Genomic DNA, 72,089 nt, shown 5'->3' with positions numbered 1-72,089 from the left:
TGAAAGCGAGAAAATGATCAACCTAGCAGGAAGGTGAGAAGTACTACTTCAGTATCATGTGCAATAATACTTACCCGATGCCCCTGCTAGCTCCCCTCTAATGTGGAACACAAGTAACAATCAAAGGGGAAAAGGAAATAAACTCTCAAATCCTATCAATTCTCAATTGTGAATATCAATAATAAGAAGCTTTACTGAAATTCCTAGATGATATAGGTGTTTTTATAGTATAATATCTGGTCTTACAAGTACTTGGATTAGGAGTCCTAAAATAAGAAATGATGCATCAAGAAAGACTATACTTATTTATTATTTTGATTTAGTTTTTATAATTAAAGATTATTTCAAAATAATTCCTAAATCTAGTATTTCCTTGCCTGCATCACCCTCTTCATATAGGTGTTTTAGGTAAGGTTGCTAGTATAATATAATGATGAGGCTCTAGATTGTCTTTTTGGGCTAATGGTCCTTTAATCCTAAACTTTGTGCAAACTTTCAATTCTATTGGTGGTTATAGAATTTATAACTGACAGCAGTTACATTAAAGGGTGGAATCAATTCCATGGGTGAAGTGTCTAGGCATAATTGACAAAGAATTGACATGTTAACATGGCTGTGCAAGGTCAACATAGTTTCAATTATTTTTTGGGATTCATCTAAAAATCACTACCCCTCTCTGTCCTCTTCTCTGTTCCTCTAACCTTCAAACTACAATAATTTTAGAAACTTGGACAATTTCAAGCTTGCTCCAATCAACTAATTTAAAGTTGATGACTTGAAAAATAAACCATTTGGTCCAGTGTTACAACTTTACCTAATCATGTCAATGTCAATAACTCAATCTGCCTTGTCATGTGTTCTCCAATTTAGGTGAAGTCATATATCATTAGTTTCAGTCTGCCTGGACATATGTGCATCCCATTTAATAGAGTGTCAACTTCTGACCTCTATTATTAAAAAGCTGGACTTGGGCAAGGTATTTCATTCTCAGGCAGTTAGGATTAACTTGGTCCGGTTGAGGCTTGCCTCTTAAGTTCATTAATGTTTGTACAGGGCTTGGATTAGTGTTTATACAAAGCTTGATCTACCTGGGCCAGCCATTAATATATATAAACTAAAATTTCCAGCTTGAACCTGGCCAAGTCATTAGATAACACAACTAAAGGCATGAGTCCTAACTTTTGAAATTATTGCTACCAAATTGTTAAGTCTAACATAACTGATACAATTGAAAATTTGGATAAAGTTGAATATCTGCTCAAAATTAAGGATTTAGGGGTCATTAATCCTTCTTTTTTTTTTTGTTACTTAGTTTTGCTGAAAAAACGCCAAAGCTAATAATGGAGGTAGATAATTGTGCTGATTGGCTAACTATACCAATAAATATAGCCTGTGGTTTGAAATATCAAATACATCCAATGAGGATATATTAGGCCAATTTATTTTGTGAAACCTCAATATTGTGGAAAAGGCATAATGATCAATGTATGTTATCAAATCTATATTTATTGCAGAAGTTAAGGAAATTTCTCTTACCCCATCTTAAACAACAATGCTGGCAGTATTTCCAGAAAACAATTATGTGTGATAAACAAGTTATAGGAGAAATACTGTTGTGTGATTCTGATCATAAACACTGTGGTTGACAGGCTTGGGCAGGAAGTTGCATCTCTATTGAGAAGGATAGGGTTGCCTTACCAAGGGAATGAATCATATGGGAAGATTAGAATCAATGGGGTTTCCTTAAAAAGATGGTTTCAACCAAAGCTTTCTTCTCCTTTTAGTAGAAAACCAGGAGAGTTGAGCTCATCCCAATTGATAATTGGGAAAGGGATCATTCATCAGCAGCGTAATATTCGGACCGGCAATTTGTCTTTGGAATAAGAGGAAGCATTTTTATTGCTGCTGATAGGGAAACAGATTTAAAGGAATGAGTTATACAAGTTTTTCCCAAGCATGAGATACATATCAGTTTTATGAATGACCTAGTCTCATTATCATGCTGCAGCAAGATATTGCGTCCCTGTTCTTGGATAGCTTTTGCAAAATTTTGAAACAGAAACTGAGGTCACCTTCTGTCTGAAGATGTGGTAGGATACTTCAAGAGCAACGTAAATGCAGTGAATATGGCCTAAGATTATACCATTTCCGGCTGAAATAAAAAGAGATTATGTATTCAACGGTCACTCTTCTGTGTCCATTTTGAAGAGAAATAAATAAATTATGTCCACTCCTGCAGCTTTAAGGATGGAAGCTTCAAGCTGCAATGTGAAAGCAAGTGCAAGAGTACGAAAATTGTTGCATCACATAATGTATAATAATGAATGCCACTTGTACTGAGAAGACATCATCTGCCAATTTACATTGTCAATCTTTTGAAGGTATCATCGCATAATGTATATCATTTTGCAAATGCAAAAACCATTTTAAATAATTTATAGTTAAAACAAAATTATGGTCAGAATTTTTTCTGCAGGAGTTAATCATGGGAGGTTACCTTGTAAAAGTACTATGTTTGTTTGCTCTGATGAAATGTTAGTGACTTTGGAGCATTCAAGCAGGCTTGATTTTGAAAGGAAAATGGTAGGCATATCATACCCTAGTTTCATGAACCCAATAGGATATTAGTTACCTTGTAAAAGTACTATGTTTGTTTGCTCTGATGAAATGTTAGTGACTTTGGAGCATTCAAGCAGGCTTGATTTTGAAAGGAAAATGGTAGGCATATCATACCCTAGTTTCATGAACCCAATAGGATATTTTGACTCTTGTTAATACCTCAGTTTGAACCTGAGCTTTCTGGCATATATGCGAGCTTAGAGTAAACAGGCTACTGATCCCATATGAGCCTCAAATTTTACAAGGTTCTCTGGATCTTATAGTTGTTGCTCTTCTTTTGCTGACATGTGTGGATTGATTGTTTCATAAACAAATTTATCACTGCCGATGACTACTTCAATTGATTCCTTCTATGGAATTTGGACAGCAGAGCTCCAAAGAAAATTTTTGGATGAAAAAACTAAGAGAAACTATGATTATTGAAAAGAAACAAAGAAAATTGATTCATCCACTTACGTGGGAAAATGCACATGTATACTTCACAATCCTCCTATGTGTGTCCTAGGAGGGAAAAAGGGAGATGGTTTGGGGGAGAAAATAAAAAAAAAAAGATGAAAATGTTGTAAAAAAATGGCAGGGGCTTGGTGAACCTTCTTATGGTTCCTGAAATTTCAGAAGGCAAGAAACCTAGAAGTGAGATCAATAAAGTCATCTTCTTTGCAAGGAATTGTAATGGCACCCATTGGATGATTGAACCCAAATTCTTCTGCAGCTTGGTTAAGCAAGTCCTGGAAGCAAGGATGGTTCAAATAGGATATTGGAACGATAAATCTCTTCCACTGGAATTCTCCAACATAAACTGCTACATGCCCTTTAGGCACACTAGACTGGTTTCTTCCTTGGAAAGACTGCTTCTTCATACTTTGCATGGCGCAGGAGATCATGGAAGGCAAGCGAATACCCATTTCAGAACCCGAGGAAGAGAGAGAAAGAAACAGAAACTGTAATTTACAGGAAAAATGTGGTACTTGCAAGCTTGGAGAAAGAGAGTGGCAATGGATTTGTAATTATAGAGGGGTTTACAGAGCAGTGGAAGACTCGCCTTGGATGGATACAAGGATCCACTGCATCACAGATTCACATGGATGCAAACTGATCTTTGCTATAAAATAAATAAAAATATGGAATATCCACGGTGGCAACATCCTGTGCTGATGATGCAGTGGACCCACTTGTGTTCGCTCTCATTTCTCTCTTGGTCCAAGTACACATGCATCAACACTGGAGCTGGCGTCAATGCATGTAGACACCCGAGAATCTTTTTCAAAAACAATGGTATCAAGCTGCAAAATTTCGCATAAATTAAAAATAGATATAAATTAATTATCTTTTTCATAGATATAAATTAAAAATAAGTAGGAGGTTGATTATATAGATATAAATTAATTATATAGATATAAATTAAAAAGATAAAAGATAAAAGACACTTTGCTGCAAAAAATATAATAAAAATAAAAAAAATTGAATGAACAAAATTTCATTTTCAAATCAAATTCAAAATTTCAATTTCAATATTCACCAAATAAAAAAATTCAAACTTAATAAATATTATAAAAATTAAAAAAAATCATCTTTAATATATAATATAATTAATAGATTTATTTTTTTATTTTTCAAATTCAACACTTTAATTTTTAAAATTTAATTTTATTAAAATTCAAAAAAAATTTTCATTTTTAGATTTAACTCTTTATTTTTCGAACTCTAATACTTTAATTTCTAAAATTTAATTTCATTAAAATTTAAAAAATAAAATTTCAAATTCAATCTCTCCAAATAAATAAATTTAAGATTTAAACTCAAAAAATATAATAAAAATCCAAAAATTGAATCAATAAAATTTCATTTTCAAATCAAACCGAAAATTTCTATTTCTATTTCAATATTCACAAACAAATAAAAATTTCAATAAATTCAAAATTCAAACTTAATAAATATTATAAAAATTTTAAAAAATCTTTAATATATAATATAATTAATAAATTTATTTTTTTATTTTTCAAACCCAACACTTTAATTTTTAAAATTTAATTTTATTAAAATTCAAAAAAAAAATTATTTTTAATATATAATATAATTAATAGATTTAACTCTTTATTTTTCGAATCCTAACGCTTTAATTCCTAAAATCTAATTTCGTTAAAATTTAAAAAATAAAATTTCAAATTCAATCTCTCCAAATAAATAAATTTAAAATTTAAACTCAAAAAATATAATAAAAATCAAAAAATTGAATCAATAAAATTTCATTTTCAAATCAAACCGAAAATTTCTATTTCTATTTCAATATTCACAAACAAATAAAACTTTCAATAAATTCAAAATTTAAACTTAATAAATATTATAAAAATTTTAAAAAATCATCTTTAATATATAATATAATTAATAAATTTATTTTTTTATTTTTCAAACCCAACACTTTAATTTTTAAAATTTAATTTTGTTAAAATTAAAAAAAATATTTTTAATATATAATATAATTAATAGATTTAACTCTTTATTTTTCAAATCCTAACACTTTAATTCCTAAAATTTAATTTCGTTAAAATTTAAAAAATAAAATTTCAAATTCAATCTCTCCAAATAAATAAATTTAAGATTTAAACTCAAAAAATATAATAAAAATTAAAAAATTGAATCAATAAAATTTCATTTTCAAATCAAACCAAAAATTTCTATTTCTATTTCAATATTCACAAACAAATAAAAATTTCAATAAATTTAAAATTTAAATTTAATAAATATTGTAAAAATCATAAAAAAAAATTCATCTTTAATATATAATATAATTAATAGATTTATCCCTTATTTTTTAAATCCAATACTTTAAGTTCTAAAGGTTAATTCCATTAAAATTTTAAAAAAAATTCTATATTTAATATATAACATAATTAATAAATTTATCTTTTTATTTTTCAAACTCAACACTTTAATTCCTAAAATTTAATTATGTTAAAATTAAAAAAAATCATGTTTAATATATAACATAATTAAAAAAATTTTCTCTTTATTTTTTAAACTCAATACTTTAATTCATAAAATTTAATTCCGTTAAAATTTAAAAAATAAAATCTCAAACTCAATCTCTCCAAATAAATAAATTTAAGATTTAAACTCAAAAAATTGAATCAACAAAATTTTATTTTGAAATCAAACTGAAAATTTCAATTGCAATATTCACGAGCAAATAAAATTTTTAATAAATTTAAAATTCAAACTTAATAAATATCATAAAAAAAATTCATCTTTAATATATAACATAATTAATAAATTTATTTTTTTATTTTTTAAACCCAACACTTTAATTCCTAAAATTTAATTCCATTAAAATTCAAAAAAAATTTCATCTTTAATATATAACATAACTAATAGATTTGTCTCTTCATTTTTCGAATCCAATACTTTAATTTCTAAAATTTAATTCCATTAAAATTTAAAAAAGAAAATTTCAAACTCAATCTCTCCAAATAAATAAATTTAAGATTTAAACTCAAAATATATAATAAAAATCAAAAAATTAAATCAATAAAATTTCATTGGAAAATTTCAATATTCACAAACAAATAAAAATTTTAATAAATTTAAAATTCAAACTTAATAAATATTATAAAAATTATAAAAAAAAGTTACATATTTAATATATAAAATAATTAATAGATTTTTTTTAAAACAAAACTACTGATTGTATTAATAAAATGTCATCAAATAAAGAGCAATATCATCCCACACATATAAACGAATAGATTCTCTAGCCAAAGTATGAGATCAACCAATCTAACAGAAATATCAGAGTAAGATTTACAATCATTCAAAATTAAACCCCTCATAGGATAATTTGTCAAAAATACTCCTCAGGTACCTATCTAAACCCACCCCACCCCTTCATAAAATAATTTGGCAAATATGTTTCTCTTTCTTTCCTTATCTCTCGAGCATAAATCATTAAAGGTGTCCGGTGACATAGTTGAAGCATTTTACTAATTTAGTCAACGTCTCGTTATAATAAACAGAAGGAATGTCTTTAATTAGAACCCAAAAATCAGAATGAGTTAGAGGGATATGAAGAGAATTTTCATTATCTTGAATCTCCTTCCAAATAAGTATGAATCGATTAAACTCATTCCCTCTATTTTCAAAATCAACATTATTAAAAAATCGAAAAAGATATCTTTTTATCTCTAATTCTATAATAGATACCCATCTTAAGAATACCACAAATCTGCTAAAAATGTCTGCATATTCTGAAAATTGATTGGATTATATGTGAGAAACATTCCGCCATACAGAAATCATGAGTGACGATCGAAATATCTCTAGAGCTCTTAACAGGGACAACAACATCTTTTTTTTATCGATAGTCAATTGACGCAGATCGTCTTTATGAGGAAGATGAAAGAAAAAGTTAAATTTAAATAGCCGTATAGGGAAACTTTTTTTACATAATTAATAAATTTATCTTTTTATTTTTTAAATTCAACGCTTTAATTCCTAAAATTTAATTTTGTTAAAATCAAAAAAAAATTCATCTTTAATATATAACATAATTAAAAGATTTGTCTCTTTATTTTTTGAATCCATTTAAAATTCAAAAAATAAAATTTCAAACTCAATCTCTCCAAATAAATAAATCTAAGATTTAAACTCAAAAAATTGAATCAACAAAATTTTATTTTAAAATCAAACTGAAAATTTCAATTTCAATATTCACAAACAAATAAAAATTTCAATAAATTTAAAATTTCAACTTAATAAATATTGAAAAAATAAAAAAAATTCATCTTTAATATATAACATAATTAATAGATGTCTTTTTATTTTTTAAATCTAATACTTTAATTCCTAAAATTTAATTTAGTTAAAATCTAAAAAAAAATTTCATCTTTAATATATAATATAATTTTGTCTCTTTATTGATCAAACCAACACTTTAATTTCCAAAATTTAATTTCGTTAAAATTCATAAAAAAAAAAAATTTCAAACTCAATCTTTCCAAATAAATAAATTTAAGATTTAAACCAAAAAATTAAATCAACAAAATTTCATTTTGAAATCAAACTGAAAATTTCAATTTTAATATTCACCGGCAAATAAAAATTTCAATAAATTTAAAATTCAAACTTAATAAATATCATAAAAATCAAAAAAAAAATTCATCTTTAATATATAACATAATTAATAGATTTATTTTTTTATTTTTTAAACCGAACACCTTAATTCTTAAAATTTAATTCCGTTAAAATCCAAAAAATATTTTCATCTTTAATATATAACATAATTAATAGATTTCTCTTTATTTTTAGAACCCAACATTTTAATTCTTAAAATTTAATTCTATTAAAATCTAAAAAAAAAATTCATCTTTAATCTATAATATAATTAATAAATTTCTCTCTTTATTTTTCGAATCCAACATTTTAATTCCTAAAATTTAATTCGGTTAAAATTAAAAAAATAAAATTTCAAACTCAATCTCTCCAAATAAATAAATTTAAAATTTAATCTCAAAAAACATAATAAAAATTAAAAAATTAAATCAACAAAATTTCATTTAAAATCAAACTCAAAATTTCAATTTTAATATTCACAAACAAATAAAAATTTCAATAAATTCAAAAGTTAAACTTAATAAATATTGTAAAAATAAAAAAAAATTTCATCTTTAATATATAACAAAATTAATAAATTTATCTTGTTGTTTTTTAAACCCAACACTTTAATTCTTAAAATTTGATTCCATTAAAATTCAAGAAAAATTTTCATCTTTAATATATAACATAATTAATAGATTTAACTCTTCATGTTTTTGAACTCAACACTTTAATTTCTAAAATTTAATTCCGTTAAAATTTAAAAAAAAAATTTCAAAATCAATCTCTCCAAATAAATAAATTTAAAATTTAAACTCAAAAAATATAACAAAAATCAAAAAATTGAATCAACACAATTTCATTTTCAAATCAAACAGGAAATTTCAATTTCAATATTCACAAACAAATAAAAACTTCAATCCATTCAAAATTCAAACTTAATAAATATTATAAAATTAAAAAACAATAAAATTTATCATTAATATATAACATAATTAATAGATTTATCTTTTTATTTTTCTAATCCAACACTTTAATTTCTAAAATTTAATTTCATTAAAATCCAAAAAAAATATTATATCTTTAATATATAATATAATTAATAAATTTGTTTATTTATTTTTCGAACCCAACACTTTAATTCCTAAAATTTAATTCCATTAAAATTCAAAAAAAAATCCCAAACTCAATCTCTCCAAATAAATAAATTTAAGATTTAAACTCAAAAAATATAATAAAAATCAAAAATTGAATCAACAAAATTTCATTTTCAAATCAAACTGAAAATTTCTATTTCAATATTCACAGACAAATAAAAATTTTAATAAATTCAAAATTTAAATTTAATAAATATTGTAAAAATCTAAAAAAAATCATTTTAAATATATAACATAATTAATAAATTTACCATTTTATTTTTCAAACCAAACACTTTAATTTCTAAAATTTAATTCTGTTAAAAGTAAAAAAGAAAATCTCAAACTCAATCTTTTCAAATAAATAAATTTAAGATTTAAAGTCAAAAAATATAATAAAAATCAAAAAATTGAATCAACAAAATTTCCTTTTCAAATCAAACCGAAAATTTTAATTTCAATATTCACAAACAAATAAAAATTTTAATAAATTCAAAATTCAAAATTAATAAATATTGTAAAAATAAAAAAAAATTCATCTTTAATATATAACATAATTAATAAATTTATTTTTTATTTTTCAAACCCAACACTTTAATTCTTAAAATTTAATTCCGTTAAAATCCAAAAAAATTTCATCTTTAATATATAACATAATTAATAAATTTAAAAATTAAAACCTGCCTTAAGACAATGTATATGTGGCTCGATATTCTCACTTTTTTTTCTTCCTTAAACCTAACTCTTCTTCTTCTTTTCCCATGGAAGATAATCTGCATCAATTGACTAACGATGAAAAAGATATTATCCGTATTAAGAACTGCAGAAGTATTCCGATCGATCACTTATGATTTCTGTATGGTGGGAATGTTTCTCATATACAATCCAATCAATTTGCAGAATATGCAGACCTCTTTGGCCGATTTATGGCATCCTTTAGAGGAGGATGATGATACTACAGGTTTTCCTCCCTCTCAACAGATGTCTCTAACCATACCCCTGCAAATGTTAATTTAACCGGTAATAGTGAAGCGGCTCATCCCGTCAAATATCGGGATAGCCGAAAGCAATGATCATCCTATGTTAGAAGTGCCGAGGATTCGACAATTCTCGGATAGTTAATGTATTGAAGGATGTGGTTACTAGTTACAAGTCGGATGAAAATAAAAGTTTTAACTCTCTATCACTGTTTGCGACGAAATTTTTGCCTTTTAATAGCTACATTCTCATTGTAACGCCCCGGAAATTCGGATCGCTACCGGCGCTAGGATCCGGGTCGACTTAAGGCCGCCGGGACCCGTAGCGAGCCTGACATATAACCTGGAAACCTGTATAATCCCATACATGATCAACAACATGCATAAAAATTAAAACTTTTCTTCATACAAACTGTCATCAACTAACTCAACCTGTGCATACTCTGAACATATTCATAACATAGTCCCTCTGTGGGATCTCATCAAGCCTTAAAGGCAAAACAACCTGTGTTGAGTTAGTTTACATAAACATCATAACATAAGATCATGTATATACAAAAGGGATTAACAATATATTATGGTCAAGCACAACTCTATCCTCAATAACCTCATTACATAACATCCTGAATATTTTTGCATTTCATCATAATACAATTGTCATGTCCACAAACTAACTATTACATACATATGACTTTTTCTCGTCTGGCCTTCTCTATCTATCCCGTACCTGCAAACCTGGGGGTTAGGGGAGAGGGGTGAGCTAGATGCCCAGTGAGTAGAACTGTAAAAAGAATATTTAAAACATGCTATCATGAAATGCGTCACTGCACAAACAAATCACACCACGGATGGACTGATTCAAAAATCCCTCAACTCCATGCCCGGCCCTATTATGGGCACCACAGGACTTCGTATTGCCCGGCCCTATTATGGGCACCACAGGACTTCGTACTCGGAGTTATTGCCCGGCCCTATTATGGGCACCACAGGTCTTCGTATTGCCCGGCCCTATTATGGGCACCACAGGACTTCGTATATAGAAGGCTAATGAAGCATCCTAATGTCCATCCACTATCATCTATCACAACAATACAATGCGGCATAGTCGTGAATTCTAATGCAAACAACCTATAATATGATCATGATGCATGAAGCATGATAAAAGCATTTCATTTCTTAATTTAAAAAGGTTAAGCTTAGTTCCACTCACCTCTGGCTGACTCTGACAAACTCTGTAGCAGCTGGCTCACTGCTGGGGTCCTTGGTTCCTCGGGTCCGAACCTACACAGGTGGACTCCAATGAGGGACCAAACATACATAAACATAACTCTAATATATTCCCCAAAACCCCCTAAAACATCCTGAAAATATCACATAGAGATATGCATGGAGTGGCTGAACAGGGCACTTTCGGCGGCACCTTCGGCGGCCGAAAGTCCCAGACAGAGACGAAAGTCTCTTTTCGGGGGCAACTTCGGCAGCCGAATGCTGCCTCCACAAAGGGGGTTCGGCGGCCGAAACTCCCTTCGGCGGCCGAACCTGGTTTCTGCCAGAAGGGCAGAAACTTGGTTCACATGAACCCCTTGCCTCCCAAAACCTCAAATCAAGCATATATCTCAACCAAATCATGCATACAAGTTCCTAGGGGCCTCAAAACATCAAATACCCCAACTACAACACTCCAAGCATACTCAAACATGCCACATTGTTCAAGAATCACATAAAACCTAACATTTGCTTAAAAACTCATACAACCCTATACATGCCATTCTACCCCATAAAATCACTTAAAACTTACTTAAAACATGTATTGAGTTTAAGATCGGCTCTTACCTCTTGAAGATCGAGAGGGAGACGACCTAAACTTGGAGATCCACGAAAATGAGCTCCTGAGTTCCCAAAGCTCCAAAACTTGGTTCAAATGTTCAAAACTTGCAAATGTGATTTTAAAACTTAAGAAAAATGGAAGAGATTTGGAGGAAGAACACTAGATTTGCAAAGGGAAGGTCGGAAGCTTGCTGTGGCCGAAAAGGGGAGAAAGCTCGCCCATTTCGGCTAAGTGCCCCTTTTATAGGTGGCTGGCCAGGCCACGTTCGGGGGCCGAATGTGCCTCCGCATCCATGCAATGTTCGGCGGCCGAACCTGACTTTCGGCGGCCGAACCTGAACTTCCCTAACTCATGCTTTCGGGGGCCTAACGTGCCTCCAAAACGCATGCATGTTCGGCGGCCGAACTTGACTTTCGGCGGCCGAACCTGGATTTTCCTCCAAAGACTTTTTATGCAAAAACTCATTTAATTTTCATACTTAAAACATTAAAAACATGAAAACATTTTATAAAACATGTTCCTACCCTACTAGAGACTTCCGACATCCGAGATTCCACCGGACGGTAGGAATTTCGATACCGGAGTCTAGCCGGGTATTACATTCTCCCCCCCTTAAGAACATTCGTCCCCGAATGTTCCTCACTAGCACACATAGCATGGCAAAGAACATAACACATATACAAGGCACATAAACACATAGGGATCTAACCTTAAAAGAGATGAGGGTACTGCTGGAGCATAGACTCCCGTGTCTCCCAAGTGCATTCCTCTAAATTGTGGTGGTTCCACAGAACCTTCACCATCGGGATTTCCTTGTTTCTTAACTTTCTGATCTGGGTGTCTATGATCCGTACTGGCTGTTCAACATAGGTGAGATCCTCTTGGACCTCTACATCAGGCTCACTAAGAACCTTGCTCGGATCTGACACAAACTTCCTCAACATTGAAACATGGAAAACCGGATGGATTCCCTCCATCGAAGCAGGTAAATCCAGCTTGTACGACACATTCCCAATCTTTTGCAAGATTTCAAAGGGTCCGATGTATCGTGGGGCTAGTTTACCTTTCTTCCCGAAGCGAACCACTCCCTTCATTGGAGACACCTTGAGCAATACCAGATCCCCTTCCTGAAACTCTAACTGTCTTCTGCGGACGTCTGCATAGCTCTTCTGTCTGCTTGCAGCAGTCTTGATTCTTTCTCTGATTATGGGTACCACCCTGCTGGTGATCTTTACTAACTCAGGCCCTACCAAGGCCTTTTCTCCAACTTCCTCCCAGCAAACAGGTGATCTGCACTTCCTTCCATACAAAGCTTCATATGGAGCCATCCCGATGCTAGCATGATGGCTGTTGTTGTAGGCAAACTCCACCAAAGGTAGATGCTGCCTCCAAGAACCGCCAAAGTCTAGCACACACATTCTGAGCATATCCTCGATAGTCTGGATGGTCCTTTCTGACTGTCCATCAGTCTGGGGGTGGAAGGCAGTACTGAAATCCAACCTAGTACCCATGGCATTCTGCAGACTCCGCCAAAATCTGGAGGTGAACTGGGGCCCTCTATTTGACACTATCGAAACAGGAACCCCATGCAGCCTGACGATCTCATCCACATATACCTGTGCCAACTTGTCCACAGAGTAGCCACTCCTGACAGGAATGAAGTGAGCAGATTTGGTGAGTCTGTCCACAATCACCCATATGGAGTCCAATCTGTTGGACGTCGCCGGTAACCCCACTACGAAGTCCATAGCTATATTTTCCCATTTCCATTCTGGGATAGGTAGCGGGTTAAGCATTCCAGCCGGCTTCTGATGTTCCAGCTTCACCCTCTGACACACTTCGCAGGCTGACACGAACTGTGCCACTTCTTTCTTCATCGCTGGCCACCAATAAACTTTCTTCAAATCTTGATACATCTTGGTGGCTCCGGGGTGAATGCTGTATCTTGCATTATGAGCTTCCCTCATAATGTCTCCTTTTAGCCCAATGTCATCTGGTACACATAGTCTGCTCCCATAGCGGAGGATCCCCTTACTGTCGAATCTGAACTCGCTATCCTTGCCTGACTGAACAGTCCTGGCAACCTTCACTAACTCCGGGTCCTCATGCTGTTTCTGAGCCACCTGCTCCAGAAACACGGGTGCTACTCTCATCTGGGCCACCAAGGCACCTGTACCAGACAACTCCAACTGTAGACCTTCCTCAATAAGCTTGTAAAACTCCTTCACCACTGGTCTCCTCTCTGCCGCGATGTGGGATAGACTGCCTAGTGACTTCCGGCTTAGGGCGTCTGCCACGACATTCGCCTTACCCGGATGATACTGAATCTTGCAATCATAGTCACTCAGCAGCTCTACCCACCTCCTCTGCCTCAGATTCAGATCCCTCTGACTCAAGATGTACTGCAGGCTCTTATGATCTGTAAAGATCTCACATTTCACCCCATAGAGGTAATGCCTCCACATCTTGAGTGCAAAGATTACTGCTGCCATCTCAAGGTCATGTGTGGGGTAATTCAACTCATGCTTCTTCAGCTGCCTAGAAGCGTAAGCGATCACCCTCTCATTCTGCATCAGTACACAACCCAATCCCACACGGGACGCATCACAAAAGACTGTAAAGTCCTCATCACTAGATGGCAGAGCTAACACTGGTGCTGAAGTCAACCTCTTCTTAAGCTCTTCGAAACTCTCCTCACACTGGTCGGTCCACAGAAACTTCTGATTCTTCCTGGTTAGTCTGGTCAGAGGAGCTGCTATCTTAGAGAAGTCCTGAACGAACCTCCTGTAGTAACCTGCCAAACCCAAGAAACTTCTAATCTCTGTCACTGAAGTGGGTCTAGGCCAGTTAGCCACAGTTTTTGTCTTCTTGGGATCTACCTCAATACCATTCTCTGACACTACATGTCCCAAGAACGAAATGCTCCTCAGCCAGAACTCACATTTAGAGAACTTGGCATACAAGCCATGTTCCCTCAAAGTCTGCAAGACCAACCGCAGATGATGGGCATGCTCCTCTGCATTCCTGGAATACACCAAGATATCATCTATGAAGACAATAACGAAGTGATCCAGGTACTGGCTAAACACTCTGTTCATGAGATCCATGAATGCTGCAGGGGCGTTGGTTAACCCGAACGGCATTACAAGGAACTCAAAATGCCCATATCTGGTCCTGAAAGCCGTCTTTGGCACATCCTCATCCCTTATCCTTAGCTGATGGTACCCCGATCTTAGATCTATTTTGAAGAAACAACCCGCTCCGGCTAGCTGGTCGAATAGATCATCGATCCTAGGCAATGGGTACCTATTCTTGGTAGTGACTTTGTTCAACTGCCTGTAGTCGATACAAAGTCTAAGGGATCCATCCTTCTTCCTCACAAACAAGACCGGAGCACCCCAAGGTGAGGTACTCTGTCGGATGAAACCCTTTTCTACCAGCTCTTGCAATTGCTCTTTCAACTCCTTTAACTCGGCTGGAGCCATCCTGTAGGGAGGGATAGAGATCGGTCTAGTTCCAGGCATCAACTCTATCTCGAACTCTATCTCCCTAGCAGGTGGTAAACCTGGAAGCTCATCAGGAAAGACATCCTGAAACTCTCTGACAACTGGCACCGAGGCCGGCTCCCTGACCTGACTGTCTAGCTCTCTCACATGAGCTAAGTACCCCTGACATCCCTTCCTAAACAACCTACGAGCCTGAAGAGCTGATATCAGACCTCTAGGCGTGCCCCTCTTGTCTCCTCTGAAGACGACCTCTGACCCGTTCTGATCTCTGAACCTGACTACCTTGTCCCTGCAGTCCAAGGTAGCACCATGGGTAGATAGCCAATCCATCCCTAGAATGACATCAAAGTCTGTCAAATCTAGAACCACAAGGTCAGCGGAGAGGCATCTTCCCTCAATAAAAACTGGACTGTACTGGCAGACTGACACTGCCACTGACGGGTCACACTTGGGTCCACTAACCCATAGGGGACACTCTAACCCAGAGACTATCAGACCTAACCTCTCAACGGCTCTCGGAGCAATAAATGAATGAGATGCACCCGGGTCCATTAATGCATACACATCAGAACACCCAATGACGAGATTACCTGACACCACGGTGTTGGATGTGTTAGCCTCCTGCTGTGTCATGGTGAAGATCCTGGCTGGAGCTGATGGACCTTCACCTCGGGAACCAGAAGAAGAGGCTGCCCCTCTCCCTCTACCTCTGCCACTGCCCTGAGTTGTGGCTGGAACTGCTGGCTGTGCCACACTACCAGAAGCTGTCTGCTGGGGCTGGCCCATAAAAGGCGCTCTAGGACAATCCCGAGCTATGTGTCCCTCCTGTCCACATCTGAAACATGCATTAGTCCCAGCTCGACACACTCCCCTGTGTGGTCTTCCACATCTCTGGCATTCTGTACCATCTGAGCCTGAGCTCGAGCCACCGCCAAATCCCAGACTGGATTTCAACTTGTTCCAAAACTTATTCTTCTTCGGCTTCTTGGTGGTGCTATCCCACCTCTTCTTACCTGAGCTCTGAGAAGAGAAACCTGGTCCTCCTCTGTTTGGGGTCTTAACCCCTGAAGACTGGGTCACTGACTGCTTCACTGACCCCTCAACTATAGCACTTGCCTCCATTCTTCGAGCCATATCCACCACAGTGTGGAAACTTTCTCTCTCAGCTGACTGAACCAACGAGGAGTACCTGGAATGCAGCTTCATAACATATTTCTTGGCTTTCTTCGTATCTGAATCTAGAGCTTGCCCTGAAAAAGGCAATAGCTCCAAGAATTTATCCGTGAACTCCTCTACACTCATGTGCTCTGACTGCCTCAGTTGCTCAAATTCAATCATTTTCAGTTCTCTAGAACTGTCTGGAAAAGCCCATCCAGCGAACTCATTCGCAAATTCCTCCCATGTCATACCGTCTAGTCTCGGGTCCACATAACACTTGAACCATTCCCGTGCCTTCTTGCACTTTAAAGTGAACCCTGCCATCTGAATGGCCCTGCTGTCACTTGCCCCTAGCTCATCAGTTATTGTCTTTACCACTCTCAGATACTCAAAGGGGTCATCCCCTGACTTGTATTTGGGAGCATCTAGCTTGAGGTAATCTGTCATCTTTACCTTGCTCCCATCGACTGAGCTAGGTCTAGGAGGTTGAGTAACTGGGGCTGCTGGTTCTGTAGGTGGTGGAGGTGGAGGTGCAGCATTCCCCGAGGCGGGGTTTGCCAGGTTTGGATAGAAGGGTGAGGGTGGATAAGCTGGGTACTGTGTATAGGGTGGGTAGAAAGGTGGATAAGGCATGTAGGTAGGGTAGGGGTTAAAGCTGGAGTAATCCGATGTGCCTCCCATCGGATACCCTGAACCCTGTGGGAAGGGTGGATAATGGGGTGGAAAACCATACCTCGAGGCCTGAACGCCTCCCTGAGACTCCCCTGTCCCTTCTTCCTGCATGCTCACATCCAGGTTCCCATCCCTCCTCTGATCCTCTTCCATAACCTCCCTCACATCTGAAGAACTTCCTCCTCTATTTGTCCCCCTTCTGCTAGCATCAAAAGACCTTCTAGGGTCCCTTGACACTCTCTCTCTATTGGCTCTACAAGACATTGCCCTAGGCAATGTAGGAGGACGGGCGCTCGTGCCCTCATCCTCAGGTGGCACTCCAGTCAATCGCGCAGATCGACGAGTTCCTCTCATCCTATTCTCTGAAAAACAGCTCATAACAAGCAAACATTAGCATCATATGGTTCATGTGGGCACACATGAACCCTCATCACATACATCACATAGCATATCATATCATTAATGCACATGCATAAAGTCATGGCATTTCACATCATCATGCAAGACAGGACTCAACATCCTATCCTAGTGGACATGACCTTCCTATTGTGCTTGACCTTCTATAACATCTATGAGCCCGACACTCTAGGTCCGACCATATGAACCTAGGGCTCTGATACCATTCTGTAACGCCCCGAAAATCCGGACCGCTACCGGCGCTAGGATCCGGGTCGACTTAAGGCCGCCGGGACCCGTAGCGAGCCTGACATATAACCTGGAAACCTGTATAATCCCATACATGATCAACAACATGCATAAAAATTAAAACTTTTCTTCATACAAACTGTCATCAACTAACTCAACCTGTGCATACTCTGAACATATTCATAACATAGTCCCTCTGTGGGATCTCATCAAGCCTTAAAGGCAAAACAACCTGTGTTGAGTTAGTTTACATAAACATCATAACATAAGATCATGTATATACAAAAGGGATTAACAATATATTATGGTCAAGCACAACTCTATCCTCAATAACCTCATTACATAACATCCTGAATATTTTTGCATTTCATCATAATACAATTGTCATGTCCACAAACTAACTATTACATACATATGACTTTTTCTCGTCTGGCCTTCTCTATCTATCCCGTACCTGCAAACCTGGGGGTTAGGGGAGAGGGGTGAGCTAGATGCCCAGTGAGTAGAACTGTAAAAAGAATATTTAAAACATGCTATCATGAAATGCGTCACTGCACAAACAAATCACACCACGGATGGACTGATTCAAAAATCCCTCAACTCCATGCCCGGCCCTATTATGGGCACCACAGGACTTCGTATTGCCCGGCCCTATTATGGGCACCACAGGACTTCGTACTCGGAGTTATTGCCCGGCCCTATTATGGGCACCACAGGTCTTCGTATTGCCCGGCCCTATTATGGGCACCACAGGACTTCGTATATAGAAGGCTAATGAATCATCCTAATGTCCATCCACTATCATCTATCACAACAATACAATGCGGCATAGTCGTGAATTCTAATGCAAACAACCTATAATATGATCATGATGCATGAAGCATGATAAAAGCATTTCATTTCTTAATTTAAAAAGGTTAAGCTTAGTTCCACTCACCTCTGGCTGACTCTGACAAACTCTGTAGCAGCTGGCTCACTGCTGGGGTCCTTGGTTCCTCGGGTCCGAACCTACACAGGTGGACTCCAATGAGGGACCAAACATACATAAACATAACTCTAATATATTCCCCAAAACCCCCTAAAACATCCTGAAAATATCACATAGAGATATGCATGGAGTGGCTGAACAGGGCACTTTCGGCGGCCGAAAGTCCTGGACAGATCCGAAAGTCAGGCACTTTCGGCGGCACCTTCGGCGGCCAAAAGTCCCAGACAGAGACGAAAGTCTCTTTTCGGGGGCAACTTCGGCAGCCGAATGCTGCCTCCACAAAGGGGGTTCGGCGGCCGAACCTGGTTTCTGCCAGAAGGGCAGAAACTTGGTTCACATGAACCCCTTGCCTCCCAAAACCTCAAATCAAGCATATATCTCAACCAAATCATGCATACAAGTTCCTAGGGGCCTCAAAACATCAAATACCCCAACTACAACACTCCAAGCATACTCAAACATGCCACATTGTTCAAGAATCACATAAAACCTAACATTTGCTTAAAAACTCATACAACCCTATACATGCCATTCTACCCCATAAAATCACTTAAAACTTACTTAAAACATGTATTGAGCTTAAGATCGGCTCTTACCTCTTGAAGATCGAGAGGGAGACGACCTAAACTTGGAGATCCACGAAAATGAGCTCCTGAGTTCCCAAAACTCCAAAACTTGGTTCAAATGTTCAAAACTTGCAAATGTGAGTTTAAAACTTAAGAAAAATGGAAGAGATTTGGAGGAAGAACACTAGATTTGCAAAGGGAAGGTCGGAAGCTTGCTGTGGCCGAAAAGGGGAGAAAGCTCGCCCATTTCGGCTAAGTGCCCCTTTTATAGGTGGCTGGCCAGGCCACGTTCGGGGGCCGAATGTGCCTCCGCATCCATGCAATGTTCGGCGGCCGAACCTGACTTTCGGCGGCCGAACCTGAACTTCCCTAACTCATGCTTTCGGGGGCCTAACGTGCCTCCAAAACGCATGCATGTTCGGCGGCCGAACTTGACTTTCGGCGGCCAAACCTGGATTTTCCTCCAAAGACTTTTTATGCAAAAACTCATTTAATTTTCATACTTAAAACATTAAAAACATGAAAACATTTTATAAAACATGTTCCTACCCTACTAGAGACTTCCGACATCCGAGATTCCACCGGACGGTAGGAATTTCGATACCGGAGTCTAGCCGGGTATTACACTCATGAACTGATAGAATTTTATTAATACAATTAGTAGTTTTACTTTTAAAAAAATATAATTAATAAATTTGTCTCTTTATTTTTCGAACCCAACACTTTAATTTCTAAAATTTAATTCTTGTTAAAATCCAAAAAAAATTTCATCGTTAATATATATCATAATTAATAATTTTGTCTCTTATTTTTTAAACCCAATAATTTAATTCCTAAAATTTAACTCGATTAAAATTCAAAAACTAAAATCTCAAACTCAATCTCTCCAAATAAATAAATTTAAGATTTAAATTCAAAAAATATAATAAAAATAAAAAAATTGAATCAACAAAATTTTATTTTCAAATCAAACTGAAAATTTCAATTTCAATACTCACAAATAAATAAAAATTTCAATAAATTCAAAATTCAAACTTAATAAATATCATAAAAATTAAAAAAAAAAATTTTTATTTTTCAAACTCAAAACTTTAATTTTTAAAATTTAATTCCGTTAAAATAAAAAAAAATTATTTTTAAAATATAACATAATTAAAAAATTTATCTCTTTATTTTTCGAATCCAACACTTTAATTTCTAAAATTTAATTACGTTAAAATTTCGTAAAAAAATTCAAACTCAATCTCTCCAAATAAATAAATCTAAAATTTAAACTCAAAAAAATATGATAAAAATCAAAAAATTCAATCAATAAAATTTCATTTTAAAATCAAACCGAAAATTTCAATTTCAATATTAACAAACAAATAAAAATTTTCATAAATTTAAAATTCAAACTTAATAAATATTGTAAAATTTTTTTTAAAAAATTCATCTTTAATATAACATAATTAATAAATTTATCTTTTTATTTTTTAAACCCAACACTTTAATTTTTAAAATTTAATTCCGTTAAAATTCAAAAAATATTTTCATCTTTAATATATAATATAATTAATAAATTTATCTCTTTATTTTTCTAATACAACACTTTAATTCTTAAAATTTAATTTCGTTAAAATTCAAAAAAAAATTTTCAAACTCAATCTCTCCAAATAAATCAATTTAAGGTTTAAACTCAAAAAATATAGTAAAAATTAAAAAATTGAATTAACCAAATTTCATTTTCAAATTAAACCAAAAATTTCAATTTCAATATTCACAAACAAATAAAAATTTTAATAAATTCAAACTTCAAACTTAATAAATATTATAAAATAAAAAAAAAATTATCTTTAATATATAACATAATTCATAAATTTCTCTTTTTATTTTCAAATTCAACACTTTAATTTCTAAAATTTAATTCCGTTAAAATCCAAAAACAAAAATCTCAAACTCAATATCTCCAAATAAATAAATTTAAGATTTAAACTCAAAAAATATAATGAAAATAAAAAAAATTAAATCAACAAAATTTCATTTTCAAATGAAACTCAAAATTTCAATTTCATTTTCACAAATAAATAAAAATTTCAATAAATTTAAAATTCAAACTTAATAAATATTATAAAAATTTTAAAAAATTTCATTTTTAATATATAATTAATAGATTTATCTTTTTATTTTTCAAATTTAATACTTTAATTTCGTAAAACTTTAAAAAAATAAATTAATATCTTTTTATTTTTCAAATCTCAAACTCAATATCTCCAAATAAATAAATTTAAAATTTAAACTTAAAAAATTAATAAAAATAAAAAAATTGAATCAACGAAATTCATTTTGAAATCAAACTGTAAATTTCAATTTCAATATTCACAAACAAATAAAAATTTTAATAAATTCAAAATTCAAACTTAATAAATATTGTAAAAATAAAAAAAAATAATCTTTAATTTATAACATAATTAGTAGATTTGTCTTTTTCTTTTTCAAACCCAACACTTTAACTTCTAAAATTTAATTCCAGTTAAATCAAAAAAAAAAATTTCATCTTAATATATAACATAATTAAAAGATTTTTCTCTTTATTTTTAAAATTCAACACTTTAATTCTAAAAATTTAATTGTGTTAAAATTAAAAAATAAAAATCTCAAATTCAATCTCTCCAAATAAATAAATTTAAGATTTAAACTCAAAAAATATAATAAAAATCAAAAAATTGAATCAACAAAATTTCATTTTCAAATCAAACAGAAAATTTAAATTTCAATATTTACAAACAGATAAAAAATTCAATAAATTTAAAATTTAAACTTAATAAATATTGTAAAAATAAAAAAATTTACATCTTTAATATATAACATAATTAATAAATTTATCTTTTTTTTCAAACCCAACACTTTAATTCATAAAATTTAATTCCTTTAAAATTTTAAAAAAATTTTCATCTTTAATATATAACATAATTAATAGATTTATCTCTTTATTTTTCAAACCCAACACTTTAATTTCTAAAATTTGATTACTTTAATTCCTAAAATTTAATTCCGTTAAAATTCAAAAAAAAAATCTCAAACTCAATCTCTCCAAATAAATAAATTTAAGATTTAAACTAAAAAATATAATAAAAATCAAAATACAAAATTTAAATTATTAAAAATAAAATATTAAAATTCAATAGAAATTATTTTTATAATATTGCTCGCAGTCGATCATTGCTTGTCATTTTAAAAAATATATTAAAACATCTCTGACATTTTAAAAAATCTACTAATCAGTCTTTTTATTAATTTTAGTTATTAAATATTATTAAAAAAAACTTTTAAAATATCTCTGATATTGATGAACTAATTAGTAAACTTTTTAATAATTTGAGGGACCAATTAATAAATTTTATAAAATTATAGGGATTAAATAGTAAAATATTTAACGAAAAGATTAATTAGTAAACTTTTTGTAACGACCCGGAAACCGATACCCCTCTGTAACGGCCCGAACCGCCACCGGCGCTAGGATCCAGATCGGCTTAAGGCCGCCGGGACCCGTAGCAAGCCAAACATACCTCCTATCACCTGGTCAAATCCCATACATGATCAAAAACTTTAACATAAAAACTTAAACATCTGATGTACAAACCGAACCTGACCTGTATGCGACATAACTGGAAACATAAAAGAACCCCCTACTAGAGCCCTCAACAAAACTCTAGCTGGGTCAACATAACATACATCAAGCCGGAGTCACATCCAAAGAACTAGAACCTAACCTGTGCATGCATCAAACCACAAACATAAGACCTCCTCTAGGGTCCTCATCCATTACCATAGCGTGGTAAACAACACATGCCACAAGATTAGTTCAAACACAACTCAACATCTAGCATAATATACATCATGTACTAAAAAGGGACTAACCAAGTCTTAGGGCCAAGCACAGCACTAAACCATAAATATAACTCCAATTAACTTTACATTACATCTCATTGTCTTAAAATCAACTTATATTACATGTCCAATTCTAAAACTACTAAACTAATACTGATACAAAAGCAAAACCTCTGCTCTTGAGACTTCCCGATCAACCTCAAACCTGCAACACTGGGGTTAAGGGAGAGGGGTGAGCTAAAAAGCCCAGTGAGTAGAAACATAGAAAACAGTTCATTAATTACATGCTCTCATGAAATGCGTCATATCACAAAGAAATCACATAACTGTATCTTGTCCGTCTCGGGGTTCATGCAGATAAATATTCCCCACGGACTGTTTTTGAGAGTTCCTTTTTGCTAGCATCCTTTACTCTCAAGGATCGGACATGACCTCAAAATTCCCTCTGTCGGTGCCCGGCTCCCCCAAAGGAGCTCACACAGGACTTTCACATACATGACAGGGTACCAAATCCACAGAGAGCTCACCAGGACTTTCCTATATGTACTTGTCCGGCTCTCAAAGGACTTACCCAAGACTCAATGACAGAAATGGGCTATTGAAGTCGCCTTGGTCCAAACCTCCTGAATCAACATCAAATAATGCAATGCGCCATATTCGTGAAACTAGTGCAATCAGCCTATTACATATAATCATGATGCATGAACATGCTTTAGGCATTCGATTTCTTAAAATAAAAGATTAGGTTTAGTTCTACTCACCTCCTGGCAGACGCTGACTGACTCTGCAACTGCTAGCACTACTGGCCTCCTTGGTCTCTCGGGTCCGATCCTACACAGGTGGACTCGAATGAGGTGCCAACACACTCTAAACAACTCATAAACATACCCCCAAAAACCCCTCTAAACATTTCTAAAACATGCATAGAAAACACCCAAGAAACGGCTGGACAGGGCACTTTCGGCGGCACCTTCGGCGGCCGAAAGTCCCTTCCAGAGACGAAACTCGGGTAGGTTCGGCGGCAGGTTCGGCAGCCAAAACCCCAGGACAGAAACGAAACTCAGCCTTCGGGGGCACGTTCGGCAGCCGAAAGACTGCCTCCCATGCAGGTTCGGCGGCCGAAACTCCTTTCGGCGGCCGAACCTGGTCCCCTCTGGACGACAGGTCCGATTCTGCCAAGCCAAAAACCAAACTCAATACACCCAAATCCTTACATACTCTCTCCCAAACATGCATACTCACTCCCACAAGCATAAAGGGGCATAAACTAACTTAAAACCCCAACAAAACATCATGTAATCATACATTGGCACAAAACTCACATAAACCCTATCATGCATATCTACCCAAACACATACATCAAATCCTTCATAAAACTTCATAAAAACACTAGGGAAGCAAAGATCTACACTTACCTCTTGAAGATCGAGGGTGGTGTGATCCCTAACTCGGAGGTGTGGAGAATCCAAGCTCCAAAAGCTCCAAGCTCCCAAAACTTCGATCAAAGCGTTAAAACTCTTCAAAATAACCATGGAACTCATGGAAACAAGAAGGAGATGAAGAAAGAACATGAAAACGGCCAAGGGAGGACAAAACTCACCTGAGCTCGAGAATGGGGAGAAAACTCGCCCATTTCCGATCTGAGGGCCTTTTATAGGTGGCCTGGTCGAAGACCTTCGGCGGCCTAACGTGCCTCCTAAACTCATGCAAGTTCGGCGGCCGAACTTGACTTTCGGCGGCCGAACCTTGGCTCGTTCAAACAAGACTTTCGGAGGCCAAAGGCGTTCCCGAAGTCCTTCCATGTTCGGCGGCCGAACTCCACTTTCGGCGGTCGAACCTGGCAATTGCCTCCTTGGTCTTTTCTTTTCAAAACTCAATTCATTTTCATTTAAAACCATGAAATCAATAAAAACCTTTTAGAAAACACATTTTACCTCTCTAGAGAGATCCAACACCCTAGATTCCGCCGGAAGGCAGGAATCCCGATGCCGGATTCTAGCCGGGTATTACACTTTTGACCGTTTAAAGTTTTCAAAATGTTAAAGAACGTTTTAATATATTTTTTAAAATCGAGATATTAGTAGCGAGATTCTCAATATCATAAAGATTAAGTGGTAATCTTTTTATTTTATTATTGATATATTTTTAGAATTATATTTATTTTTTGCTTTAATTAAATATAAATAATTGATTTAACAGAAATTTTTGACGGAAAAATTTTGAATTTTAATGAAATTAAATATTAGAAATGAAAGTGTTAAATTTTAAAATTAAAAAAAAAAAAATAATTATACCATATTTTAAAGATTAAAAAATAATTTTTTTTAAAATTATACTTCAATTAGTCTAGACGAAAAAAAAAACCCTCTAAATGCAAGGACTTTTGAGAACCTAAGGAAGTGTCAACTTATTGAACTTTCAAACAATAAAAGTATTTGCTTTTCAAATAGTCTTCCATACTCAGCAACCCATGAGAAGTACATAGTCTTTTACCTTGGGAAACATAGACTTATTTAATTGAAATAAATTAATTTTTAGAAGTAATTTAACTAAATTAATTACTTTCTCTATAATAAAAAAGAAATAATTTTAATTCTCAGAAAAATAAAAAAAACCAATCATTTTAAGAATTTAAAAATTCGTAATAGAGTAGAGTTAGCCCTAATTAAATAAAACCTATAGTTCAACTGCGACAGTATAGCCACCTCATCAAATGTTATATCAAAGTCATCTCAATCACTTGTTTTTATTAATGAATTTTAAATAGTTTAATTTTACCAATTAATTATAATAAATTTCATGTAAATTCCATTATCATTAATGGCTCAATATTTAATTGTTAGAGATGGTATCGGATACAACAATTACATTTAAATGTCAAATTTTTATAAATTGTTGTTGTATTAAATAATTTTTTTTTTTTCTGTAATGGGCATAGTTCCAATACTTTCAACATCCACAAGTACCAGGGGAATAAAAAGTATGCATCTGCCTGTATATATTGATATACTATAAAAATATTAAAATATTAAAGTTGGATGAGCCGACTCCCTCTCTGTCTCCTCCCCTCACAATCACCAAGATGAAAATCAGCCTAAAACTTCTATTCATCATATGTATATTAATAAACATATACTCCTTTAATTTAAATTTTATATTGAAATTAGATTTATTTTATATTTATCATATATAATAGTAAATAAATAATTATAAATTATACACATATTTTTAATATATAAAAATTTATATTTTATATAATAATATTAAATAAAATAAAATATTACATGTTTATGTTTTAGCATGTAAATCATTCTTTTATAATTTTTATAAAAACTTAAATTATTTGAGATATTTACTATTTTTATTTTTTTTATCTATCTAATAAGTAAATTTATAATATATATTAATTTATTGGATGATCCGATAAAAAATTATATTCCATATCAATAATATTAAAAAATAAAATATTATATATTTTATACTATAAATTTTTAATTTTTAATTTTGATTAAACTATAATATGTGTATAAAAATGAGATTAAAAAATAAATAATGGGATCAATAAAAAAACAGTGTTGAAATAAAAAGATGTATTTTAAGAATTATTTTATTGGTCAAATAAAATTTTAGAAATTATATTGTAAATTTTTAATAACTTTTTAAATTCAGTTTAATTCACTTGGTATATTTGAGATAAAATGAAAAAAAATATTTTTATTATTCAAAATTTAAAATTTTAAATATACATATAAATTTTGGTTTTTTTTTTATTAAATATTTTGAGGAATAATTACAAGTGAATTAAAATTTTTTTAATCAAATAGCTAAAATTGAGGTGAGTAAAAAATAATTAATTTTATTATTTAAAATTTTAAAACTAGAATATAAATGTGAAAAATAGAATGATTTAGATTTTATTTATTCAATTGGCCTATTTTAAATAACAGTAAGTCACCGTTTAATAGAAAATAAAAAGTTCTGAATTTTTAATATAAATACTCTATTTATTTTATAAATTTTATTCATTATATTTTTTTACATATATTAAAAAAGATAATTTTTTTATTAATTTTTAATTATACTCATTTTAAAAATATTAAATTTTATTAAATAATAAAAGATATTTTAAAAATTTTTTAAAAACAAATTAAAATAAAATAAAATAGAGTTATAATAATTAATTTATATATTATTATAATATAAAAAAGTTAACAATAATTTTAAAATAATAAAAAAAATAAAAAAATATACATAAATGATAAAATGGAGCGAGTATAAATATACACATACACGCTACTAAATAGTGGCAAATCATAAAGATCTCCGATAATTCACCCTGTCATAAATTAGCAGTGATAACATGCAAATTTGAATTAAAGACTTTTATATAGAATACTTAAAAAAAATTAGAGAGTTTTATAAAGATGAAATTAAAAATTCAGGAATTATTTTAACTTCAAATGTCAAAATATAAGAATAAATTAATGAATAATGACAAATTGTAAAATCCTTAATTAAGATGCTTAATAAAGACTTATATAATTCACTTAGAAATTTATATTCAACTTTCACTCCCTCATTTTTTACTAAAAAATATTTTAGGATAATTTAGTCTTTATATAAAACAAATTATATTAGTAAAAAAAAAAAAATAATGACCATTAAATTAAGTATGTAGTTTAAATATTTATTATAAATGTTTAATTAATGATTACTAAAGTTATTTTGACACAAAGTCGAGTTTACGTTAAATGAATAAGAAAAATGAATATAAATTGGTGCAGGTGAGATCTGGTTCTGTTGAAATAGTTGGGGCAGGTGAGATTTGTTGAAACGAGCATTAAAAAAAAATGGAGGAGATATTGTCATCTTGCAAAAGCAATGATGGGCATATCAACCATAAGAGTTAAGAATAAGATTTGTCAACGATCCCACATGATTCAGCCATGTGCATTAATCCAATCCAACATCATTTTGTCAAAAAATGTAAACAAACATTATTACTCCTTCACCAACTTCTAATCCTATGATACAAGGAAAAAAAAGGTATAGCCCTAGACGTGGTCTCTTCTCTTATTTTTGAAACCTCCTTCTTTTTTTCCAGTATTTTTTCAGTCTGTTCTTATTCGGTGTCTTTCTCTTTGTGGTTTTTTCATCATCTTGGTTTTCTTTTGCAGCCTACCCTTTTAGTTTTCACCATGGAAAAACAAGTTTAAGAACTTTTATTTCTGACAGAAGGCCTTTACTGTTGTGAGTCTACTATTACACTCGAATAAAATAACAAGCTTTCAAGAAAACTGCAACAAAGAAGGCTAATTGGAAAATTAATTACAGGCAAGCATTTTAGTGTTTTGACAATGAAATTTATCTTGTCTCAAGTATGGCATAGTACTAATGACTTCTCTATTGAAGCAAAAGGGGTCAATACCTTTATTTCACCTTCCAGTGTCATGTAGATGTCTCCTGGGGTTTTTTGTAAATTTAGGGTGGAAAACTTTTTATTTACAAATTTAGAATTAGGATAAAAATATTTGTGAATTTGGGGTTGGGGTGACAGGGGCAGCCGAAAAGCTTATTTGGCGCCTGTTTGACAGGCGCCAGAGCCTGGCGCCACTTTAAGTGGCGCCAAACCATTATTTTATTTTTTAATTTTTTTTAAATGGTCTGACGCCACTCACAATGGCGCTAAACTATTATTTTTTTAATTTTTTTTTAAAAACAATGATCTAACGCGACTCAAAGTGGCGTCAGGCTTTAATTTTTTTTAAAATTTTTTTAATTATTAAAATATTATAATTATATTAATTAATATATTATTTTTATATTATATTTTTATTATAATAATATTTTTATAATATATTTTATTAATTTTAATATATTTTTATAATAATATTATAATTAAATAATATTAATTATAAATTTATTTGTTTGATATTAAATATGTATAAAAATATTAAATTAAATAATTAATAAAAAATAAATTAATATAAATATTTAAAATTATAAAAATTAAATTTATTTTTATTAAGCTGATATTGTACTGCCATACATAATCACAAAATAATATTAATTTTATGATAATGTATATAATTACATAATAATATTAATTTTATAATACTGAAATTATATAGAGTGACTAATATTTTTAGTTTAAATATTAATAATAAAATATATTAAATATTAATATATAAAATATATATTAATATTTAGATAAAATAAAATTATATAGATAATTAATTTATTATGTGATTAAATTAATTAATTTATTTATTTACTTTTAATAAATTATAAATAATTTAATATTTTTATTTTATAATTATAAAATTAATATTATTATGTGATTATATACATTATCATAAAATTAATATTATTTTGTGATTATGTACGACGGTAAAATATCAGCTTAATAAAAATAAATTTAATTTTTATAATTTTAAATATTTATATTAATTTATTAATTTATTTTTTTTTTTTTATTAATTATTTAATTTAATATTTTTATACATATTTAATATCAAATAAATAAATTTATAATTAATATTATTTAATTATAATATTATTATAAAAATATATAAAAATTTATAAAATATAATATAAAAATAATATATTAATTAATATAATTATAATATTTTAATAATTAAAAAAATTTTAAAAAAAATTAAGGCCTGGCGCCACTTTGAGTGGCGTCAGGCCATTTTTTTTTTTTAAAAAAATAATAATGGTCTGGCGCCATTATGAGTGGCGTCAGACCATTTAAAAAAGAATTAAAAAATAAAATAATGACCTGGCGCCACTCAAAGTGGCGCCAAACAAACTTTTCGGCTATCACTTATCACCCAAACTCCAAATTCGCAAATATTTTTATCCTAACCCTAAATCCATAAATAAAAAGTCTTCTACCCCTAAATTTACAAAAAGCCCCTATGCTGGATAACAAACCATGGACTATTCATAATTATCTTATGGTGGTTCGGGATTGGCCTGTAGACCTTTTCTTTGACGAACTTACTTTTGAAACTTCTCCTTTTGGATCCATGTCATTGGGTTTCCTCCAAATGCCTGATCCCTTCAAAACGCATGATCCATTGGTAATTTCATGAGGGTTTTCTAAATTTAGGAGGAGCTTCAGATACGGTAGGACCATCTGATATCCTATGCATGCAAGTTAACATTCCACTTAATAAACCGTTTGTTACTGGTTTTCATCGTAAGAAACAAGATGGATCAATCTATTAGGTTACTATCAAATATGAATGTCTGCCTGATTTATAGAGCAATTTTTCAAATCATGCATTATTTTAAAAAGAATTATCAATTCAGATAGGATCCGAAAATATTTTCGGATTCTGTGTGTCAACGCCAAGGGATTGCCAGTCAAAATGCCGAATACGCCAGTTCGACACTAATAGTGTCGAACAAATGGCAGTTCGGCAGTATAAGTGGCGAACTTAGGCTGTTGCAACTTGTTCCGCACTTGTTCGGCACTCTTGATGCCGAATAAGCTGATCTGGCTGCCCTGACTGCCCGCTGTATGCGCTTCGGCACTTATAGTGCCGAAAAGTGCCTTGCATGCTTTGCAGATTCATGTACCTGCATGCTTTAAAAAAACAAAAATAATTTTATAAAAATAAAATAAATTTAAAAGGGAAATAAATGAGGGATTAAATAATTTATTAATTTAATTTAAATTTTTTTAATTATATTTATTTTTAAATTTATTAAATTTTTTAAAAATTATTAAATTCTATTTTCTTAATTATATTTATTTTAAAAAATTACATTGTATTAGATATTAAAAATTATTTAAAATAACTTTAACATAAAATAAAATTAATACTAATCAATTTACATAATATTATAATATAAAAATAAAAATAAAAATAAAATAAATAATAAAAATAAATAAAATAAATTTTATTATTAAATTTAAAAAAAAAAACTTAGGCAATGTTCGGCACTTATAGTGACGAACATTGCTTTTGGCATGATTTTAAGTTTTTTTTTTAAATTTATTTTAATTTTAATTTTAATTTTAATTTTATAATATATTATATAAATTGATTAGTATTAATTTTATTTTATTTTTATATTATAATATTATGTAAATTGATTAGTATTAATTTTATTTTATGTTAAAGTTATTTTAAATAATTTTTAATATCTAATACAATGTAATTTTTTAAAATAAATATAATTAAGAAAATAGAATTTAATAATTTTTAAAAAATTTAATAAATTTAAAAATAAATATAATTAAAAAAATTTAAATTAAATTAATAAATTATTTAATCCCTCATTTATTTCCCTTTTAAATTTATTTTATTTTTATAAAATTATTTTTGTTTTTTTTTAAAGCATGCAGGTACATGAATCTGCAAAGCATGCAGGGGCACTATAGTGCCGAAGAGTTTTCTGCGTATGGCAGCCAGATCAGCCCAAGTTCAACACTCTTGATGCTGAACTGTTTTCTGCGTATGGCAGCCAGATCAGCCCAAGTTCAACACTCTTGATGCCGAACTGCCATTTGTTCGACACTATCAGTGTCGAACTGGCGTGTTCGGCATTCTGACTGGCGAACCCCTGACTTTGACACACAGAATATGAAAATATTTTCGAATTCTGTCTGAATTGATAATTTTTTTTAAATAATGCATGATTTGAAAAATTGCTCTGATTTATACTTCAACCTTGGCATCATCGGTCATTTCAGTGCTTTTTGTCCTAATCTCACAGTATTCTACAAAATGGTCTGATAAGCGCTTTGCTTTTGGCCCATGGATGAAAGCCCTATCTCCACCTAAGAAACAATCTCATGCTCCTTTGACCTCTGATTCGGGGATGCATACAGAAATTTTACCGATGGAGAAGCAAGTTAGCTCATCAATATCTGCAGATACAGTTTTGACCATACCTTTGGGCTCCCTGTTTTGGTTGAAAGAACCTACTCCTCCGATAACGGTAAATTGCTCCGATCAAGCATTTGTCTCTTATGGCCCATCCTCATTTATTATCTTTCCCTTTAAGGGAAGACTCTCTTCCTAAAGAAACGATAATTGTAGCATCTTGCAAAAGAAATAGCAACCTCGAGCAGTGGCCAATCTTTGAATTCGGATTGCAATGATCTGATCCTTCCTTTTCCTACCGAAAGCATTCCAAAGCTTTTTGCAGAATACCTCAAGTCAACTGGACAACAACATGCCGACCTCTATGGTCTGTTTATAGCTTTTCGTTTTTTGTGTAACTACTTTTAAGTATTCTGACAACATCTAGTCTCCTAAGAAGCAAGGATTAGGGTAGCTTGTTAAGCATTGAAAAAGAATCTTCTGATGGGCCGAGACTGATTCCAGGAGAGACTAATAGGATTCCCTTCTCAGCCTAACTCTTAAATACCAACAAGGAATGTGATGATTTGACCCTTGCTCCTAAGGCTAGGCCTATCACCTTAATGCCATGTTCCAAAGACAACCCAATTTAGGGCCAGGCTTTTTCATTAGGGGTAAACTCTTCCGAGTTCAATCCACACCTGCTTCTTCTAAAGTCTCTCTTAATACAGTCTCCGTGGATCTCAAGTCTATTAACAGGTGACATAAAAGAAAGCAATCTTTTCTGGCTAATTGCCCCCATCTTGAAATCCAAAATAAATTCATAGGTCCTAAATATCTTTTATCTCGGATGAGCTCTTCCAAATGGCAAGTTATCTGTTTTACCACTACCATGGAAGAGATTGGATGTTTTTAATTTGCATCCTCTTTCTCCTTCTCTTTCTCAATTCTCACAGGAACATACTACAATTACATCTACATGAGTTGAGTTCAAGAAACCCCAGTTAGTATCTAACTCTCCCTCAATGGTGGAGGAAGCCAAACAAAAGTGGATCCAAACTCCCCAATAAAGCTCCTGAGTTGGAATTATCAAGGTATGAGAAATCCCTTGACAATCCACAATCTAAAAGGGATTTGTGGTTCCCATTCCCTTGATTTTTTGTTTCTCATGGAAACATAAAATTGCTTTAGGGTGGTTAAAAGAAAGATTAGCAGTTGTGGTTTTGTTGACTGTTTTACAGTGGATCCTATTAGACTTGTGGGTGGTTTGTGTTGTGCATGGAAGTCGCATTTAACTGTCTTTGATGAAATCTTGTTCATTTTTTTATTCATGTGAATGTCTTTGATCAGTCAAAGCAAGCTAGTTAGGACATCATTCTCATTTATGCCAGCTGCATTGATTCTTTAAGAGATGAACAATTCTCCTTCCTGCTGAATTATAAGAGCTTTGTATCTGATTCTTGCTTATTCATAGGTGATTTTAATTGTGTTATGTGGTCTTGGGAGAAAGAAGGTTCCTTGGTCTTCAAAAACTTTATCTCAACTGTTGGCTTATTAGATCTGGGTTTCTATGGCCCTAAGTTCACATGGAATAATCGCAGATTTGGAAACGCTAACATTTGCAAACATCTGGACAGATCTCTGGCATCCTATAACTGGATATATCTTCATCTACATGCCAATATTTCACATTTAGATGATCTTGGTTCTGACCATCGGCCGCTGCTCCTCAATTTGTATCCCTCCACTTCTAAAGCTAAAAGGCTCTTTAAGTTCAACTCTCGATGGACCTCTAAATCTGAAGCTTCTGTAATTATTTATGAAGCCTGGAATGCGAATGGTACTGCTTCTTCCTTATTTAATGTTTTCTCTAAATTAAAAGCATGCAGGCATGCCTTAGTATCTTGAGATAAGCTTCAGAATTCCAATTCCAGAATCCGGATTATCCAACTCCAAGATATGATCTCTCAATGTAAGAATTCCAGTCCTTTTTGTGACTTTGACAGACTTCGTGTTCTTGAATCTGAATTAGCTTTAGAGGTGAGGAGTGAAGAACAATTTTGAAAATAAAAATCTAGAGCCACTTGGCTTAATTCTGGTGATTGTAATCCCTCTTTTTTTTCATGCTAGCGTTTTGCAAAGATGCCATAGGAATCACATTTGAGGTCTTCAGGACTCTTAAGGCTTATGGCAATCCAATTTTGATCAAGCATAATTTAGCCACATTTTTATTATATTTATTACTATTTATTTACACATTTTTCTAGCTTAATTTGTGTTTTTATTATGTTTTTACAGAAAAGAAAGAAATTGGAAAGTTGGAGAAAAAGTGAAGAAAAAGCTGGAAAAGTGATTGGGTCAGAGTGATTTGGCCAAATCACTCGCAGAAACTGACCAAATCACTCGCAGATACAGAGACAGAAACTGGACTGAATCCCAGAGAGCGATTGGGGCAGATCGAGCAAGTGATCTGCCCAAATCACCTTGACAGCAGAAATTGACAGCAGAGGCGGAAAAACAGCAGGAAACCGAATTTCGAATTTTCAGAAGTCCAAATCCAACTCAATCACTACCAACACAATTCCAAGAGCCACGAAAGAGTTTCTCACCTAAGGAATTCCAGTTGCAATTAAATTCAACATCAAAAGAGGAATCACAAGCCAAATTAAAAAGGGATTTCAAAACCCTAGAAGGATGGAATTCTTCAACTATAAAAGGGCAGCCTCCAAACCAGCAAGAGGCATCTCTTCTTCATCTGCCATTCTCGGCAAACCTGTAGAAATCCAGCAGACTCCTCTCCTCTTCCTTTCTTCATTCTTTTGTGTATTTTTGTCCACCATGAGTGGCTAAACACTTTTCTTTTCTAGTTGAAGTTAAAAATTTCATATTTGTGATGAATTGGGAGATTTAAATCTCCATTGTTAAACTTCTATTTATTTTCAATATCTATGCAATTTGATCTTTCTATAATTGTTGCTTTGCTTTTAGAATCAATTTAGGCCTACTGCTTTTAATTGCTTGAGTAAAAATTGTTTGAATAATTTAGGTCCGTAATTGCTTAGATTATTTGAACACACATTTAATCAAGTTGCATAATCTAAACTTGACCACGCGGTTGGCAAGGTTAGAATTAGGTTTCTCTAAGTTTTAATGCAGTTAACAGTTGTTCGATGCTAAAAGCCCCAAGGACGTTCCTTGACAACTTGTTAACTAGTGTTTGATTAACGAACGTTTCCTAATCAAACTAGAACTAAGGAGGAATTTGGATTGTGAGAAGCGTCTTCCACATCCTAAACTAATTTATTGAAATAAATAGGAGTGTTAAAGAATCAATGATCAATTCTAAACAATCTGAAATAGATCCATACTTTAACTAGAAGCTTTTCTCTTATTGATTTACTCATCTTTAAATTATTTGCTTTCTATTGTTAATTAGCTTTAGTACATCTTCAAAACAAAACCCCTCTCTTTTATTTATTCGCTATTTATTTACCTAGTCATTATTAGGAAAATCTTTGGTGTCAAGTCCCTATGGTTCGACCCTATTGCCACTATTTGCAAATTAATTGTTGATTGTTTAATAGGTTTATTTTTGACGGCTTCGACAACCGCTATCAAAAATTGGCGCCGTTGCCGGGGATTTGATCTAACTAACGTATTTTCCTTTTATGACCAAGGCTGATTGTAAAGAAGCTCTTCTTTACGATCCAGAAATTGAACGCACTGCCTAGACTTTACAAACATGGCTACGTTAAGTATGTCTTTTCTCTCTTCTCAAATTTCTGAACGAACCTCTATGGTGAGAAATTATGGTATAGGTCAAGCCCAACAACTTCAACAAGCACATGCATTTGAAGGATTCTATGAACAGCTAAGACATAATCCCTACCTTGACACATACAATACAGGTTGGGGAGACAATCTGAGCTATGGCTATACAAGGACAGACCACTACCATGACTACCAAAGAGATCTGCAATACAATCCATGTTGGGGGGACAATCAGAATTATGGCTATGCAAGGGCTTACTACTACCAAAACTATCAAGCCCAAGCAACACCTCAAAACTCCAATATGGAACTTGAAGAGATGGTGAGGAGGTTGGAAATTTCTGGGAAAATTCTCCAACAGCAAGTGGATCAAGCGGTCAACTCAGTGGACGCATACATATTAAGAAGAGAGGAAAAGCTTCAAGATCTATGGGACGATGACGAAGAAACAGACCGAGCTGTTGAGTCTGCTGCACAAATCACCACTACACTTGAAGCTGAACCAGCTACTGCCCAAACAACGCTTGTTGAAGCTTCTGCCTCCCAAGAGACAGCTCCTACTGTAAAAAATATTGAATTTGTTGCTGTAACACTTTCTGCACCAGCAAGTCCATCTACTGCCACACCAGCCACTGCTACATTTGAACCAGATACCCGATTCCAGGTTACTGCAGAATTTTCTGCACCAGCAGATTTTTCTACACCTACAGATTTTGCTGCTGCACCTGCTGTAGAATTTTCTGCACCAGCAAAATCACCCACTGCCACGCCTGCCACTGCTGAAATTGCACTAGAAACTAAGTTCCAGATTACTGCAGAAAATCCAGCAATGGCAGAACCCCCTGTTGCACGTGAAGAAGCTGAAATTCAAGCTGGAAATCTGCATGTCCAACCTACTGCAAATAAAGACAACAGTTGCTGTCCACCTGCTGAAAATTCCACAATTACATCAGCAATTGCTGAACCTGCTGTCCAAAAATCAGCAAGTGCTGAATCTGCCACCATTACATCCCTTGTTGCTGTCCAAACACTAGCAACCTCAGAAATTGACACCACTCAACCAGAAGTTGTTGCACTCGCTGAACCAGCAACATACACCACTCAAACAGCTCCTGAACAGCCAGCAAAGAAGCAATAAATGGGACATGTAACAGCCCGGAAACCGAACTGCTACCGGCACTAGGATCCAGATCGACTTAAGGTTGCCGGGACCCGTAGTAAGCCTACTATGAACTCTGTGTACCTGTGAAATCCCATACATGATCACACATTTTCTGTAAACATGAACACTTTTCTCATACCAAGGCTTAACCTGTGCACATACTGTCACTGTACTACAAAACGCCAGCTAGAGCTCTCCTCTATGCTCAAGGCGGCTCAACTCATCTATGTTAAGCCTGGTTCCTTCATATATACAACACATATATGTAAACATAAACTGATAATGTGAAAAGAACAAGGGATCACAACTCTTATAGTCAAGCACCATTCTATACACTATACATAAACCTTATCTCTTTACATTTACATGTCCACACTAGCTATTACAATACTCTGCACTCTTCATGTACCCTGCTGAGTTCTCTTTGACCTCTGAACCTGCACAACTGGAGTTAGGGGAGAGGGATGAGCTACTATAGCCCAGTGAGTAGAATAGTAATAAAATCACAGGTGATAAAACATGCTCGCATGAAATGCATCACATCACAAGTAATCACATCACCTCGGCCGGACGGATCAAAACTCCCTCTATCTCATCTGGGGTACCGGAGTACCATATGCCTGGTCCCCGTAGGGCTGTTCCAGGTCTTTCCTCTGAGGGCTAATGCATTCTCACGAAGTCCGTGCCGTCTCACATAAGCAATGTACAAGGAGCCATGCCAAGTACAAGGATAGATGCAATGCGTCATATTCGTGTACACTAATGCACTCACCCTATAGCATAGTCATGATGCATGAAGCATGATAAAAGATTCAGTTCTCATATTAAAACATTAAGTTAAGTTCCACTCACCTTTAGTTATCTCTGAACTGACTCTGCAGGTTCTGACACTGGACTCACTGCTGACTTCCCTGATTCCTCTGGTCCGTACCTACACAGGTGGACTCCAATGAGGGACCAAACTCACTCAAGAACATCTCTAAGAAACTCCCCAACACCCCTCTAAACGATCCTAAAACCATCACATAAAACATGCAAAAGAAAGCTGGACAGGGCACTTTCGGCGGCAAGTTCGGCGGCCGAAACCCCACTCCAGAGACGAAACTCATGCATGTTCGGCGGCACCTTCGGCGGCCGAAGGTCTCGTCCAGAGACGAAACTCACACACTTTCGGCGGCCGAACTTCCTCTTTCGGCGGCCGAAAGTCCCTTTCTAAACCGAAAGCCTAGCTTTCGGGGGCAACCTTTGGCAGCCGAAACTGCCTCCACAAGGGGTTCGGCGGCCGAACCTTGCTTCGGCGGCCGAACCTGGTTTTGCCCGAAGGGCAGAACCCTGCTCTGTTTCATGCAAACTTTGCCCAAAAACCTACAAACATGCATAGCAACTACTCCCAACTAGCATATACACATATATATGCACAAAGGGGTCTAAAACTACCCTAAAACCCCAAACAAACATAGCACATAACACTTAAACATGCTTGAACACCACAAATCACCAAAAACCTCACCTAAACCTAAACATGCATACTACCCATACAAACTTCATAAAACCTTTCAAAATCATCAAAGAAGCTCAGGATCTTCACTTACCTCTTAAACAACTTGAGGATGAAGGATCCTAACGTGGAGATATGAAGAAAAGCTCTTCCAAAGCTCCAAGCTTCAAAACTTGGTTCTTTTGCTCAAAACCTTCAAAAATCACCAAAACTCTTAAAACTCTTGCAAGATTTGATGAAAATCATGGAAAACATGAAAGTTAACGTGGGAGAGGCTGGAACTCACCTCTGGCTGCAAGTGGAGGAGAAATAACCTCCTTCCACCGACCCTTGGCCCTTTTATAGGTGGCTGGCCAGACCACCTTCGGCAGCCGAACGTGAAGCCACAACCCTGCAATGTTCGGCGGCCGAAAGTGACCTTCGGCGGCCGAACCTTTACATTTCTCCCTTGTTGCTTTTCTTTCAAAACTCAATGCTTTGAACACTTCAAAACATGAAAACAAGTGAAAATACCTTAGACCACATATGTATTACCCTTCTCGAGGGTTTCGACACCCGAGATGCCACCGGACTACAGGAACTCCGATGCCGGACTCGAGCCGGGTATTACATTCTCCCCCTTAAGAACATTCGTCCCCGAATGTCCCTAACACAACATAAACACATAGAAAAGGGGAAAAACTCACCTTAAAACAGATATGGGAATTGCTGGAGCATGGACTCCCGAGTCTCCCAGGTGCACTCTTCTAGGTTGTGGTGGTTCCACAGAACTTTCACCATTGGTATCTCCTTGTTTCTCAGCTTTCTGATCTGGGTGTCAAGTGTAACGACCCCAAAATGGACCGTCACCGGCGCTAGGATTCAGGTCGGCTTAAGGCCGCCAGAACCCGTAGCAAGCCTGCTATACTCTCTGTGTACCTGTAAATCTCATACATGATCATACATTTTATGTGAAAATAAAAACTCTTTTCCTGATCCAAGGCTTAACCTGTGCATGTACTATCTCTGTCTGTACCCCTGACTAGAGCTGGCTCTAGATGGGTTATCTCATACCTGTTAAGCCTGGATTTTCACATACTCAGCAACATATAGACATAAACAGATCATGTACAAAAACCAAAGATTTCCAACACAACTATGTCAAGCACAATTCTACCTGTAAACACAAGTAACAAAACTCTGTATTATTACATGTCCATTCTAAGTTATTACAAGTTTCTTCTCTTATCTCTGAACTCTTCTGACCTTCCCCTGAACACTGACCACTGAAATCCTGCAAGACTGGGATGAGCTCTATAGCCCAGTGAGTAGAATAACAAAATCAGTCATAACATATGATCTCATGGAATGCGTCATAACACAGACAAGCCACATCAAGAGTAAACCTGTCACCACATAGCCTCAGTAACTTCCGTGCCAGGGCGTAGAATCGAGCACCTGGTCTTCCTGTCATATATGTATATGTGTGTATAACACCTCTGTACTTACCATTGCCAGGGCGTAGTCAAAGGCTCCTGGTCTTTACTATACCTGCCAGGGCGTAGTCAAAGGCTCCTGGTCTTAACTCAGAGACTATTGGATCATTCAGCATTTACTCACACCAACAATTAATAATGCAATGCAACATAGTCGTGATTACTAATGCAGTCAACCTATTTACAAAATCATGATGCATGAGATATGCTAAAACATTCCATTGGTTCATTAAAAGTATTCAGTTTAGTTCCACTCACCTCTGGCGCTGGACTGACTCTGCAGGTTCAGTAAACTCTGGAGCAGTACTCACTGCTGCTCTCTCTGGTTCCTCTGGTCTGTATAAATACATAAAGCCTTAAATGAGGGACCAAACTACCTTAAAATAACTCTATTGAACTACCCAAGAAACCCCTTAATCTCACTCTACAACTCATGCAAAACATACAAAAGAAAAGCTGGACAGAACACTTTCGGCGGCAGGTTCGGCGGCCGAATGTCCTCTCCAGAGACGAAACTCAAGCACCTTCGGCGGCATCTTCGGCGGCCGAATCCCCCAAACAGAGCCGAACATGCAAAAACACTCGGGGGCAAACTGTGGCAACCTAGCCACCATGCAGGAGGTTCGGCGGCCGAATGAACCTTCGGCTGCCGAACCTGAGTTCATCCAGAACTCAGCTTCAACGGCAACTCATCTCCTCCTTCCCTTCAATTTCTCCAAACATGCATACTTCAACTATTCAACACACATATACTCACGTATATGATCACAGGGGTCCAAAACTAGCTAATAACCCCAAACAACAAAACAAACATAACACATAAACATATATACATGCATAAATCATCAAAACTACCATTAATAACCTAAGCATGCATCTCTTTCCTTTAACCCCATAAAACCTTCAGAAAACATATAAACAGGTTCTAGATCTTCCCTTACCTCTGTAAACAGAAAGATGCACGTACTGAACAAGGAAAACGGATCAACTTTTCTTCAAACCCTCAAAACCTCAAAAACGTGGCTTGAGTTTCTCTCAACTTTCAACTCCTTTGCAAACACCTCAACCTTCTGTGTGATCAACCAAAACATGTACAGATGAGTCATAAGAGACGTGGCCTATTCCCTGGCAAGAATCTGAGGCCAACACCTGTCAAAATCCATGACTCAGCTGACCAGCCAACTCAGCTTCGGCTGCCCAATCGCATGCAAAACCATGCAACATTCGGGGGCCGAACCTACCTTCGGAAGCCGAACACTTTCGGCGGCCGAACTTACCTTCGGCGACCGAACTTGGCTCAACTGCCTTAGGTTATTTCAACTCAAAACTCACTTCCATTAACCTTAAAACATCAATACAAATCATACCACTTAGTAAAACATAAATTCTACCTTTTTCTAGAATTCCGACACCCCGGATTCCACCAAACAACAGGAATTCCGGTGCCGGACTCTAGCCGGGTATTACATTCTCCCCCTTAAGAACATTCATCCTCGGATGTTCCTAAAACAAACAACAATCACAACAAAAGGAGGAAACGAACCTCAAAACAGATGTGGATACTGCTGGAGCATAGACTCCCGCGTCTCCCATGTGCACTCTTCTAGGTTATGGTGGTTCCACAAAACTTTCACCATCGGAATCTCCTTGTTCCTTAGCTGTCTGCTCTGTGTGTCCAGAATCCGTACTGGCTGCTCTACATACGTGAGATCCCCTAGAATCTCCACATCAGGCGCACTAATAACCTGATCCGGATCTGACACAAATTTCCGTAGCATAGAAACATGAAACACCGGGTGAATCCTCTCCATAGAAGTAGGTAAATCTAGCTTATATGATACATTTCCGATCCTTTGCAAAACCTCAAAGGGTCCAATGTATCGTGGAGCCAATTTACCCTTCTTCCCAAAATGAACCACTCCTTTCATTGGAGACACTTTCAGCAATACCCAATCTCCCTCCTGAAACTCTAACAGTTTTCGGCGAATATCTGCGTAGCTTTTCTGTCTACTCTGTGCTATTCTGATTCTCTCTCTGATTACTGGCACTGTTTTACTGGTAATTTCTACCAACTCTGGCCCTGCAAGAACTTTCTCTCCTACCTCTTCCCAGCAAACAGGGGATCTGCATTTCCTCCCATATAAGGCTTCATAAGGAGCCATCCCAATGCTAGCATGATGACTGTTATTGTAGGCAAACTCTACTAAAGGTAGATGCTGCCTCCAAGAACCGCCAAAGTCTAACACACACATTCTGAGCATGTTCCTCTATGGTCTGGATGGTCCTCTCTGACTGTCCATCAGTCTGTGGGTGGATAGCAGTACTAAAATCTAATCTCGTGCCCATAGCACTTTGCAAACTTCGCCAGAATCTGGAGGTAAACTGAGGTCCTCTGTCTGAAACTATAGACACTGGGACTCCATGCAATCTCACTATCTCATCCAGATACACCTGTGCTAACTTATCTACAGAATAGTTACTCCTAATTGGAATGAAATGAGCAGATTTCGTGAGTCTGTCCACAATCACCCATATAGAGTCTATCCTGTTGGATGCTGCCGGTAAGCCCACGACGAAATCCATAGCTATGTTTTCCCATTTCCATTCTGGAATCGGCAGTGGGTTAAGCATTCCAGCCGGCTTCTGATGTTCTAACTTCACTCTCTGACACGTCTCACAGGCTGTCACAAACTGCGCCACTTCCTTTTTCATGGCTGGCCACCAATACACCTTCTTTAGGTCTCGATACATCTTGGTGGCTCCTGGGTGAACACTATATCGTGCATTATGAGCTTCCCTCATAATGTCTTCCTTCAGACTGCTATTATCTGGTACACAAAGTCGACTTCCAAAACGAAGGATCCCTTTGCTGTCAAATTTGAACTCTGCACTGTTGCCTGACTGAACAGTCCTGGCAATTTTCATTAACTCAGGGTCCTCGTGCTGTCTCTGTGCTATCTGCTCCAGAAACACTGGTGTCACTCTCATCTGTGCTATCAACGCACCTGTATCAGACAACTCTAGCTGCAACCCCTCATCGATGAGCTTGTATAGCTCCATCACTACTGGTCTCCGCTCTGCTGCTATATGAGATAAACTGCCGAGTGACTTCCGACTTAAGGCGTCTGCCACAACATTCGCCTTACCCGGATGGTACTGGATCTTACAATCATAATCACTCAGCAATTCTACCCATCTTCTCTGCCTCATATTCAGTTCTCTTTGGCTCAAGATGTATTGTAACTTTATGATCAGTGAAGATCTCGCATTTAACCCCGTAGAGGTAATGCCTCCACATCTTGAGTGCAAAGATAACTGCTGCCATCTCAAGGTCATGGGTGGAGTAATTCAACTCGTGCTTCTTTAACTGCTCGAAGCATAAGCAATCACCCTATCCTGCTGCATCAGAACACAACCCAATCCCACTCGAGACGCATCACAGAACACTGTGAACTTTTCGTCACTAACAGGCAGAGCTAGCACTGGTGCTGTCGTCAATCTCCTTTTGAGCTCCTCAAAGCTCTCTTCACACTGGTCTGACCAGATAAACTTCTGGTTCTTCTGAGTCAGTTTAGTCATAGGAGCTGCTATCTTCGAGAAGTCCTGTACGAACCTCCTGTAGTAACCTGCCAGTCCCAGAAAGCTTTTAATCTCAGTCACTGTAGTGGGTTTGGGCCAGTTAGCTACAGCCTCTATCTTCTTGGGGTCTACCTCAATCCCATCTGCTGATACCACATGTCCCAAGAAGGAAATGCTCCTCAACCAAACTCACACTTAGAGAACTTGGCATACAAACCATGCTCTCTCAGTGTCTGCAAAACTATCCGCAGATGATGGGCATGCTCTTCTGCATTTCTAGATACACTAAGATGTCATCAATAAAAACAATCACAAAGTGATCCAGAAACTCGCTGAAAACTCTATTCATGAGATCCATGGATGCTGCAGGGGCATTTAGTCAACCCGAACGGCATTACTAAGAACTCATAGTGCCCATATCTGGTCCTGAATGCTGTCTTAGGCACATCTGCCTCTCTGCCTCTCAACTGATGATATCCGGATCTCAAATCTATTTTAGAGAAACAACCTGCTCCAGCTAGCTGGTCAAAAGATCATCAATTCTAGGCAGAGGATATCTATTCTTGGTAGTGACCTTGTTTAACTGTCTGTAGTCAATACAAAGTCTGAGGGATCCATCCTTCTTTCTGACAAAAAGTACTGGAGCACCCCAAGGTGAGGTACTAGGGCGGATGAAAACTCTTATCTACCAAGTCCTGCAGTTGCTCTTTTAACTCTTTTAACTCTGCTGGCGCCATCCTGTAGGGAGGAATCGAGATAGGTCTGGTATCAGGCAGCAATTCTATTTCAAACTCTATCTCCCTACCAGGTGGTAGTCCTGGAAGTTCGTCTGGAAAAACATCGAGAAACTCTCGGACCACGGGTACTGTAGCTGGTTCCCTAACCTGACTGTCTAGCTCTCTCACATGAGCTAGAAACCCCTGACAACCCCTCCTAAGCAAACGACGAGCCTGAAGGGCTGAAATCATACCTCTGGGTGTACCTCTCCTGTCTCCTCTGAAGACACACTCTGACCCATCCTGGTCTCTGAGACTCACTATCTTCTCTCGACAGTCCAAAGTAGCACTATATGCAGATAGCCAATCCATCCCTAGAATGACATCAAAATCTGTCAAGTTCTAGAACCACAAGGTCAGCTGGAAGGCATCTACCCTTTATGAATACTGGACTGAAACGACAGACTGACACTGCCACTGATGGGTCACATCTAGGTCCACTGACCCAGAGAGGATACTCTAACTCAGAACTGATCAAACCAAATCTCTCTATGGCTCTCGAAGCAATAAAGGAATGAGAAGCACCGGGGTCCATCAAGGCATACACATCAGAACACCCAATGATGAGATTACCTGACACCACTGTGTTCGATGTATTAGCCTCCTCCTGAGTCATAGTGAAAATCCGTGCTGGGGCTACAGGATTTCCACCTCGGGAACCTGCTGCTGAAGTAGAGGTTGCCCCCTCTCCCTCTACCTCTACCACTACCCTGAGGTATAGCTGAAGCCACTGGCTGCCCTACTGGCTGTGCTACACTGCCTGAACTCATCTGCTGGGAAGGTGCCACAAAAGTCACCTGAGGACACTCTCGAGCAATATGCCCTTCCTGTCCACATCTAAACCAAGCTGTAGATCCCAACTGACAAGTTCCTCTGTGTGGTCTCCCACATCTCCTACATGCTGGACAGCTGTGCCAGGCTAAAACTGGGGTAATCCGATGTACCTCCCATCGAATACTCTGGATGGTGTGAATAGGGTGGGTAGTGATGTGGCTGGACATAACTCGAGGCCTGAGTGCCTCCTTCTGATTCTCCCATGCCCTCTTCCGGCATGCTCACACCGAGACTGCCATCCCTCCTCTGATCTACTTCCATATCCTCAGACATTCCTCCCTGCACTGTTCCCCTTACTGATCTGCTTCTACCCAGATCCAAAGACCTTTTAGGGTCTCTAGCTACTCTGTCTCTGTTGGACCTACTGGACATTGCCCTAGGCAATGCTGGAGGACGGGCATCAGCGCCCTCGTCCTGAGGTGGCACTCCAGTCAATCGTGCAGATCGACGAGTTCCTCTCATTCTATCTTCTGAAAAACAGCACATAGTATAAGCAATCATTAGCATCATATGGTTCATGTGGAAACACATGAACCCTCATCACATACATAGCATCACATCATAGCATTTATGCACATGCATATCATCATGGCATATCATATCATCATATAGACAGGACTCTACATCCTATCCTAGTGGACATGATTTTCCTAGTGTGCTTGACCTTCTAGAACATCTATGAGCCCGACACACTAGGTCCGACCATATGAACCTAGGGCTCTGATACCACTCTGTAACGACCCGGAAATCCGACCCGTTACCGGCGCTAGGATCCAGATCGGCTTAAGGCCGCCGGGACCCGTAGCAAGCCTACATACCTCCTGTAAACCTGTGGAATCCCATACATAACAACATATACAGGATCTGTAAAAATTTTTCTTTTCTCTTATCCAAGCAAAACCTGTGCATGCACAAAATCATACATAAACCCCACACTGGAGTCCTCATCAAATACTCCAATGGGGTATCATCATCATACATATCAGCTTGGATAATCATGGTCATTAACATCATTACTCATTAAACACTCTGTACATAATGGGGATTCACACACCTCTAGGTCAAGCACTACTGTAATCCTCAATACATCATCAAATCATTCATTACATTACATGGTCATAAATACTCATTACATCATGTTCATGTCCACTACTATCTATTACAACATACATGACTTAACTTCACTCTAGCCGACTTCCTGATCTATCCTGTACCTGCAACTCTGGGGATAAAGGGAGTGGGGTGAGCTACTAGAGCCCAGTGAGCAGAATAATAAAACATCAATTTAAATCATGCTTTCATGTATGCGCCATAACACAAACATTTCACAACAAGGATGAACTTGTCACCATTTAGCCCCTATCTTTCTTACTTATACGTGCCGGGGGCGTAGAGCCGTAGCAGGCACACCCGGACTTCCATAATCTGTCATAGTGCCAGGGGCGTAGAGCCGTAGCAGGCACACCTGGACTCACATAGGCTATCATGACATACAAGGGCTAATGGATCATTCAACATTCATCCACATCAACAACAAAGTATGCAATGCAACATATTCGTGAATTCTAATGCAAACAACCTAATATATCTCATGGCATTCATGATGCGTGAATCATGCTAAAACATTTCATTAATTTGCTTTAAAACTTAAAGTTTATTCCACTCACCTCTGGCTAGCTCTGAAGAGACTCTGAAGCAGCTGGCTCACTGCTGGGGGTCTCGGTTCCTCGGGTCCGAACCTACACAGGTGGACTCAAATGAGGGACCAAACATATATGAATATGACTCTAAAATACTCCCCAAAAACTCCCTAAAACATCCTGAAAACATCACATGAAAACATGCAAGAAATGGCTGAACAGTGCACTTTCGGCGGCAGGTTCGGCGGCCGAAAGTCCCTCTGCAGCCGAAAGTCATGCAAGTTCGACGGCACTTTCGGCGGCCGAACCTCCCAGACAGAGACGAAACTTAAGTTTCGGGGGCAGGCTTCGGCAGCCGAAACTGCCTCCACAAGGGGGTTCGGCGGCCGAAAGTCACTTCGGCGGCCGAACCTGAGTTTCTGCCGAAGGGCAGAAACTTGGCTCCCTTGTGTCCACAGCCTCCAAAACGCCTCAAAACATGCATAAACTTGTTTCTACACATGCATACACATCATACATCACACCTAGGGGTCTCAAACTATAAAATACCCCAACTACAACACTTCAAACAACACATTTCCAACATACATTGTTCAAATCACAACATAAACCCATAAACCTAACAACAAGCCTAAACATGCATTCTACCCCATCAACTTGCATAAAACTTTCATAAAACATAAAAGAAGCATAGATCGAAGCTTACCTCTTGAAGATCGAGAGGAAGAACGACCCTAGCTCGGAAAATGGAGGGATTTAGCTCCAAGACTTCCAAGCTCCAAACTTGCTTAAAAACACTCAAAAACTTTTGTGGAACCTTAAAACTCAAAGAAAAAGGTGGGGATTGAAGGAAAAACACAAGATTTGGGAGAGGGAGGTCGGAAGCTTACTGTGGCTGAAAATGGGAGAAAACTCTCCCATTTCGGCTAAGTGCCCCTTTTTATAGGTGGCTGGCCAGGCCACGTTCGGGGGCCGAAAGTGCCTCCGCATGCATGCAAGGTTCGGCGGCCGAACTTGGAGTTCGGCGGCCGAACCTGGGTTTTCCTCCAAAGATTTTTCATGCAAAAACTCATTTAATTTCTTACTTAAAAACATGAAATACATGAAAACATTTCATAAAATCATAGTTTTACCCTTCTAGAGGTTTCCGACATCTGAGGTCCCACCGGACGGTAGGGATTCCGATACCGGAGTCTAGCCGGGTATTACACTACTGGACTTCATTCTCACAGTTTTCACACCTCGCCTGCAACCTTAAAAACTCCTCTATATATTCATCTATTCTTCGACTCCCTTGAATACAGTCATGATACCAATTATATAAAACCTGAGCATGATCACTAGGCAAGAATTACTATTCAATCATCTGTTTCATCAACAGCCACTTTCGTATATGTTTCAGCCTCCTGCGATAGCATTTGTTTTGAATAGAATTCCACTATGCTGCTGTACCACCCTTTAATTTATAAGCTATAATCGGAACCTTTCGATCCTCTTCCATATTCATAACTTCAAAAAACTGATCAACTTCTACCAGCCAATCAAGGATAAATTTTACATCCAATAAACTAGAAAAGTTTTGAAGGTCTATCTTTATCTTGTAACTTTCGTGATAATCCTGTTGAAGATTTGCGGCCATAGGATTTGCGACCACAAGATTTGAAATTGGCTGTGGGTTTTCAATTGCGGCAGGTTGGTTGTTACCCTGTTGTAGGACTAGTTGTCCGATCATCTCCTTCAATTCTGCTAAGGATGCCTCAATTGCAGTGAGTTGCATCTCTTGATTATCGGCCATGGATAAACTTCGGTCTGATACCAACTGAAATAGGACTGATTAGACTCCATCAAGAGTTTTAACCAATAACGTTTGACTAAGACGAAATTTAGAAAATGAAAGGTTAGAAACCGAAATCTATTATTGAATTCTCAAAAATCGAATAGTGTTTCAAACAGTAAAAAAAATGGCTATTTATAATAGTAAAAATCCTAATACAAAAAATTATGAAAAATTCAAAAAAAATAAAAATGTAAAATTGACCTCTAAATAATGAAATTTTTACCTTTTAACTTTGTAATAGGGTTGTAGCTCTCGTCACACTTTTGAAAGTCTAATGTTTCGAAATTCTTTTTCCGAAAAACTATTATTGGCTTCCAATAGACGTTGGCAATAAAAATTAAGGTCGGTCTAAATCTGTTATAAAATTTAAGGTTAAATGCTCCGTATGATATTGTTTGACTTGTGATCAGCAAAATATGTTAAAAACATTAACGCCAATTTGAGTTTTAAGTTTGGATTTGTATAGAGTGATTTCGAAGAGGATTCCACTCATTGCCGTCCACAGTTACTTTCGTCTCTAGCAAACTATGATCAATTTTACTATTTGTCTCATGCTTCATCACTACAAAAAACTACAAATACTACCAATGCAATCATTTACTATATGCATACTTTCTTGAGAAATACAACAGTAATAATAGCATGTCAGTTTCGCATTTTGGATGCTAGGTGTCAGTTTTACTTATATAAATAAACTTTATATTATTTTTAAAATAATAAAATGTGATTTTTTAAATTTGAAATATAAAAAATTTTGTATTTTAATTAACATAAAAAATTAATATATATATATATAGTAAATAATTTAAAATTACAAAAGTGAAAATTTATTATCAATTAAAATAATAATATTTTTTATTAAAAAATAATATTTTATTATTATAAATAATATTTTATTAAATTAAGACTTCTTTCGCATTAAAAATAAAGTTTAAAAATTTATTTAATAAAAAAAATTGAATCGAGCATACTTAGCTCTTAAAAAAAGTATATTGGGACTTTAATCACACTTATTTTCAAATGAAAATCATTGACTACATGCATATATACTTTTTAAGTAATACTATAATAATATACGACTTGATTTGGTGCAATTACTAAAATCATATAAATTATTTTTCTCTGTTTTTTTTTAAATTAACACTTTTAGATCGTAAATAACTATATTAAATTTGAGTTAGGTATAACGCATCCTAATTCAACAAGAGAATTGTCTAATCTCTTACAAGAGACATCACTCTAACTGAAATCGATATAATATTTAACACTTTTTCACGCTCAAAACTATATTGAAACATGATATATTCATGGGAAATTGAGACTGTAATATTATATTAAATTTAAATTAAATCTATCTCATTTCAAAAATAAAATTAAAGAGAGAATTATTTAAAATTCTTATGAATAGAACATTATTGTATTTTAAACGGACGTGGGACAATAAAATAAAATCTAATTTAATGGTAAAATAATAAAGGAAATAAAAAACAAAATAACAACAGAAAAGATAATTGCTTCTTTTTCTTTCAATTTGGAGAGATTATTAAATATTTTCTGTCCATTCAAAATTCCTACTCACATCTTGGTGTTTATATATTCAACTAATTTTTTTTTTACCGTTTTCATTTTTACTCAACCCAGTAAGTGGAATTGGAAATAACATTTCAACAAAGAAATAGCAAAAATTACAAGTCTATTTGTAATGATATCTTTTCTTTGTATTCTTTTTGCAATTTATGTGATGCTTCTACTTATTTTTTCAAATCAACAATTTCTTGAACATATGACCGTAGTGTATTCTTCAATTTCATATTTAACTCTTTCATTTTGTTTAGTTCATACAATAACTCTACCTCTCTTGTGTGTTCTTAAATGATTTTAATTTCAAATTGTTAAAGTCTGCATATCATTCTAAGTATAATCATGTTTCGATAATTTTCTCCATCAACCCACTTAGATCTTGTTTGGTTGAGGGTAAGTAAATTAAAAAGATGGAGATTTATAATTTAGTCCTTAGGTATTACCATTATTAATAAGTCAATTCTTACATTTTCAGAAACATATTAAAACATATTTATATTTTCTCTCCGTCAATAAAATAGTCATTCTATCCTATTTTTCGTTAAAAATATATAAAGGATGAGAGAGAAAATTTTTAAAATTCAATTTTGCCCTCAAATAAAATCCCTTATTTAGACTTTGGATATTACTATTATTAATAAATCAGTCTCTACATTTCAGAAATCTATTAAAACGTTTTTATCTTTTCTCATACCTATTAAAACATTTTTAGCATTTCTTTCCGTCAATAAAATAGTCTCTATCTTTTCTCATATTTATTAAAACGTCATTATCGTTTCTTTTCATCAACGAAATAATCCCTCCTCATTGTTTTTTTTCTTCAATGAAATAGTCTCTCCCTACATTTTCAAAAATATATTAAAACGTTTTTATCTTTTTTCATATCTATTAAAACGTTCTTATTGTTTTTTTTTTTTGTCAACGAAATAGTCCCTATCATTTTTCACATATATTAAAACATTCTTATCATTTTCTTCCGTTAACGAAAAAGAAACAAAGAAGAAGAAGAAGAAGAAGAAGAAAAAGAAGAAGGAGGAGGAGGAGGAGGAGGAGGAGGAGGAGAAGAAAAAAAATGGGGTAATTTGGTCTTTTATTATATTTTTAACGGCAAAAATAGACGAAATGACTATTTTATTGACGGAAAGAAAAGATAAGGACGTTTTAATAGGTTTCTGAAAATGTATGGATCGACTTGTTAATAATGGCAATACTCAGATATTAAATTATAAATCTCCCTTAAAAAAATGGCATCTCTTAAAAAGTATAAAAAACTCTTTTGTTTGATTCGCATTTTAAGTTATTACATTTAAAATTATATTATAGATATTATTACCTTTTACCACTTAAAAATAATTTTACTTCCTAAAAAATTAATTTATTTATCAAATACAATTGTATCTACTTTTCTACAAGTTAATTCCTAAGAAATGTAAAGCATTTTCAACTAAATAAAATCCTAAAATAATTAGGGCTCCTAGAATGTTGAAAACAACCACAACTATAAAGCTCCTCTTTTGATTTCTCTATGTTATAGCTGTCCTAACAGGTGTTAGAAGCAAACATTGATAATTAACAACATCGTTTCTTCCTCTGTTCATCTTACAATTCTGAGATTGTCTTTTAGATTAAGAGCTCATCTTACTGCAGATTTGGATATTAAAAATTTTGAAAATCTCAAAAATCAGGAATTGGAAATAAGTAAGAAATGACTTACAAATTATTTCTATTTGTTTTTAAAATTTTATTATATTTTATGTTTAAAAAAACTAAAATGTTAATAAATTATTTTAATGCTATATTAGTATAAAATACATGTTGTTATTCGAAATGTATTATTTTATAAATTAGTAATTTTTTTTATAATATTAAAGGTGAATCATAAACTCTAAAATAAAAATAATATAAAATTACAAAGTGTTTTTTAATAATTTCTCCAAAAATGAATGGAAACCACAGATTTCATAATACCTGCTTACAAAAAGAGGGAAAAAAAATTGTGGAGTACGTAAAAGAAGTGGAAGACAAAGTAAGAAATCAGTAAGCTTTAGAGCTTTGGTTTGGTCGCACGGCTCCAGAGCCAGCCACGGTTGACGATGGTTTTAAAATTCATGAATCGGGCCGAGACCAGCCCACTGATTATTGGATCAGTGAACCGGTAAATGGATTCATCATCCATACAGACACAAAAACTAACGGCTGAGATTAGATTTGCAATTCCCAATAGAGAGAATTCAGTTTTCCGCCACGTCAGCAACTATATCCAATTGTCTGTTGAACCAGAGGAGACGATGACTTCATTTTCTCTCTTTCTCCTATCTATCCTCCCTCCTCCACCACCTCACTTCTCTCTGTTTCTCTTGAGTTTTTAATATGGAGCTGTGCTTCTCTGCTAAATCCCATTCCTTAAACCTAATCTCCGGAGCTCAAATCTCAGCTCTCTCTTGTGCTAAATCGTCTATTCGTAAAGAATTCCTGGGTTGCTCTCACAATCTCCGGCCTCCTGGTGGACCAATTCGCGGAAGCAAATGCAGGAAGCTTAGAATTCGCAGAAACCAGTCTCAAAGATTCTTAATCAACGCTTCTTTTGGTTCCGATTCTGTTCTTGTTGTGGTTGCTGTTTCTACTATCTCTGCTCTCTCTTTCGCTTACCTGAATCAGCAGTTAACCAATCGTAACACCAACAAGAGGAGTTCTAAAGAGGTAAACTGAAGAATATGGCTGTCCATTAGTTGAATTGGTTTAATTAAGTTCGTTTTATGATTTTTTTTTTCCAATTTGTTTTAATGTTTTGTGAATGATGTAGGATTTGGGTTCGCCTAGTGCTGGGGTATCTCAGTTACGCAGAAATATTGTGAACATTGTTGGAAGTCCCTCTTTGGACGTTGGAGATTCTCACAGGGGGACCCTTGCAGCAGAAAGTACGAAATTGGCAGAGAGTAACAGAGAAAACAGCTATGCCATTAAAGGGAAAGAGACCCTCGTACAAGTTCTCGAGGACAATGTAACAAGTTATGGTTCTCTTCTAGTTGAAACAACAGAATCTTCCAATGCTGATTTTTCAGTTTCTAATGATTCTAATCATGTGGTTCCAAAAGAGCCTGAGCCTCAACTCTCATCAATTCCTGAATCTGGACGTATCAAACCACTTGAGTTGGCCGAGGGAATGTCCAAGTTGACATTAGAAAAAAGCAGTAATGAGCTTGACGTTAGTTCTGCGTTTCCAGAAGTAATGACGAAGCAATCTAATTCTACTTCGTCTTCTGTAAATTTTGAAGCTGGCAAAATGGTTGACCTTGCTAGCTATTATGGTATCTCTGAAGAATCATCTAGAGAGGATCTTTACACATTTTATGAGGAAAACAAATCAGTGGTGAATTCATCATTAAACATGAATGGTTCAAGCACTGTGTCTTCTCATGCCTTGTCTTCCCCTGGCAATAGCTTTTCTTCGTTGAAGGTGAATGCTATAGTAAAAGAGGCAGAATTGTCAGCGCAGCACTCCCCTCAAATTGCAGGTCATGCCACAAAAGATCATATATCTCAATTATGTTTAATGGTGTAATGCTCTACTCTATTTTGATTAGATATCCTAAAATGGGACTACCTACAATTTGACTTGAGATTTTTTTTCCTTCTTCAGAGTCTGTTGAAAGAAAAATACGTGTAGCACCATATGAAAGAGGTTCTCGCAAAAATGAAAACATGGGAAGGAGAGGATTTCCAAGAGACAAAGAAAAAGGACACCTGATTCAAGATGACCATATAAAACTACCAGATATTCCCTACCCAAATGGCATACACGCTACCGACAAAGACGATCCTCCAAAGAAATTCCAGACTTACAATCGTTTGTTAAGAGATGGAAGGTGACTGTTATCATTGAGTTGCCCTATTAAGATTGTTGACCTGTCTGCTTGACAATTTCCACTAGAGAGATAGTAGCATCAAATCAAATAGTTGTTTAAATATAGATCACCAATCTCCCAAATAAAATATTGGGCTTTATGTGTTTTGTTCTTGATGCCACATAAATTAACTGATTCCTCTTTTAAAAAAATGTTTTATTCTTGAATATTTGTTAGGTTAGCAGAGTGTTTGGATTTGCTGGAGGATATGGAAAGAAGGGGTTTATTGGATATGAGCAAGGTGAGGTTACGTCTTTAGCTCTTGTTCCATGTATTTTGCTCTTGTCAGTGAATTCATGGGCAGAGTTAGTACTGTATTTGTTTATTTGCTTTCAGATTTATCATGCTAAGTTTTTCAAGACCTGCAAAATTCAAAAGGCTGTTAAGGAAGCTTTTCTCTTCTGCAAGTTGGTTCCAAACCCAACCTTGAGTACCTTTAACATGCTCATGTCTGTGTGTGCAAGCTCACAAGACTCAGAGGGTAAGTTGACTAGTGAATCCTTCGGCACCTTGTCCAAGTCTGTCATAATGTATTGTGATTATGCTTCTAGTTACTGATATCTGTATTATTCTTTTAGGAGCTTTCAAAGTTCTACAACTTGCTCGGGGAGCTGGATTGAAAGCTGATTGTAGACTTTACACTACTTTAATATCAACCTGTGCTAAAAGTGGAAAAGTTGATTCAATGTTTGAAGTATGGTAACTTCTTGGTTATTCTTGGTTTAGATTTGGAATAAAAAATTTCAAGATTTCAAAATATATTTCTTCTACAGTTCTATTTTGCATGTAACATTTTCTTAGTAATTTATGTTCTGCCTATTGTTGTATTGATCTTCATGCTTCATTAATTAGTGATTCAAATTCCGGACTTCATGCCACCATTAAATCCAAATGAAAGCTAAGTTGGAGTTTGACATACTTGATGAATTTCTCTTACCTTTGGGCAAGTTATTCAGAGCATTTACTATCTTTGATTATAGCCAGCTGTTGGTATTAAATAATGGGGTGGTTGCTAAATCAAAGTGCCCTTGTTCAAACTCCACAAAAGCAATTATGTTGCTTTCTGAAAAAGGGAAAAGCAGATTTTGAGTAGTAATGCTCATTATGGTTGCACTAGGTGTTTCATGAGATGGTTAATGCTGGAGTTGAACCAAATGTTCATACATATGGCACGCTAATTGATGGCTGTGGCAGAGCAAGACAAATGGCTAAGGCATTTGGTGCTTATGGGATAATGAGATCCAAGGTATTGTTTGGAATTATATACTTTTGTATATGAGTGAGTATTTTTATGTGAAACTCGCTTAATCATATCAAGCACTCATGCTTGTCTTCAGACAATTTTTGGGCAAGGTCTGGTTGCATAGTCCTGTTTACTTCTACTTCCTAATGTCAAATTAATTGTCGCATTGATAAGATGTTGTGTGCAGTAGAACGTGAAGCCAGACCGAGTTGTCTTTAATGCACTTATCACTGCATGTGGTCAATCGGGAGCTGTGGATCGTGCCTTTGATGTGTTAGCAGAAATGAGGGCCGAGGCACAACCTATTGACCCCGATCATGTTACTGTTGGTGCATTGATAAATGCATGTGCAAAGGCTGGTCAGGTGTGTAAATACTATACTTGTGGCTTATGATTTCTTGATTGCTATGTTTAAGTGTGTGACATAACAAAGCCTCGCTTTTAGGTTGGTCGGGCAAAAGAAGTATATAACATGATGCACGAATTTAACATCAAGGGCACTCCTGAGGTTTATACAATTGCTGTCAATTCTTGCAGCCAGACTGGTGATTGGGAGTTTGCAAGCAGAGTGTATGAAGACATGAAAAGGAAAGGCGTGGCCCCTGATGAGGTATCAACTGCTAATGCTGATGGAGTGAGGACAAAATTAGTTATATTAGTTGGATTATGATTTATAGAGAGAAGCTGTGGTCTCTGGTACAGTGGTTAGCCCTTGTAATAGAACACTCTTCTTGTTTGTTAGAATGGGAACTGTCATTGTCATTGTTCATATGGTCTTTGGATAGGACTGCACCATTCTCTTGAAGGGTTAATTAATCAACTGAACTAAAAAAATGAACTGAATGGGTTGCACTTGTGTACTCTAGTGGCAAACAATATTAAGAACTTCCACAGAAATTACCATGAGCAAAATTTAGAAAAGCAAAATGATCTGATTGTCATCAAATATGAGTATTTAATCACCTCTATTTAAGCAGATCCACAGGGAGGGTTTCACATTAATATAATGCTTGTAGTTCTCACATTTGCTTATGTGCAGATGTTTCTCAGTGCGATGATAGATGTGGCGGGGCATGCTGGATTAGTGGATGTTGCATTTCAAATCTTACAGGAAGCCAGGGTTCAAGGATTAGAACTTGGAATTATACCATATAGTTCATTGATGGGAGCTTGCAGTAATGTATGTCTCGTCTACTCGTTGGTTACAAGCAGTTCTTTTGGTACATGTAAACAGTATAATTCTTAGTTTCTAGTATTGCAGTAGCAATACAGAATCTCCCAGCTAAATTCTTAAGCTATATAAGTTACAAAGTATTTAGTTCTGGCCCTTTAGCTTTCTATGTCCAATTATTGAAGCTTTTAGATCTTAAGTCCTTTTTCGTTCTCATGAAACCAAGGGATATGATTATAATTTCATGTTGATATCAAAATTGTAATTTTTTTCATTCACTTTTTCTCCCTACATTTGTAATATTCTCAGAACTTATTTGCATTAAATGTTTTCATACAGAGGGATTCCCAACTCATATGTCTTATGGGAAAAATAGAAAACACCTACTTGTTTGGGATTATGTGTTTTGCTTTGCATATGTTTCGAACCAAAAATAGCTATGAAGGCAATAGCCTACTTGGCAGTTATAACTGTTTTTCTTCTTTTCGCATCAGGGCAAAAACTGGCTGAAGGCACTGGAGCTGTATGATGATATGAAGTCCATTAAACTAAACCCAACAGTCTCAACCATGAATGCTCTGATCACTGCATTGTGTAAGTCTATATCTATTATTTGTTTCATGATAATCTGACAATTTTAGTTTCGAATTTTAACTCCGCTTGGCTTTTTTAGTAATTTATGCTTTCATATTTATCATGATAATGTTCTATTTTTCCGCTTTGAGAATTGATTGAAGGAGAATAAAATATTAGAGATTGGCTATTTCTTGTTCTTTTCATTTATTAAGTTTGAAGATGGCTCATTTCATGTAGTGTGATAATCAGTTCATTGCTGCACTGTCTAGAGATTGGCTAAACCTGCCTATGCTGAATGTTGCATCATATATCTGGTTGGCTGCCCTTGCAAAATAGTTTTTTTGTTTCTTGGTATTTTAGGCGGCTTCACAATTCTTGCCAAATGTCTTCTTCAAAGGATGCAGTAGAAGGTTTCTAACACTGGTATTTATGAATGAATTGATTCCTGGAGAACTTATTTACTTGCTCCTGGGAAATTGTAGGAAAAACCAGAAGTAGTAATAGAATATTATGAACTTGTAGATTGAATAATCTTATGTTGTTAGATTCCATTAACGGTGAGGTTACACCAATAAAACAACCTGGTTACCATGTTGGTAGATCACTTCAAATATATAACTCGACAATAAAACAAATGAATAAACCAAAAGGGAGAGAGTAAAAAAGAAAGTTCTCTATCATAGTTGCTAAATTGAGTTACAAGTGGCTCTTGTAGCTTATATAATTAATTAATTATCCAGCTCTTAGGCTAATGAAAAATAAACATCGTACTGCACTCACAGGCTTTGTCTGGTAGTAAGTGCATCTGAGTAAATCTGAGAGGTCTCAGATTCTACTCCCTCAATTCCCGATTCCCATTTCAAAAAAAAAAAAAAAAAAAAAACATCCTACTGATAAGCAAAATAATAGTTTTATCAAAATAAAATAAACTTCATAAAAAAGGATCCTATATGAAGTTATGCAGAAAAATGCCGAACAAGAACATTGACTCAAAGGCTGATAACTAAAACTTGATATACTAGAATTCGTCACAAGTAAGTATGGGCCTATTAGTATTGCCTGAAATAAATGAGCTAAGTTGTGCCCAATATTTAGGTGTTCAAGTCAGGTTCCATTAATTTTAAGGGAGCTCTCAACTTATTTTCAAGTTTGTTTAATTAAAAATATTTATCTACATTCAATGCTTTAAGCAAGTATGTTTGAGCCTATTATAAACAAAAAGTTTTACATATTTAATTTATATAGTATATATATATACACTCATATATACATATTAATTAATTAATACAGAAATAGGATTTTTTGGCAACATAAAACTAATACTGAGTGGGTCAACCTTTATGTGGGAGAGTTTTATTTTATTTTTAATCAAAGTGGTACAGATTTTTCTTTCTCACATTTGTTGCATTTAGTTCTGTACTAGAGATCATGTATAGGCACTAACAATTGGGAGCATGGTTCTAAGCTGATAACACATTAACATGTGTAGCCTTGGCGTAATCCTAGGATAGCTAAAGAAAAAAACTAGAAATGGAATAACCGGATGTTTTTACAGGTGATGGGGATCAACTACCAAAGGCTATTGAAGTGCTGTCAGAAATGAAGAGTTTTGGCTTGTGCCCAAACACTGTTACATACTCCATGCTCTCAGTGGCCAGTGAGAGGTATGTGGACCTGAATTCTATGACTACCATATAAACTAATTGCTTCTTTTTTAAGCATATGCTTCTTCCTCAGAGTGTCACACACAGCTTCTGAGACTATTGCTATTTTTATCTTTTCATGTTTCTGTTTTCCTTTCCAGAAAGGATGATCTAGAGGTTGGGCTCATGCTTCTTTCACAAGCCAAAGAAGATTCTGTTGCCCCTACTCTTGTTATGCGCAAATGCATTGTTGGTAAGTTTCAAAGTTAACCGCATCTTTCTGCTATGTCTCCATCACACCTCAAATTGGTATATTCTACCTCACTGAAGCTGATTCTACATCATTTGAACATTCTAAAAGTTTGAAAGCTTAACTTTTTTGGTATTTGTTTAAAATTTCGTATAATGCTCGTTATTCTTAATTCTTCTGTTAGATTTTAAGCTAGATTTTTTTTTCTGACTTGTTGAAATGCTTGCTCAGTAATCAGAAAATGTTTCAGATTATAGCCAATGATTATCTATTTTCCAATGTTTTGATAAACAATATGTCGTGATCCTATCTTCTGTCATCTGATGTGAGTATGTAACTATATATATTTATGTGTCTAGGTGATGCCGTGATCCAAGGGCATATGTCCTATTGACTAGCAATGAGTAGACACTGGACAACCTTAATCCATAAGATCAAGAAATTCAATATTTATTAATTAATTTTGAGCTGTTGAAGTCAAGATTTACCTCATACAAAATGCCAGGATTTTGTATGAGGGGAACTGCTGTTTCTTTCTTTCTTTCTTTCTTTCTTTTTTGGAGACTTCCAAAGGTCGTCAGCATTTTTGTCTTTTACTTGTTCCCGAGTCTTGTGAAATTTGATATACATGCTATGTTTTATGTTTTCTGTTTAACAGCTTCCATGACATTTCTTTCTTCTGGATTGAACATTGTAACATAAAATTGGACTAATCATCTGCAATTAATTCAGTTAATCCTTTGATTGTTCCTCATTGAAGGTATGTGCTTGCGGAGATATGAGAAGGCTTGTGCTCTTGGTCAGAATGTTTTATCTTTTGACTCGGGAAGGCCGCAGATAAAAAATGAGTTGTATGTTTTTTTTTCCTCCCCATTTGTCTTGTACAAATACTATGTAAGCCATATACCTTTTCCTTTGAAAAGCTTTGCCTTTTGTTTTCTTATTTGCTGAGGGGTGGGGGTGGCAGAAGAGAATTGGTTGTTTTTCTAATTTCTCTACTATTGTGTTACCCTTGAAAGTTTAAATAATGGGTTGGTTATTCTTCATGAATGGTAATCCTATTGTGAAAAATGTAATTTCCTGAGTAAGCTCTGATCTCCTCAAATTAATTCTTTAGGACATCAACAGCCTTAATGGTCTACCGTGAAACAATTGCAGCTGGTGAGAAACCTACAATGGACGTTGTTTCACAAATTTTGGGATGCCTAAAAGTCCCTGGTGATGCTTCACTAAAAGCCAAATTAGTTGAAAATGTTGGAGTAACTACTGACTCATCAAAATTTTCTAACCTCTGCTCATTGTTGGATGGATTTGGAGAATATGATCCTCGTGCTTTTTCATTGCTTGAGGTCAGTAGGCAGCTGAATTTGTTCTTCAATTTTCTGACTTCATGCTTTATTATGAAACTATGGTTGGATGCTTGCTAGATGCCAGCTAAGATTGTTACCATATGCAGGAAGCTGCTTCTCTTGGAATCATTCCACATTTATCCATGAAAGCAAGTCCCATTGTTATTGATGCTAAAACCTTGCAAATTCATATTGCAGAGGTAAGATTTTGGCATAGTAGTTTAATCAACTTAGATGACAATAGTTCTTGTTGAAACTTCTGTTCTTCATTGACCCTATGCTTCTAGGGGTGCATCTCTGTTGTTGCCCAGATATGCTAACATTATGACAGTATAAACTGCTTGATGATCTTTCTTCAGTGGTACATTTTATATGTTGACAATTAAGCCTTTAATGAACAGAACCTACTCTAACAATATTTGTATCTTTTCACTGACACTGGCAACTTTTCGTTTCCCCTTTTTTTTTCTTTTGCATCACCTGCTTCAGGGGAGCCTTTTATTATTATTTTTTTCCAATTGAGAGGCCAAATGTTATATACAAGCTTGATTCAAAATATTGTTAACTATATTTATAATCTATATATTTTGAAAGGCTGATATTATATATTTAAAAAATACTACAAGAAATTGTACTTAAGCTAGATTTCTTTTAGGGTGACAATACTATAAAAAATTATTGTACATATAATAAAAAATAAATAATTTTAGCGTTTCAGATTATAGGTTTGACCAGCTGTTAGCTGTTTTAGTAGCTTTAGCTGTTTCACTAACAGTTAGTTGTTAGTGGTTAATGGTTAGTTGTTTATATAATATTCAAAGTAGGAGTGTTTAGTATGCGATAAATATTGGATTAGCTTTTAAATATAAAATGATATTAAAGGACATGAATGAATATTTAAATTTATAAAACATAAAAGGATATAAGTGTTAAAAAAATACAAACTAGTAGTTGCAACCACTAAGGGAATAGTAGCTTGTCAATAACCACTAGTGCATCTGTCAATTACTACTATAAAATAGTAGTTACCAAACAATAAATATTAAAACTAGTATTTTAATTCAACCTAAACACCAAATGTACCACTAAACACTGTTGTCGAACAAGGCCTACTAATGCTTATTGTTTTTCCTCTTTTGGGAATGGCCAATAAATAAAAACAAAAACAAATTCTGGTGAGGTTGGAGTATCAAGCTTCTGCCCCTATCTAGGATTTAGTATGAGAAAACAGAATGCATGTGAACAATATGTTTTCGTACCGTCTTGAACATAAAGCAAAATATGAGTTGAAACCATTCTTTCCTTTACCTTTTAAAGTTTGTGCTGCAAATGCCCATTTTGATGACTTCTTGAGCGATCTTGTCAGGTCTATCTCTTAAACGTTTTGAAAGGTCTCAAGCATCGTCTTGCTGCTGGTAAGGACTTATTTTTTAATAAGGTATTGAATTTTAGGTTAAGAATTTAACTTCTGAAGGTTATTAAATTCAATGAATCTATATAAACGTTAAATAGTTGGGCTATGAAATAGGTTCATGCAATATTGCCAAGTGGCTGAATAATAAAAATGCAACATCAGATTCTTTCATTTAAATTAAAATAAAATTCATTAATAACAATTAATATACACATATTGATAATAATAATAAAAAATTAATTATGTACATTTTAATCACAATACTAATACTAGTAATAATAATAACAATAGTAATATTATGAAACTTATTTCATTAATACCACATACTAATGTGATTTTTTTAGTTTCTTAATGCTTAACATAACAGTCTAGATAATATACATCTTTATTTATGCATAATAATTGCAAAATATTTTTAAATTTGAAAATTAATATGTATAAATAATTAAATATATAATCAAATAATTAAGTGATATTGTCTGTAGTTTTTAATTCATCTTATTTCTATTTCTTTAGCTATATTCTTATCAACAATTGACAAAAACTAACACAAACTCAAAAGTCACCTTTTCATTGTTCAATGTAATTGTAAAATTGTGTACTTGATTATTAGAATCAAAAAATTTACGGCAATAATTACAATTTAACTAATACTAGGAAACTAAGGGCCATAATTATAAACTATATAAATTAAAACCATCTTTTCATGTCATTATAAAATCATTTATTTAATCCCTTGTGATAAAAAAATTTATGACAATAGTACAATTTATTTAATACTAGAAAATTAATAGTCATATTTGTGAACTATATGAACCTTTTACAAACTATCCACCTCCTGGTGCAAATAGAGATACAATATCCAACCAAGATTTTATCTCAAACTTACCAAATGATATTTTAATAAATAAGGTATCTGAAGAAGATGAAGAACAATTTATCACTAAGGTAATTTTCGTCTTATAAATAATTTATTTATATATATTTTATGGGCATTTTATTCTTTTTTTTATATTTATCATCAATTTATATTTACTTTTTGTATTTATTTTCTTTATATTTTCACTATTTCTTTGACAAGTATTGCTTAAAGTATTTCAAATGAATTAGATATAAATTAAATATGGGAGACACTATATAGTCAGAGCTTCATTCAATTAAATAATATACCAACAATTATTATATTTGCGCAATGCGCGAGCAAAAGCCTAGTTTCTATAAACCATAGAATGGATAAATGCATGTGTCTCATTTCTGCAAAACTTTGGAAAATCTTCTATTAAGCTTCCTTTGCTTTATACCCAAGTGGTTTGCATTGTTTCATTTTCAAATTGATTTGGTTACTCCCTTCCCCTCCCTCCCCTCCCCCTCCTTTTTAGAAAAGCTCAAAAAATGAAGAATGAAGAAATGGGGGAAGAGAAAACCTTGAAAGGCAATACCAATGACCTTGACGTCAATTGATCTCTAACAGCCCTCCTTCACTATTCATCTATGGCAACTAAGTATCAAAACAATTTTGAATGTAAATTCTTTTAAACAGAAAATGTAATGATGCAATGCATGTTAAGTCAAGCAATGGTGCCTGTGCTAGTTCACTATTAGAGAAGGGAAATGAGGGATTAAGATAGCATGTGCCTTGTTAATCTATTCCATTAATGACTAACTTTAGCTGTTCTTGCCTCCATTTTCTTCAGGTGCAAAGTTGCCCAGCATAACCATTTTATTGCCTATAGAAACAACAAAAGTCAAGATTCATGAAAGCGAGAAAATGATCAACCTAGCAGGAAGGTGAGAAGTACTACTTCAGTATCATGTGCAATAATACTTACCCGATGCCCCTGCTAGCTCCCCTCTAATGTGGAACACAAGTAACAATCAAAGGGGAAAAGGAAATAAACTCTCAAATCCTATCAATTCTCAATTGTGAATATCAATAATAAGAAGCTTTACTGAAATTCCTAGATGATATAGGTGTTTTTATAGTATAATATCTGGTCTTACAAGTACTTGGATTAGGAGTCCTAAAATAAGAAATGATGCATCAAGAAAGACTATACTTATTTATTATTTTGATTTAGTTTTTATAATTAAAGATTATTTCAAAATAATTCCTAAATCTAGTATTTCCTTGCCTGCATCACCCTCTTCATATAGGTGTTTTAGGTAAGGTTGCTAGTATAATATAATGATGAGGCTCTAGATTGTCTTTTTGGGCTAATGGTCCTTTAATCCTAAACTTTGTGCAAACTTTCAATTCTATTGGTGGTTATAGAATTTATAACTGACAGCAGTTACATTAAAGGGTGGAATCAATTCCATGGGTGAAGTGTCTAGGCATAATTGACAAAGAATTGACATGTTAACATGGCTGTGCAAGGTCAACATAGTTTCAATTATTTTTTGGGATTCATCTAAAAATCACTACCCCTCTCTGTCCTCTTCTCTGTTCCTCTAACCTTCAAACTACAATAATTTTAGAAACTTGGACAATTTCAAGCTTGCTCCAATCAACTAATTTAAAGTTGATGACTTGAAAAATAAACCATTTGGTCCAGTGTTACAACTTTACCTAATCATGTCAATGTCAATAACTCAATCTGCCTTGTCATGTGTTCTCCAATTTAGGTGAAGTCATATATCATTAGTTTCAGTCTGCCTGGACATATGTGCATCCCATTTAATAGAGTGTCAACTTCTGACCTCTATTATTAAAAAGCTGGACTTGGGCAAGGTATTTCATTCTCAGGCAGTTAGGATTAACTTGGTCCGGTTGAGGCTTGCCTCTTAAGTTCATTAATGTTTGTACAGGGCTTGGATTAGTGTTTATACAAAGCTTGATCTACCTGGGCCAGCCATTAATATATATAAACTAAAATTTCCAGCTTGAACCTGGCCAAGTCATTAGATAACACAACTAAAGGCATGAGTCCTAACTTTTGAAATTATTGCTACCAAATTGTTAAGTCTAACATAACTGATACAATTGAAAATTTGGATAAAGTTGAATATCTGCTCAAAATTAAGGATTTAGGGGTCATTAATCCTTCTTTTTTTTTTTTGTTACTTAGTTTTGCTGAAAAAACGCCAAAGCTAATAATGGAGGTAGATAATTGTGCTGATTGGCTAACTATACCAATAAATATAGCCTGTGGTTTGAAATATCAAATACATCCAATGAGGATATATTAGGCCAATTTATTTTGTGAAACCTCAATATTGTGGAAAAGGCATAATGATCAATGTATGTTATCAAATCTATATTTATTGCAGAAGTTAAGGAAATTTCTCTTACCCCATCTTAAACAACAATGCTGGCAGTATTTCCAGAAAACAATTATGTGTGATAAACAAGTTATAGGAGAAATACTGTTGTGTGATTCTGATCATAAACACTGTGGTTGACAGGCTTGGGCAGGAAGTTGCATCTCTATTGAGAAGGATAGGGTTGCCTTACCAAGGGAATGAATCATATGGGAAGATTAGAATCAATGGGGTTTCCTTAAAAAGATGGTTTCAACCAAAGCTTTCTTCTCCTTTTAGTAGAAAACCAGGAGAGTTGAGCTCATCCCAATTGATAATTGGGAAAGGGATCATTCATCAGCAGCGTAATATTCGGACCGGCAATTTGTCTTTGGAATAAGAGGAAGCATTTTTATTGCTGCTGATAGGGAAACAGATTTAAAGGAATGAGTTATACAAGTTTTTCCCAAGCATGAGATACATATCAGTTTTATGAATGACCTAGTCTCATTATCATGCTGCAGCAAGATATTGCGTCCCTGTTCTTGGATAGCTTTTGCAAAATTTTGAAACAGAAACTGAGGTCACCTTCTGTCTGAAGATGTGGTAGGATACTTCAAGAGCAACGTAAATGCAGTGAATATGGCCTAAGATTATACCATTTCCGGCTGAAATAAAAAGAGATTATGTATTCAACGGTCACTCTTCTGTGTCCATTTTGAAGAGAAATAAATAAATTATGTCCACTCCTGCAGCTTTAAGGATGGAAGCTTCAAGCTGCAATGTGAAAGCAAGTGCAAGAGTACGAAAATTGTTGCATCACATAATGTATAATAATGAATGCCACTTGTACTGAGAAGACATCATCTGCCAATTTACATTGTCAATCTTTTGAAGGTATCATCGCATAATGTATATCATTTTGCAAATGCAAAAACCATTTTAAATAATTTATAGTTAAAACAAAATTATGGTCAGAATTTTTTCTGCAGGAGTTAATCATGGGAGGTTACCTTGTAAAAGTACTATGTTTGTTTGCTCTGATGAAATGTTAGTGACTTTGGAGCATTCAAGCAGGCTTGATTTTGAAAGGAAAATGGTAGGCATATCATACCCTAGTTTCATGAACCCAATAGGATATTAGTTACCTTGTAAAAGTACTATGTTTGTTTGCTCTGATGAAATGTTAGTGACTTTGGAGCATTCAAGCAGGCTTGATTTTGAAAGGAAAATGGTAGGCATATCATACCCTAGTTTCATGAACCCAATAGGATATTTTGACTCTTGTTAATACCTCAGTTTGAACCTGAGCTTTCTGGCATATATGCGAGCTTAGAGTAAACAGGCTACTGATCCCATATGAGCCTCAAATTTTACAAGGTTCTCTGGATCTTATAGTTGTTGCTCTTCTTTTGCTGACATGTGTGGATTGATTGTTTCATAAACAAATTTATCACTGCCGATGACTACTTCAATTGATTCCTTCTATGGAATTTGGACAGCAGAGCTCCAAAGAAAATTTTTGGATGAAAAAACTAAGAGAAACTATGATTATTGAAAAGAAACAAAGAAAATTGATTCATCCACTTACGTGGGAAAATGCACATGTATACTTCACAATCCTCCTATGTGTGTCCTAGGAGGGAAAAAGGGAGATGGTTTGGGGGAGAAAATAAAAAAAAAAAGATGAAAATGTTGTAAAAAAATGGCAGGGGCTTGGTGAACCTTCTTATGGTTCCTGAAATTTCAGAAGGCAAGAAACCTAGAAGTGAGATCAATAAAGTCATCTTCTTTGCAAGGAATTGTAATGGCACCCATTGGATGATTGAACCCAAATTCTTCTGCAGCTTGGTTAAGCAAGTCCTGGAAGCAAGGATGGTTCAAATAGGATATTGGAACGATAAATCTCTTCCACTGGAATTCTCCAACATAAACTGCTACATGCCCTTTAGGCACACTAGACTGGTTTCTTCCTTGGAAAGACTGCTTCTTCATACTTTGCATGGCGCAGGAGATCATGGAAGGCAAGCGAATACCCATTTCAGAACCCGAGGAAGAGAGAGAAAGAAACAGAAACTGTAATTTACAGGAAAAATGTGGTACTTGCAAGCTTGGAGAAAGAGAGTGGCAATGGATTTGTAATTATAGAGGGGTTTACAGAGCAGTGGAAGACTCGCCTTGGATGGATACAAGGATCCACTGCATCACAGATTCACATGGATGCAAACTGATCTTTGCTATAAAATAAATAAAAATATGGAATATCCACGGTGGCAACATCCTGTGCTGATGATGCAGTGGACCCACTTGTGTTCGCTCTCATTTCTCTCTTGGTCCAAGTACACATGCATCAACACTGGAGCTGGCGTCAATGCATGTAGACACCCGAGAATCTTTTTCAAAAACAATGGTATCAAGCTGCAAAATTTCGCATAAATTAAAAATAGATATAAATTAATTATCTTTTTCATAGATATAAATTAAAAATAAGTAGGAGGTTGATTATATAGATATAAATTAATTATATAGATATAAATTAAAAAGATAAAAGATAAAAGACACTTTGCTGCAAAAAATATAATAAAAATAAAAAAAATTGAATGAACAAAATTTCATTTTCAAATCAAATTCAAAATTTCAATTTCAATATTCACCAAATAAAAAAATTCAAACTTAATAAATATTATAAAAATTAAAAAAAATCATCTTTAATATATAATATAATTAATAGATTTATTTTTTTATTTTTCAAATTCAACACTTTAATTTTTAAAATTTAATTTTATTAAAATTCAAAAAAAATTTTCATTTTTAGATTTAACTCTTTATTTTTCGAACTCTAATACTTTAATTTCTAAAATTTAATTTCATTAAAATTTAAAAAATAAAATTTCAAATTCAATCTCTCCAAATAAATAAATTTAAGATTTAAACTCAAAAAATATAATAAAAATCCAAAAATTGAATCAATAAAATTTCATTTTCAAATCAAACCGAAAATTTCTATTTCTATTTCAATATTCACAAACAAATAAAAATTTCAATAAATTCAAAATTCAAACTTAATAAATATTATAAAAATTTTAAAAAATCTTTAATATATAATATAATTAATAAATTTATTTTTTTATTTTTCAAACCCAACACTTTAATTTTTAAAATTTAATTTTATTAAAATTCAAAAAAAAAATTATTTTTAATATATAATATAATTAATAGATTTAACTCTTTATTTTTCGAATCCTAACGCTTTAATTCCTAAAATCTAATTTCGTTAAAATTTAAAAAATAAAATTTCAAATTCAATCTCTCCAAATAAATAAATTTAAAATTTAAACTCAAAAAATATAATAAAAATCAAAAAATTGAATCAATAAAATTTCATTTTCAAATCAAACCGAAAATTTCTATTTCTATTTCAATATTCACAAACAAATAAAACTTTCAATAAATTCAAAATTTAAACTTAATAAATATTATAAAAATTTTAAAAAATCATCTTTAATATATAATATAATTAATAAATTTATTTTTTTATTTTTCAAACCCAACACTTTAATTTTTAAAATTTAATTTTGTTAAAATTAAAAAAAAATATTTTTAATATATAATATAATTAATAGATTTAACTCTTTATTTTTCAAATCCTAACACTTTAATTCCTAAAATTTAATTTCGTTAAAATTTAAAAAATAAAATTTCAAATTCAATCTCTCCAAATAAATAAATTTAAGATTTAAACTCAAAAAATATAATAAAAATTAAAAAATTGAATCAATAAAATTTCATTTTCAAATCAAACCAAAAATTTCTATTTCTATTTCAATATTCACAAACAAATAAAAATTTCAATAAATTTAAAATTTAAATTTAATAAATATTGTAAAAATCATAAAAAAAAAATTCATCTTTAATATATAATATAATTAATAGATTTATCCCTTATTTTTTAAATCCAATACTTTAAGTTCTAAAGGTTAATTCCATTAAAATTTTAAAAAAAATTCTATATTTAATATATAACATAATTAATAAATTTATCTTTTTATTTTTCAAACTCAACACTTTAATTCCTAAAATTTAATTATGTTAAAATTAAAAAAAATCATGTTTAATATATAACATAATTAAAAAAATTTTCTCTTTATTTTTTAAACTCAATACTTTAATTCATAAAATTTAATTCCGTTAAAATTTAAAAAATAAAATCTCAAACTCAATCTCTCCAAATAAATAAATTTAAGATTTAAACTCAAAAAATTGAATCAACAAAATTTTATTTTGAAATCAAACTGAAAATTTCAATTGCAATATTCACGAGCAAATAAAATTTTTAATAAATTTAAAATTCAAACTTAATAAATATCATAAAAAAAATTCATCTTTAATATATAACATAATTAATAAATTTATTTTTTTATTTTTTAAACCCAACACTTTAATTCCTAAAATTTAATTCCATTAAAATTCAAAAAAAATTTCATCTTTAATATATAACATAACTAATAGATTTGTCTCTTCATTTTTCGAATCCAATACTTTAATTTCTAAAATTTAATTCCATTAAAATTTAAAAAAGAAAATTTCAAACTCAATCTCTCCAAATAAATAAATTTAAGATTTAAACTCAAAATATATAATAAAAATCAAAAAATTAAATCAATAAAATTTCATTGGAAAATTTCAATATTCACAAACAAATAAAAATTTTAATAAATTTAAAATTCAAACTTAATAAATATTATAAAAATTATAAAAAAAAAGTTACATATTTAATATATAAAATAATTAATAGATTTTTTTTAAAACAAAACTACTGATTGTATTAATAAAATGTCATCAAATAAAGAGCAATATCATCCCACACATATAAACGAATAGATTCTCTAGCCAAAGTATGAGATCAACCAATCTAACAGAAATATCAGAGTAAGATTTACAATCATTCAAAATTAAACCCCTCATAGGATAATTTGTCAAAAATACTCCTCAGGTACCTATCTAAACCCACCCCACCCCTTCATAAAATAATTTGGCAAATATGTTTCTCTTTCTTTCCTTATCTCTCGAGCATAAATCATTAAAGGTGTCCGGTGACATAGTTGAAGCATTTTACTAATTTAGTCAACGTCTCGTTATAATAAACAGAAGGAATGTCTTTAATTAGAACCCAAAAATCAGAATGAGTTAGAGGGATATGAAGAGAATTTTCATTATCTTGAATCTCCTTCCAAATAAGTATGAATCGATTAAACTCATTCCCTCTATTTTCAAAATCAACATTATTAAAAAATCGAAAAAGATATCTTTTTATCTCTAATTCTATAATAGATACCCATCTTAAGAATACCACAAATCTGCTAAAAATGTCTGCATATTCTGAAAATTGATTGGATTATATGTGAGAAACATTCCGCCATACAGAAATCATGAGTGACGATCGAAATATCTCTAGAGCTCTTAACAGGGACAACAACATCTTTTTTTTATCGATAGTCAATTGACGCAGATCGTCTTTATGAGGAAGATGAAAGAAAAAGTTAAATTTAAATAGCCGTATAGGGAAACTTTTTTTTACATAATTAATAAATTTATCTTTTTATTTTTTAAATTCAACGCTTTAATTCCTAAAATTTAATTTTGTTAAAATCAAAAAAAAATTCATCTTTAATATATAACATAATTAAAAGATTTGTCTCTTTATTTTTTGAATCCATTTAAAATTCAAAAAATAAAATTTCAAACTCAATCTCTCCAAATAAATAAATCTAAGATTTAAACTCAAAAAATTGAATCAACAAAATTTTATTTTAAAATCAAACTGAAAATTTCAATTTCAATATTCACAAACAAATAAAAATTTCAATAAATTTAAAATTTCAACTTAATAAATATTGAAAAAATAAAAAAAATTCATCTTTAATATATAACATAATTAATAGATGTCTTTTTATTTTTTAAATCTAATACTTTAATTCCTAAAATTTAATTTAGTTAAAATCTAAAAAAAAATTTCATCTTTAATATATAATATAATTTTGTCTCTTTATTGATCAAACCAACACTTTAATTTCCAAAATTTAATTTCGTTAAAATTCATAAAAAAAAAAAATTTCAAACTCAATCTTTCCAAATAAATAAATTTAAGATTTAAACCAAAAAATTAAATCAACAAAATTTCATTTTGAAATCAAACTGAAAATTTCAATTTTAATATTCACCGGCAAATAAAAATTTCAATAAATTTAAAATTCAAACTTAATAAATATCATAAAAATCAAAAAAAAAATTCATCTTTAATATATAACATAATTAATAGATTTATTTTTTTATTTTTTAAACCGAACACCTTAATTCTTAAAATTTAATTCCGTTAAAATCCAAAAAATATTTTCATCTTTAATATATAACATAATTAATAGATTTCTCTTTATTTTTAGAACCCAACATTTTAATTCTTAAAATTTAATTCTATTAAAATCTAAAAAAAAAAATTCATCTTTAATCTATAATATAATTAATAAATTTCTCTCTTTATTTTTCGAATCCAACATTTTAATTCCTAAAATTTAATTCGGTTAAAATTAAAAAAATAAAATTTCAAACTCAATCTCTCCAAATAAATAAATTTAAAATTTAATCTCAAAAAACATAATAAAAATTAAAAAATTAAATCAACAAAATTTCATTTAAAATCAAACTCAAAATTTCAATTTTAATATTCACAAACAAATAAAAATTTCAATAAATTCAAAAGTTAAACTTAATAAATATTGTAAAAATAAAAAAAAATTTCATCTTTAATATATAACAAAATTAATAAATTTATCTTGTTGTTTTTTAAACCCAACACTTTAATTCTTAAAATTTGATTCCATTAAAATTCAAGAAAAATTTTCATCTTTAATATATAACATAATTAATAGATTTAACTCTTCATGTTTTTGAACTCAACACTTTAATTTCTAAAATTTAATTCCGTTAAAATTTAAAAAAAAAATTTCAAAATCAATCTCTCCAAATAAATAAATTTAAAATTTAAACTCAAAAAATATAACAAAAATCAAAAAATTGAATCAACACAATTTCATTTTCAAATCAAACAGGAAATTTCAATTTCAATATTCACAAACAAATAAAAACTTCAATCCATTCAAAATTCAAACTTAATAAATATTATAAAATTAAAAAACAATAAAATTTATCATTAATATATAACATAATTAATAGATTTATCTTTTTATTTTTCTAATCCAACACTTTAATTTCT

At 33.6% G+C, this 72,089-nt stretch overlaps 2 protein-coding genes and 1 long non-coding RNA gene across 9 annotated transcripts in view; all 3 read left to right on the top strand.

The window, feature by feature from the left end:
* Window positions 1-2,617, top strand: part of LOC110608091 (pentatricopeptide repeat-containing protein MRL1, chloroplastic) — a 13,650-nt gene extending 11,033 nt beyond the window's left edge. For 2 of the 4 annotated variants that reach the window (XR_002486819.2, XM_021747299.2), the window contains 2 exons: window positions 1-33; window positions 1,650-2,461. The exon at window positions 1-33 is cut by the window's left edge and continues 61 nt beyond it. Coding sequence is in view for 1 of the 4 variants with exons in the window: in XM_021747299.2 (XP_021602991.1) it covers window positions 1-33; window positions 1,650-1,884 (268 nt within the window). In the remaining 3 variants the exon portion in view is untranslated. The other 2 variants (XR_006352530.1, XR_006352531.1) reach the window with 2 other exon arrangements.
* A 29,112-nt stretch (window positions 2,618-31,729) lies between these two features.
* Window positions 31,730-34,237, top strand: LOC110627063. Its single transcript, XR_002489825.2, has 3 exons — window positions 31,730-32,969; window positions 33,350-33,847; window positions 34,174-34,237. It is a non-coding gene; the product is annotated as an uncharacterized LOC110627063 (long non-coding RNA).
* An 18,064-nt stretch (window positions 34,238-52,301) lies between these two features.
* On the top strand, window positions 52,302-65,952 carry LOC122725117 (pentatricopeptide repeat-containing protein MRL1, chloroplastic-like). 4 transcript variants are annotated; one of them, XR_006352527.1, is made up of 20 exons: window positions 52,302-52,728; window positions 52,832-53,543; window positions 53,669-53,894; window positions 54,111-54,174; window positions 54,270-54,414; window positions 54,512-54,627; window positions 55,051-55,179; window positions 55,367-55,540; window positions 55,622-55,786; window positions 56,216-56,356; window positions 56,842-56,941; window positions 58,479-58,587; window positions 58,728-58,819; window positions 59,577-59,667; window positions 59,934-60,165; window positions 60,273-60,365; window positions 61,532-61,580; window positions 63,274-63,367; window positions 64,985-65,716; window positions 65,812-65,952. XR_006352527.1 is itself a non-coding variant. In XM_043961754.1 (19 exons), exons 1-19 carry the CDS (start codon window positions 52,399-52,401, stop codon window positions 65,217-65,219), a joined length of 3,297 nt encoding a protein of 1,098 aa, XP_043817689.1. In that variant the 5' UTR covers window positions 52,302-52,398; the 3' UTR covers window positions 65,220-65,796. The 4 variants fall into 4 exon arrangements, 1 of the variants encoding a protein (XP_043817689.1); XR_006352528.1 differs by having other exon boundaries at window positions 65,798-65,952; XM_043961754.1 differs by lacking the exon at window positions 65,812-65,952 and having other exon boundaries at window positions 64,985-65,796.
* Window positions 65,953-72,089: the final 6,137 nt, after the last annotated feature.

The sequence above is a fragment of the Manihot esculenta genome, chromosome 11 (genome assembly GCF_001659605.2).
Source record: "Manihot esculenta cultivar AM560-2 chromosome 11, M.esculenta_v8, whole genome shotgun sequence".
Taxonomy (NCBI): domain Eukaryota; kingdom Viridiplantae; phylum Streptophyta; class Magnoliopsida; order Malpighiales; family Euphorbiaceae; genus Manihot; species Manihot esculenta.
This window is presented reverse-complemented; position numbering and strand designations above follow the sequence as displayed.

Bases quoted from the DNA above. Each gene is read 5' to 3' on its own strand.
- LOC122725117 (XM_043961754.1), top strand. From the start codon at position 52,399: ATGGAGCTGTGCTTCTCTGCTAAATCCCATTCCTTAAACCTAATCTCC. The intron at 53,544-53,668 runs GTCATGCCACAA...TTCCTTCTTCAG, and splicing joins GCACTCCCCTCAAATTGCAG to AGTCTGTTGAAAGAAAAATA. The intron at 53,895-54,110 runs GTGACTGTTATC...AATATTTGTTAG, and splicing joins CGTTTGTTAAGAGATGGAAG to GTTAGCAGAGTGTTTGGATT.